Source organism: Eucalyptus grandis, chromosome 8 (assembly GCF_016545825.1).
Source record: "Eucalyptus grandis isolate ANBG69807.140 chromosome 8, ASM1654582v1, whole genome shotgun sequence".
NCBI lineage: Eukaryota > Viridiplantae > Streptophyta > Magnoliopsida > Myrtales > Myrtaceae > Eucalyptus > Eucalyptus grandis.
The window spans coordinates 7,259,220-7,331,308 of NC_052619.1; the positions used below are offsets into that span (position 1 = coordinate 7,259,220).

General features: G+C 38.4%; 3 protein-coding genes and 1 pseudogene across 4 annotated transcripts in view; all 4 read right to left on the reverse strand.

Moving 5' to 3' along the window:
• The window catches only part of LOC104456134 (protein SIEVE ELEMENT OCCLUSION B), a 4,703-nt gene extending 3,437 nt beyond the window's left edge, over nt 1–1,266 (reverse strand). For both annotated transcript variants that reach the window (XM_039300900.1, XM_010070867.2), the window contains exons 1-3: nt 963–1,266; nt 629–700; nt 1–111 (exon numbers count right to left, since the gene is read on the reverse strand). The exon at nt 1–111 is cut by the window's left edge and continues 344 nt beyond it. In XM_039300900.1, coding sequence (XP_039156834.1) covers nt 1–111; nt 629–700; nt 963–1,199 — 420 coding nt within the window. In that variant the 5' untranslated portion in view covers nt 1,200–1,266. The remainder of the gene's footprint in view (nt 112–628; nt 701–962) is intronic.
• Nucleotides 1,267–7,612: 6,346 nt separating this feature from the next.
• LOC120286934 (magnesium transporter MRS2-I-like) lies at nt 7,613–16,988 on the reverse strand. Its single transcript, XM_039299549.1, has 10 exons — nt 16,847–16,988; nt 15,266–15,336; nt 14,464–14,614; nt 14,255–14,376; nt 10,341–10,415; nt 9,610–9,837; nt 9,467–9,511; nt 8,696–8,740; nt 8,554–8,583; nt 7,613–8,383 (listed from the first exon to the last, which is right to left on the reverse strand). The coding sequence occupies exons 1-10, from the start codon at nt 16,986–16,988 to the stop codon at nt 8,246–8,248; spliced, it is 1,047 nt and encodes a 348-aa protein (XP_039155483.1). The 3' UTR covers nt 7,613–8,245.
• A 5,296-nt stretch (nt 16,989–22,284) lies between these two features.
• Nucleotides 22,285–24,257, reverse strand: LOC120287692 (protein SIEVE ELEMENT OCCLUSION B-like). Its single transcript, XM_039300902.1, has 3 exons — nt 24,118–24,257; nt 23,096–23,629; nt 22,285–23,007 (listed from the first exon to the last, which is right to left on the reverse strand). The coding sequence occupies exons 1-3, from the start codon at nt 24,244–24,246 to the stop codon at nt 22,486–22,488; spliced, it is 1,185 nt and encodes a 394-aa protein (XP_039156836.1). The 5' UTR covers nt 24,247–24,257; the 3' UTR covers nt 22,285–22,485.
• Nucleotides 24,258–37,100: 12,843 nt separating this feature from the next.
• On the reverse strand, nt 37,101–42,684 carry LOC120285884 (annotated as a pseudogene).
• Nucleotides 42,685–72,089: the final 29,405 nt, after the last annotated feature.

Genomic DNA, 72,089 nt, shown 5'->3' on the forward strand with positions numbered 1-72,089 from the left:
GGCTGCGAGGACGAGCAGGACTTGCGTGGTCCATCGATAGCTTCGTAGCTTCTGGAATATCGCTTTCCACGTCTCTTCCATATTTTTGAATTCCTTGGCCTGGCATGTCATCTGAAGAAGGAGAACAAGATGATGATGATTTGGACTTTTTTTTTTTTAGATAATCAAGGATCCGCCTAAGTCCCTTTCGGGGGCTCACAGCCTTAGTAACACCCAATGGCACATTCTGATGATTTGGACTTTTTATCCTTCTCAAATCAATTAAAAACATCTCAAACATATAAACGGATAATAATAATAATCCTGATTAAGTACTTATTTTTCAATTCTTGTATATTAATTTTCCTAATTTTGGCGAGAAATTTATTTTAAAAGAAAATATAATTCACTTTATAATTTTCCTAATATTCGGTTTCAAAGAATGTAAACGCCCTCGTAAATACCAAAACATGCATGAATCACGGCCTCACCCACTTATATCGACATTGCGAGCCGTACCATCGTGTGCATGGAGCCTCTCCTTATGTGCGTAAACGGGTTTGCATGTATTTGTGGGAAATAATTATTTTGCACAGGTTTGGATATCCCGTGTCCTAAGGAAAAAAAAATAATGATAACAATAGAAAACCTGACAGTTGATGCACTCGATCAGCTGTAATATGTCGCTCGAAATATTGATTCCCGGGGCCTTTGAAAGATCCTGCGACGATAAAGTCTAAAGCGATTAGGAGCAACTTCTACAAGGTTCAATTCTAAGAATTACACTAGCCTTTCTGTTACTTAATTGACCATCCGAATATTATTTAAATGAATGACAATTTTTAAATTACATGGGGTTATTTGAATCTTTCGGTTCCAATAATCGAACGGATGCACGAAGCCGTGCATTAGGAATGACATTTTTGGATAATGAGGAAAGTCAAATTCGATATTAAGAAATGAGATCGATCCCTATTCGATACCCCTTTGGGAACGTTTTCCCCATCGACGAACTGGGTTGCGACAGAAATGATGTTCTTGACGATTCCGTGGAGATTATCCACTTTGCATTTTGCTTCTTCGGAGTAATCATATGAATGTCCTCCTATGACCGAATCTATGAACTGTTGGTGGTCTATGATGTGGAAACTGAGCGCAGTCTTCGGCTTGTTGTCGCCGCCGCCGAAGGGAGAGGGGACAGACAACGCGCGTTTATCCATGTATCTTCAACGGCGGAAGGAAGAAAGCAAGAGATCAAGTGAGGTTAACAAAAGGATGAAGTAGAAGATGGACGTGCGTGCTTGTTTTCTCTTGCGTCCGTCTCTTTTTATAGCCAACGGTGCAGCACAACGCATGCATGCAAAATGGGAGAATGACGTTGATTGGTCCCACCTTAATTAAACCCTTTAACCAAATATGTTTCCTTAACAAAAGCACCTTCATTAAGGGGACGCAGTATAGAGAACTTTGGATGTCAGTATGTCAAGATCCCAACCTCAGGGAAACGATATGATCGCTGAATTATCAACTGTAGGAGTTCAATGCATCAGGTATGCAAAAAATGAACACAGAAGATTACAAATATGAGAAATCGAATCTTTTGATATGAGATAGTAATAGGGTCATCAAAATGGGCCATTAACTCATTTTTATTAAAGTGAATCATAAATGAGTCAACTCAAATTTGTTATATAAACTATAATGTGTTTTGAAAAGAGAATTTCAAGATAAATAAATTTAAATGGGTCTGTCTTGAAATCCATGCCCATATAACCAGAAGAATAAAGATGAAAATGCCCAAGAAAATAAATTAAAATTTTAAAAAAATTATGAAATATATTATTAAAAATTATTCATGTCAGTAGAACGGTTGGTGTTCACATCAGCGAATTCTTGCCAAAATTTTATGGATGGACTCAATTTGTGAAAGTAAAAATATTTAGGACTTACTTGGCAAATTTGAAAGACTTAAAGTTTGAATTGACAAAAGTGTAATAAATTTAGGACTTATTGGACAATTTTCAAATTAGTTATATTAAAGTAAAATGGTCGTAAATGGGTTTAAACATGACATGGGTGTTAGATGGGTCATAAATGGATTTACAACTTATTTAGATCTAATTCATTCATATGACTCTCTTTTTATTCTCTTTTGCCCTCTTTTGATCTCACATTCACTCATCCCACATTCTCACAAGAATGTGGAGTTTTCTTAAATTGTTTTAAATATAAAGGTATTTTAGCTTTATGGGTCGGCTTGAATATGAGGCACAAGAATTTACATTACATGCAAATAGGTCAAAATGGAGTAAATGGGTCTATTTGCATATTTTCGACCCGATCCAAATCCAATCCGACTCATTCATTTGACGGGTCTATAATAGAACAGACCCCGGTAAAATTGTTAGTTTATGTCTTGTTGCAATGAAATAGCCAATATTTTGTACAGTTTCACCGTGCAACATCAAAGGAATAGAGATGAAATTTCTAGAATGCTTCTCTTTTGTATGTATTTATTTAATAACAATGTACTCGTTCCATCAAATAGGCAACAGTATGACTAGATGAGGGTTTATCCAGAAAGATGATACGTTTCTAAAAAATTTTCTGATCCATGATCATCTTGTGAGATTGATCCACCTACGAATCAAAAGAGGCAGGTTTCGCCCGAAATGTTTCATCCATCATCATCTTCTTCATCATCCTTTTGATTAACCTTAATTGATCTCCTATTTCCTCTTCCTTTCGCCTATCCAAAAGACATGGAGACATTGGCATTGTCCTACTCCTCTCTCGGCAACAGTCAAGATCATAGTATTGAAACACTAATCTTATCGGACTTTTTAATGTAGTTCAATATCATAAAATTGGAAAGGGTGGGAAACGTGCCACACGAGATGCACTTTTCTTTCCAACAATATTTACCTTTCAGATGCAATCTTCCGTCCTACCAGATGAAAGCAAGTATCGTTTTGCTTGTGAAAACAACACCCTCAACAATGACACATTTGCACAAAAATATTATAGTATCAAAGTACAAATCTTATCAGACTTTTTGATACTTTTTGGTGTAATTCGATATCATAAAATTGAAAAGGGTGGGAAACATGCTACACGACATAATATGCGCTTTTCTTTCCAAACAATAATTACTTTTTAGATGGGATGTTCTTTCCTTAGCAAATGAAATCAAGTATCATTTTGCTCATGAAAGCAACACCCTCAACTATGACATCTCTACACAAAAATGTTATAATATCACACGACAAGACGTAATATGCTCTTTTCTTTCCAACAGCAATTACTTTCAGATGGGATGTTCTTTCCTTAGTAGATGAAAACAAGTATCATTTTGCTCGTGAAAACAACACCCTTGACAATGACATATCCATACAAAAAGATTTGGGCTTTGTTAGCATAGTAGTTTTTGGACTACCGTGAGAGTAACACTATTCTATGAACCACAAATTCTTAAAGAATTGAATCTTACAACAATTTTAATTATTTTTATTAATTTTTTCATGACCCAAAACAGATTATTGATCTTACAACGGATAAAGGACAATCATATAGGCATTTCTTGTATAAATTCTGCCTAATGGTGAAATCACAATCTCATTATGCATAATTAACTCTTATTGTTATGGTCTTAAAGTGAACTAAAGTGAAGTTCTAATTTGTACAAAAGTTAGAATGAAAATGGTCCTCTTCCTTCCATACGTCCTTCCTCACTTAACTCACAAAACTGACCTTTTTAACCTTTGGTTTTTCCACCTTCGCATGCTTGTAGCACATTAACTCAAATGTGGGGCTCATCTGTCATCCCTCTTTTTCTTTTACTTTTTTGGAAAAAATACTTATGTGACTATTATTAATCCATTGTGAAATTCATAGTTTGTTTTGGATGGTAAAAAAAATTAATAACAAACAATTAGAAATTATTATAGAATCTACTCTTTCAATAATTCGTGGCTTATAACATGTCATTACCCTCACAATAACCCAAAAACTATTATGCTAGCGAACTCCAATATATAACGCATCAACAAATTATAGCCACAAAAACTGATTTTTTTTTTTTTTTTTTCACCGCTGAAATTATAAGCCCCATTTAAGATGCAGAGTCTAGTCTTTTATCTTTGTAAGACTCCAATAAGATTCAATTTGAGAAGGATCAAGGATCAAGCCCTTTTTACCTAGAAGCTCAAAACGTTTTTGGACAGTGGACCGTCGAACATACCAAATTGAAACCTTTGGATCTTTTAGTGGTTGCATGCAGATGAAGTACACAATAGGATTTGTTTCATCGTCCTTGTAAGTTCAAATATTTTCAATAGGTGTCGATCCTATCATAACCATAAGCTCAGCCATCTCCAGAAAGAAAATCACCAGCATATTTGGCCCGAGAGACAAAATAACTTTTATCTCGCAAGAACACCAAATCTAAAAGGTAACTCAAGCTCCGAAATCTTTTTTATCACGTATTGTCCATGAAGACATCTCATGAGATATGTAATATCAGCGGTATTGTTGCCTGTGACGAACATGTCATCCACACAAGCAAGAGAAGAATCGATCATGATCGGTTTTGTCAAATAAGTGCAGCACTATATTAGAATAGCTTTGAATAGATTGAGCAAGATAGTCCAACACACTACACAAATTCACCTCCAAAAGGGAACACTGTAGGAATCTACTGAGAATTATGTATTTGGTTAGTGCTGATTATTTGAAGGTTAGTTATGAGTATCGTGTGTAACAAGATATGTGGTACACCCAATCATCCTCTGTGAGATCAAGAAAACTTATGTAAATAAGAGGAGAAAAATGATTCCCTGTAAGCTTTATCCACGATTGCTGTTAATGAATACTGTCCTAAGGTACTTTTCCTTGTATGGTTTACCAACTCAAATGGGGAATGAGAGTGCACCAACAACCTCAGCCACGCCAGTATAACAATTTTCAGCCATCTGAATCAAAACAAACTCCATCCTCATGGCCCTGCCATTTAGTTGTCCCAAAGGCCAGCTTGAGAGATGCAAAGTCCAAATCCGACCAATCCCTTAGAGGCTTAAGACCACCCAACGGTTGAGTCCCAACTTAATAGATGACCATGAATGCCGATATGTGCTGGTTTTTGAAGATATAATGAATTCAATACTTCAAATTCGAATTCGAAATATTAAATATAAAAGGCAAAATTCAAAAGCTAATTGACGTGTTACTCTTCAAGGTGCTGCTTCTCTAGAACAAAATGATACTTGGTTTTACTTACCAAGGAAAGAACATAGCATCTAGAAAGTAATCTCTGTGAGAAAGAAAAGGCACCTATTACATTGTTTCGTGCTGCACGTATCCCAGCCTTTTGAATTTTGCAGTATAGAATAATGTCCAACATTCATACAAGATTAAGGCTTCAATCTTTTGTAACATTATCCATCCTCACTTTTGATTTTGTATATTCAGCTTTCGTTCACTTTTTTTTTTCTTGGTCAGTAATTTATCTGAGTTTATTAGTTATCAAGGCACTAGATTGGTGCATCTATCTTTAGTAAGATATGGTCTAAATTTAGGGATCCTTTTGAGGCATCCACGTGTTAGCAAAGTGCTTTTTGGGTAGTGCAAATCGATTGTTTAGTCCCTTTTTTTTTTCTTTTCTTTCACCTTTTACCCTTTTCTTCCTTCCCAAATTTGCCCCCTCACAATGCATTTTGGATTGTCTATATCGATTCTTTCGTCCTTCTTTTCTTTCATCTTTTACCCTTTTTCTTCCTTTCTCAATCTGCCCCCTTCCATCCGTTGCCAACTGTGCACGCCATGAATGCATAGCACGCGAGCTTGTCGTTGTCCATGGTCGTCCCCCAAAGGCCAGCATGAGAGATGCAAAGTCCAAGTCCAACCAATTCCTTAGAGGCTTAAGACCACCCAACAGTTGAGTCACAGCTTAATAGATGACCATGAATGCCAATATGTGCTAGTTTTTTAAGATATAACGAATTCAATACTTCAAATTCGAATTTGAAATATTAAATATAAAAGGCAAAACTCAAAAGCTAATCAACATATTACTCTTCAGGGTGTTGCTTCTCCAAAACAAAATGATACTTTGTTTTACTTGCCAAGGAAAGAACATAGCATCTAGAAAGTAATTTCTATGAGAAAGAAAAGGCACCTATTACATTGTTTCGTGCTGCACGTATTCCGGCCTTTTCAATTTTACAGGATAGAATAATGTCCAACATTAATACAAGATTAGAGCTTCGATCTTTTGTAACATTATCTATCCTTGCTTTTGATTTTGTATATTCAGCTTTCTCTCAATTTTTTTTTGTCAGTAATTTATCTGAGTTTATTAGTTATCAAGGCACTAGATTAGTGCATCTATCTTTAGTAAGATATGATCTAAACTTAGGGATCCTTTTGAGACATCCACATGTTAGTACAGTGTATTTTGGACGGTGGAAATCGATTGTTTAGTCCTTCTTTTCTTTTCTTTTCTTTCACCTTTTACCCCTTTCTTCCTTTCCATATTTGCCCCCTCACAATGCATTTTGGATGGTCTTGATCGATTCTTTCATCCTTCTATTCTTTTCTTTCATCTTTTACCTTTGTTCTTCCTTTCTCAATCTGCCCCCTTCCATCCGTTGCCAACTCTGCACGCCACGAATTCATAGCCCGCGAGCTTGTCGTCGTCCGTGGTCGTCCCCCATCACTGCTGCGTACTCAGCTAACCCGTGGCCGTCCCCTGACTTACCAGTGAGCGAGTGGCTGCAGGTTCACCAACTATGCCAACTCTGATTGAGGTCTGAGGCTGGACTGTCGGTTGTGCAGTAGAGCTGCTCAAAAGAGGGGACTGCGGCATGCGACTCCACCTCTATGGTCGTGGCCGATTAGAGAGAGAGAGAGAGAGAGAGAGAGAGAGAGAGAATTTGAATTTTGGGGATCTTGATTTTTTAGGGTGATGATTTCACGAGAATTTCTGACAAGAAAGGTCTATGGAAAAACTTAGCAAATAAAGAGAACAAAAAAATTGAACAAATTGTTCACAGATCGATTTTTCTAAAACCTAAGACCGTAAGGAAACCGGCCAAAATAGACATGGAAAGGAGAGACTAAATTTCATTGAACTTTTGTACAAACTAGAACTTCAGGTTAAGCCAATTTATTGCGATAGCAATAAGAGTAAATCATGCATAATGAAATCACACTTTCGCTTCAATACACAAATGCTAACAAATCAGCAAAAATTATAGCCACGGAAACTGAAATTTCCTTTTCCATTTAGGGCTGAAACTCAAAGCCCCATTTAAGATGCAGATTCTATTCTTCACCTATGTAAAGCTCCAATAAAGTTCAAATTAAGAAGGATCAAGCCCCTTGTATCCAGAAGTTTAGTAGGTTTTCAAGAAAGAAGATCACCGCCATATTCGGCCTGAGATAATAAACTTCCATCACAAAAGACCACCAAATCTCCAAGCACGCTCAAGCTCCAAAATCTTTTATTTTGAATTGTCCATTGAGCCATTCATGAAATATGCAATATCAAACTGTATTAACTCCTGTGACGATCATGTCCCGTGATGATCATGTCATCCACATAAACAAGAGAAGAATCCAATCATAATCAGTCCCATCAAATACATGCAGCATTTATATCGTAAGGGCTTTGAATAGATTGAGCAAGATGATCCTACAAGTTACGCAAATTCACCTCCAAAAGAGAACACCATAAGAATCTACCAAGAATTGTGTACTATGTAAATACCAATTATGCGAAGGTTAGTTACAAGTATCGTGTGTAACAAGATCTGTGGTACACCCAATTATCCTGTGTGAAATCAGGAAAATTTGTGTAAATAAGAGGAGAAAAATGGTTCCCTATAAGCTTTATCCACAATTGCTGCTAATGAATACTGTCCTGAGGTATTTTTCCTTGCATGGTTTGTCAATTCAAATGGGAAATGAGAGGGCGCACCAACAACCTCAGCCACACCAGTATAACAGTTTTCGGCTATCCGAATCAAAACAAAGTCCATCCTCATGGCCCTGCCCTTTAGTCGTCCGAAAGGCCAGCTTGAGAGATGCAAAGTCAAGATCCAACCAATCCCTTATGACGAGCGTATGCAATTATGAGGATGAATAACAATGCGCAAGCGGTTCCAGTCAGGATCACGACCTACCAGCATTAGGACACAGTTTTCTTTTTTAAGGAAAAGTGAAATCAAGAAGAGAAGTCGAGAAGGAGATGAGACGATGAAGTTACTAATCAAAGGTTCAGGCCTATCCATTTGAACATGTAGCCATGGTTAGTGTTCCAATCATAAGGTATGTTCACGCCAAAAATGCCAGCAACCAAAGAATAGATGGACAAACAAACAGTTCCTGAACTCAGGAAGAGCTCTAGCTGCAACCGTAGACAGAGAGGAGTCAAAGAACATCAAATAAATCAATTTAACAACTCTGGACATAAGCAACTAAATGAAGAGGTGAACAACTTGGGTACACATTTAAAAAAGAAACAATTGAGAACATGAACGCACACAATAACAGTGAGAGAGAGAGAGAGAGAAGCACCTGAATTAGCTGATTCCGGTGATTATCAAGCTGAGGAAAGAGAAAGTACTTATCCATGCAAAACTTTTGCTTTTCCCCGTTTTATCTACTTGATTCTCTTTACAGAAACATGCTATACAACTAACTTAATCAATCAAGTTACCTGGATGTTAATGTAGTCCTCAGTGTCGTCGATATATTCCCGAAGCTGCACATGAGCAACTTAGGCAAATCAAATTTTTCGAAAAATGGACATTATACAGAAAATCAAACTCTCAAAAGTACAATCATTATAGTCATGCATCACAAACGATCTTGAGCAAGCAAAATGAAAATTTGAATAACTATTTGACCAGAGCACATAACGGATTAATCAGTTCAAAATTTCCAACTAACTTAATGGCTCGAAATTAACACAAAATCAAAATGTCTATAATTTATCTGCTACCCTGGTAAACAGAAAAGCAAATCATTATGAAGAGATTGTTTTTTATTTAGTACAGGATATTTTCGACTTCAATTACAACAACACATCACAAATTTCATTCTCCCAACACCATGACAACTGTTAATTATTGACCCTGTACTGATGTAGAAAACCTATAGTCTCTCCTTGGCAAAGAGAAATTTTTTAATTGATTCATAAGCTCAAATATAGTAATTAGACAGGTTTCATTTAGCCATCCCAACTCACATGAGAGTGGAAATACTAACAAAAGAATTCCTGAATGATCATTCCTAATATAATCATGTATCACAATGATGCCGACAAAAATGACAATTGTCTCCAGCACAAGCATCGCTGAAATTCATTACCTATCTAAAGTATCAATGGACGCACTCTACCCAAGATTTTACAACAGATAAATGCAGGCGAATACTACAGCAACTAAAGGATCATGCAGATAATTCCCTATGTAATACAAGTACTTACTGTTGTCAGCTTGTTCAATGTGCCATCAATTTGCATAAAGTAAGCCTGAGGGAAAAAAAAAAAAAGACATTGATGCCTATTCAAGAAACAACAGAACTTAAAAATACCATCCACAATAATATCAACAGGAAATAGCTCAAAACCTCAAGTAACATTTCCAACTCCTCAACATCATCTTCGTCTCCACGAACTGTTGCCACACTCACCCTACTGGCTCGAGATATTTTTGAGCCAATGGTAGGGGAAGCAGGAAACCAATTTTGGGCTCCTGAACCACTTATAGGGGAAGATGCACCAACTTGTTTTCTTGACAAATACAAGTCAGCCATATCGTCATCATCATCTAGTAGTTGCTCAAGCTCATCCCTTACCTGCAATGTACCACAAATACCTTTCAAGATGTTACCCTCCTACACGTCAAAGGTACCCTGAAGAAGACACCCGTGTATAGTGACAGAAAAGTCCATAATGATTGAGAATATCAACAATAGGTTCTGTTCAACGATATTCCTCTAAATAGAGCGAGAGAGAGAGTGCAGTGTTCAGTCGGACACCATTTCATGAAGACAATAAAATCTATCTCGATTATTTACATATTAATCAAGTACTCACTTTTCATACAAGCTCATCTAAATACTCAATTTGAAGATACAAACATATTGTCATACATAGGATTGTCAGTCAGTCTAGGCCAACTTAAAGTTGCATGAGTACATAGAATCAAGAAAGACAAGGACAACTCAAAATTTATGTTACTCGCGAAGATATCATACTCAGTCGAAAAATCATAGATAATGGCAAGGTAAACCATTTCGATTTCAGCAATGACCCAGAAGTTATATAATTTTGCAGGGCAAAAATTGACTCACAGTACCTTTTGCACCCTTGATGTTAGCCTTGTCATCGCACTCTTCAATTTACGAACCCTATCCAAGTTACGGCTGCTAATCTACAAAGACCACAGACAGCAGACATGCAAATTTAAGAGAAACATTTCAAACTGAGATTGAGCATAGAAGCATGATTGACCAGCCAGCATTAAGACATCGTTGTACAATTCCAAGCATAAAGAGTAATGGCTCGATTAGTACAAAAATCTGTGTTAAGCAAAAGAGGCAAAAGCCCCATAAAAAATTAAAAAAAAAAAAAATTGCTTCATCTCGATCAATCAACACGACCACAACAACAAATCTCTAGGAAAAATAACAAGTAACAAAATTCAGCTGATCATGCATGTCGCGACCCATTTTTCGGGGTGTGAACCACCTAGGGTTTGGCTAATGGATTGTTAAGCCTAAACTTAACTCGGGCTCTCCCAAGCCCATACCAATTCGCGACTTTCGGTTCAAGTTCTTAACATGCAAATTTTTTAATTCGGAGTCGCCACTAATCTATTTTTGGTGGGTTGATTAGAAACCCGAGTAAAGTAATAGGAGTTTTACTTTACTCCTACGAACCAGAGATTTGTGAGTCCGGGGACTTGGTTACACTAGATTTCTCTAATGCCCTTTCGGTACCATTCTTTTAATTTCAAAAATGTTTTTTGCAGACAGCTTGAATTGATTTTAAATTCTAACATGTGAGGTGACCATGCAGGTGAGCAAACCACCAATTTAACACTCAAGAAAGCAAATGAATAAATTGCAGGACTTACCTCATAGCAACGAAAGCATCTGCGTTGTTAGTTTAGAATTCACATCAGCAGTCTTAAATATGATTTCTAATTAACACGCAATTTTTGTTTTGTTTTCACTTAATTAATGAAAATCATGCAATATGCAATGCATGCCACTAATTTAACATGAAATGATATGACATGGCAACATGACTTAGCTATATGACCTAAGCAATATGACATAACTAAGCATGTAGTCTATCCTAAGCATGAGATGATTTATTCTAAATAATTTTTTATTTTCCATGAGATTCGAAGTTAAAGAAATGCAACACTTAAACATGCAATCTAAATTAATCTAATGACGGGCAATTTCTAATTAAATGAACCTACCAAAAATTACTAAATGACATGCATTGTATGAACCTAATTCTATATGACGTGCACATTTTTATTTTCCTAATAAGCATGCAATCTATCATAATATGCAATGACGTGCAAAGAATGCCCTAATTCTAATTTTTTCTTTTTTTATTATGAAATTCGAAATTAAAACTGCCAAATAATTAAACATGCAACTTAAATTAAACAAAAACTAACATCCTAAATGAATGCTTTTTTTGGATTTTTTATTTAAGAAATTCGAAATAAATTTCCTATCCTAAACATGCAACATAACCTTAAAACCAGTAATATCCTAACATGCATTTAACCTAACTCAAATAAATATTTTTGGGTTTTTCTTTTATGGGTGCAATCAAATAGAGGCATCAAGAAAGCACGGCACCAAATCAAGCAAGATATCATCCATGTCCATTTAATTTAGGGAAATAAATTGACGAATCGCATCTCGCGCATGAGATTGGATCGGCCAATTTTTAAATAAAATCACGAATCGTATCTCGAGCGTGAGATCGGATTGGTGATTTTTCCGTGCGATTGCGGGTCGTATTTCGGGCATGAAATCGGACCATCAATCATATGCACGTTGCGAAATTAGGAAGATTTCCTAATTTGAAAGGCCACTCAAATTACGGACATCATAGCGTATCGGGAATTTCCATCACATGCATCAACGGATATTTCAAATGAGGAAACGAAATATTCGGAAATCAAATAGAACGAAATTTTTACCTAATCCGATATTGATTTCCAAATTTGGACCTTGCGCAATCGGACCGGGATCGCAATCGGCGGGCAACAAGGTGGTGGATGACAACTAACAATGGATCGTGGTGGCGATCTGCTGCAGACGGAGGTTCGGCTTGGAAAGCAGCCGAGATAGTGGATTCACGGTGATGCCTCGATGATTTGAGACAAGTGATGGCTCACGAGGCAGTGGGGAGGTGCACAGCTAACTCCCAGCCTTACGACATAGACTTCTCGGCATGCCTGCAACACTAGGAACTTGCAAAGACAATTAGGAGACACCTTTCTTTGTTTTCTTTTTATATATATGCACCAAGATCTATGGTGGAGGATGATGACTAAGTGGAAACTCCCTTTGCTACGTGTACCCTCCTCAAGGTCCAGACGGTGGGGAAATTTTGACTGGCTTCGCTCGCTGGATTCGGATGAAATTCAATGGGAAATCTGGGTCTCGCTAAGCGGTGCCCGGACTTTGCTGGAAGTTGCTCACCGACCTGGAATTGCTGGAGATTTCGCTGCAAGGACTAACAAACCAAGCCAAAAATCACCGCTCTGCTTCGTCTCTCAGGGTATCGAGTTCCCTTGTATTGATCTTCTGTTGACCTACAAAGAGAAAAAGAAGCAAGAAACTTTTTCCCCTTTTTTTTTTACGTCTCCTCCCAATCGTGGCTATCATTTTCTATATCAGGGGATTCAACCAACATTAGAATATTTCAAGGAATGGCAACAGAATATATGGGAACCAAATTAACCGAAATTCTTTTTTTGATGTCACGCGTTTCCGAATTTGGACTTGTCGGACGGCGGGAGTGGGGATGGTCACCGTGGCTTGCAAATCACACTCGGGATCATCGAGAGCGGAGTCAATTCATGTGCGGTGGAATCCTTTCTTCAGACGTGTGGATGTGTTCTCTGCTTCTTTGATCAGCACACATCTTTATAAACTTTTTAAAGTACCCACCGCCACATGTTGTTTGGATGAGCGTCAAGGTGGAGCAAATTGTAGGATTGAACTGCTGGGATTCGTGGCTCACGGGGATGCTTCATCAGGGGGGATCACGACGCAGCTGAGGATGCTAGTGCAGCAGCTCGTCCCGATGGTGGTCTCACAGTGTGGGGCAGCGTTGTGAGCATGAGAGCGCGGCGATGTGGCCGGCGGGACTCACGTGGCAAGGGAATCTCGACCAAGCTTGGTGAAGCACTCTATCTCTCTCTTATCTCACGGTGTGTCTCTGTGTATTCAGAATTGCCCCCCTCAATGTGGCCATATGTATCAATATGTCTGGCCCCTTTTTAACCCTACGTATGTTTACTTATTTATAGGGCACGGATTAGGGTTTTTAAATTTTCTAAATCCATATCCACGAAGATTTCTTTTCGAAACGCAATATTTGTTTTTTTCCAAACGTAATATTTGCTTTTGAATTGAAATCTCACAAAGATAAATCCGTAAAATATCTCCGAGGATACAGGCTTTGACCGATTTGCTTTCTTTGTGGGCTTAGTCTAGCCTGTCAATTTAAAGCTCGGAACCATTAATTCGAACTCATCCACCACCGATCCAATAAACAAATGCAAAAAATGCAAATGCACTTAAATCTATATGCTATGCAATCAATTATTTTTTCCGGAATAAAATTGACCCCTAATTTTTAATGCAATAAATGACTAATTAGGTCGCCAAAATTTAGGTGTCAACAATGCATAACATCACATCAAGCATGCAAAACCAAATGGACCAGTCTTCAAGAGTTCACCAATCACTCAGGCATAAAATCCTTAGAGGGAAGTAGAAATGCCTGGAATTCGACAAATGAAAGCTACACTGAAGAACATTTCAATCAGTAAAACAATACCTATTTTCAAACAAATAATATTATTAGTTACACTAAAAACTGCAAATGGCAGTGTTCAGCCGCGTATCACTCCTTTAGAAGGAGAAGCAACAAAAACAATTAAAGAACCTTAACAGAGCATTTTTATTTTTGGTTTATTTATTTCGATGGTTAAGTGAATCTACTTACTTTTGAGGTGAGCTCATCTAAAGCAGGATAAGCAGCAGTCTCCAATTCAGTAGTACGTGCTGCAAGAAAGCTACAAATTGCTTCCAAAGCTACCTCCACGGCGCGAAATTCAAATGGAGACTCTGCATTGCATCATATAACAACTATTTAAAGATGGCCCGCTTACAACAAATCCAATTTGAAAGAGCCAACTCAAACACACCCCATACCATCATCTTCCCCAGCTTCAACATCATTCTGTACATGAGAGTACTCTTCTGCATCATCTTGACCCTGGCATATGGCATTTACAGCTAATCGCCGTTGGAGCTCCTCAACAACTGGTATAACATTTATATCTGATGGGTCTCGAAGCAACACCTACAAGCCAATAATGCAAGTGCCATCGCTACTTATGATATAAAACATGAAAATAAACTGACCCAGAACTAACTTAGTTCTTACATAAGGGAGAAAGAAATTTCCCACTAGAAGATATCAAATTCCATTCTTGCACAACCATTTAAGTATTTCATAAGAAAGGTTGTAATTTATCTCTGGGAAAAAGCATGAATATAAGTACCTAGCTAGTTAAGCAGTCTAACATAAAAACAGAGACACCTGTTCGTGCAAAAGGTCTGCGTAGCTGAACGGCAAAGAGGAAATATCTAAGGACTTGAGGATAACGAGAAAGCTGTGTTCAGTCATAATTGGCTGGAAATAAAAGGAAAAGGCATATGATAATTTCAGAATTGAAGGCTTTTACTGTGTTGAACAGTTGCCATTCAAGCTTGCAACTGAAAGACAAGTTATGCTGAACCAGGGAGAAAATCAGTGCTCGGCTAATTAAGGCCCGGCGACTAAACATTTAGCAACCTCAGAATTCCAGTCGATGGTACTAGAACTCATTGCGATGAAAAAGCACTTCATCAAATGTAAGAAGAAAAAACTCAACTGAATTAGTCAAAGAAACATGAAAACATCCCAAGCTAAACCAAAGCAAGCTCTTCCGATACAGAAGTGACGACACACGGGGCTTCCAGACTTCACACAAGTACCGCTCTGCTCAAAACCTCTTTGGCAATGATAATTGCCTTGATATGCTGCAAAAAGTTCAAACACCCACAAATGCAACAGTGAAAAAAAAAAAAAAAAAAAACCGAAAGTCAGCACCAACAATTCAAGGAACTTCAAGAAGAAAGGAGAGAGAGAGAGAGAGACCCATTTATAAACAAGACTGAAAAATAAAAAGGGGACCTCCAAATTGAGAAGATGGTCCTCTCACGGCCGAGGATGGTGCAGGGGTAGCACAAGAGCGGGTCGACATGTTACTCTCCAAGGTGCTTGTTTCTTCAAAATAGAATGATACTTAATTTTACTTGCCAATGGAAGAACACTGCATCTAGAAAGTAATCTCTTTGAGAAAGAAAAGGCACCATTACATTGTTTCGTGATGCACATTTCCCACTCTTTTCAATCTTACAGTATTTAATAATGTCCAGCATTCATATAATATGAGGGCTTCCATACTTTGGAACATTATCTGTGACATCCTGATTTTTCAAATCTGATTTCAATTGAATAAATTGGGCTTTTCGTCGACGCGCCTATAGTGCTATTCTCTGAGTTGGCTACTCATGAGATAACTGGTCTATCTAGAAAAGCAATTAAGGAATCAAAACGCAATGGACTTGAGAATTTGACTAGGAATTAACTGCTTGACCATGTCGATCTGTAAGAAACTTTACGGCACTGTCAGAATCGATCAGAGATCAGAGATAGGTCGATTCGATTAAGATACATGATCAAGGTGTGGGTGATTCCACCTGATTGCAAAATTCTCATCAATCGACACTAAATTGATTTTCTGACGTTTTGGGTACCCTGTGTCCGTAATTGAAACCTCGAGATTTTCACGACAATCGAGAGTCGCCAATGTGTCGAAGATGCACTATGTGACTCGAGATAAATCGATCACGGGTCAATTGCACAAAAAAAATTCCTAAAAGTTACCCAGTAGATTAGGTCATGCTAAAAGCGCGCCGGATTGAAAATAACCGTGAATTTGAACCCGATTTCATAAATCCAAAGTTCTGTGGTGTCACGAGCTATTTTAGGGACATCGACTCATTCTCGGAAAAATTTTCAGAGATTCCGAGGTTTTTACAGAAAATGGATTCGGACATCACATAAAATTAACGGAAATTCGGATTGGCCGAATTGAAGGGATTTTCGACTTGCAAACCGAGCTATATGACGAAGGGGACTTGTAGAAATTATGTGGACTTTTTCTACATCAAATTTGGACATCAAATTGAAGAATTTGGGTGGAAGTTGAAGCTTTATTGAGGAAATTCGGAATTAGAAAAAGGGCAGCATTTGTGGGCATCAAAATGAGTTTAATTGTGAAGATTATTGCAAGAAAATATTGTGAGATAAGGGATAAGATTGAGCACTATTTGGGGACCAAGCAATTAAGTTTTTGGATAAGTTTATGGACTTTTCTCTCTCTTCCCCGAAACTTCAGTCGCACGCCTCACTGGCCTCCTCCTCCTTCGCATCTTCGGGCACGTCTCTCTTTCCTTCAGTCAAAGCACCCCGCACCCCACGTACGAAGCAGCTTCTGCTCTTGCCTTTCCTTCATCCTTTTGTCTTCAATTGAAGTCTGCAATTCCCCACGTCTGTTCTCCACGATTTCCCCTCCATCTTGCTGCCACGCCATCCACCGGTCAACTCTTCTCTTCAGCAAGGCCATTGTTGACCGAAGAAGCCCAGAGCTCCACCGAAGACCTAGGCCCACGCGTCTTCAATTTTGCCGAGCTACCACCGTCTGAAGAAGCCCCCACCAGCTTCTCCACCGAAACAGTTTCGGTCTTGCCGCGCTGCCATCTCCAAAGCCCACCGAAGTCAGCTGAGTTCCTGCTTTGTTGACCCTGCTGCCGTGTGTCTTCATCGAGCAAACGGCCAGCTCGCTCGCGCCAGCAACGTCCCAGCTGCCACCTCTCACGTCCGCGTGGTCTTCCCTAGCAGCAGCTCTTGCTGCTTCCTTCGTCCGCATCTTCAGCCCTTCATCACCGAAGCCAGCAGTCCAGCGAACTCCCCTCCTTTGCTGCTTCTCTCGCCTGGCCCGGCTTGCACGCCAGCCCACAGCCCAGCCCACGAGTTCACAGAATTCCTGCAGTAGCCCAAGCTGTCGCTCGTGAACTTTCAGCCTTGAAGCCCAGAAATATTAGTCCAGCAGGCCCATTCTGTTCAGTCCATCAACAGCTCACTTCCAATTTCAGTCCAGCAACTTCAGCCCGTTGAGTTCAGCGAAGCCCGCGATTTTGAGGCCCAAGCCCACGAAGTCGACCCGCTTCAAGCCCATCCAATTCAAAAGCAAATCTCATATTGGACTGAGATTTGCTAGGCCCGTTTTAGGCCCAACCCGAGTGTCTGCTGACGCCGTCGAAAATTCGGATTTCGGCTGCCGTCGTGCCATTGTCGCGGTGAACCATTTTCCATAATTAACCGGTCATTTTATACTCTAAACTCTGCTTAGTAGGCTAATGATGTTTAAGGGGTGTTTAGATTTATTTTATTAGGAATTAGGTGATTAGTTAGATTAAATTAGAAATGTAATTATTTAATTGAGCATGTTAGGTGGTTAGCATGGTTTAGCTAAGGCCTAAATAAATTGTACTGTTTATCTAGAAAGGTTCGGGAATTTTTCGGGTCCGTATTGGTTATTAATTTAATGATCCCGCCTAGGTTTATATTTTTAGAATTTAAATTGATTTATTTAATTAATTTCAGTAATTATTTAATTATTCAATATTTTCTGGAAATTAGACCGAGATAGCCGGTAACCAAAATTTTGTGCTGATTGCAATGGTGTGGTTAATTTCTACAATTGAGTGTTAAATTATGCAAATTGAGTGCCGATTGGATTTTTGGTATTTAATTCTAAAATTGTGAATCTCCAATATTTATTCAGAAAATCCCGAGTGTAGGGTTTTGACACCGAAAATAGTTTTTAGTACTATATGAAATAGTGGGATTTCAAAAAGGAATAATATCAATTTTTCTAGGTCAAGTTGACCGTATACTTACACACGAGTAATTTCATGTGAATTTATAATATGAAGAAAAAATGCCAAGTTCACCATTTTAATTGAATCATTTGAGTGTAATGCACGGTGCCTTAGGCCATATTTGAGTGATTGTGTGATCGTTAAGAGAAATCGTCCCAAGCTGTTAAGCTGAACATTATCCCTATTTGGGATACCCCTGGACAACGGGAAACTGGTCGCAGTAAATTCTAGACCCTATGCTCATTCGTGAAAGCTGTCTAATAAAGAGACGTCACATGCTCAATGGGGTGAGACGAAGCCTGGCGATGCCAAAAGATTGCCGAACAAAGAGTAGGCCGTGTTATATGCCGAGATCAAAACTAGGAACGCATGATTAATTGAGTGTGGCGTTTCAATTATTGGAGCTTATTTGTTGTTCATGCTCTCATGTTGTCTGTGATATAAATTGTACTAACCTTGCATGGTGGATCTAAGATGAGATAAGTCTCATTGATTGTATGATTGTGTGATTAGGACACTTATGTGCGTATTTCCCTCTTAATTGGGGTTTAAAGCTTAGACTCGCTAAGATTATATCTGTGGGACAACATTTTCAGGGTCATCGAGTGGAGGACCTAGAGCTGAGAGGAGGTGATCGGAAGCGTAGGTTAGTTAGGACCGCTTCTTTTTGGAAGACCAGTCTTTTGTAATCCTTTGGCCATAGACTTTTATACATGACTCAGTATATATATAAAAGCATATTTGTTTGTGAATCTATTTTCATGCTTTTCTATCCCGAGATGATTATTGTCAGGGGATTTATAATCTGTTTCCGCATGTGCAATAAAACAAAAAAGTTTGGCGACAAATCATGGGAAGTCGCAAAATTATCATTGACCAGAGAGGGATGGGCACACGCTCAAGATTCGGAGCGTGACATTATCCATACTTGCTTTTGATTTTGTATATTAAGCTTTATTTATTTATTTATTTATTTATTTATTTATTTATTTTGTCAATAATTTATCTAAGTTTATTAGCTATCAAGGCATCAAATTTGTGCATTTTTATTTTATTGGATATTGTCTAAATTTGGAGATCCTTTTGAGAAACCTACATGTTAGCTCAATGCATTTTGGACGGTCTAGATTGATTCTTTTGTCCTTTATTTTTATTTCACCTTTTACCCTTTTCTTCCTTTCTGAATCTACCCCCTCCTGTCCGTTGCACTACACGCCACGCATGCATCACGCGAGGTTGTTGTTGTCCGCCGTCGTCCCCGTCGCCACTGTGCCCTCGCCGACACGTAGTCGTCCCCCAAATTTATCTAGTCAAGGCCGACGAGAGAGAGAGATGTTTGAATATCCAGGGCATCTTGATATTTCGGAGTAGGGTTTCACGAGAATTTCTAGCAGACTATAGCACAACCTGGCGAATCAATCAAAAGATAACAAAAAGAACGAACAATTTGTTTTTTTTTTTTTTTTTTTTGTCAGTCCTACTCTACGCCTACTCTATACTCACTCTCAGACTTTTGCCCTTGCCTCTTGCAGGGCGTGAGAGTCGAAACCCACTCCTGAAACTTACTCGTCCCTACCCCATCCCCCTGAGAAGGTGGGGATTTGAAGAACGAACAAATTATTAGACGGCTTTATTTTTTCTAAAAGCTTAGACCGTTAAGAAATCGGCCGAGAAAGACGTGGAAGGAAGAAATTAATTTCCATTAAACTTTTGTGCAGACTAGGACTACAATTTAAGCTAATTTATTGTGATAACAATAAGAGTACATCATGCATAATGACACTGCAATCATGAAACTTGTTTTTAGTCAATTCAATCTTAAACATTTTACAATTATGTCAATCCAGTCCATTAGGCTAATTTTGGCTAGTAGGATCTGACATAGGTCATCTAATTCAGTCCTAAAATATTTTTTACCAATTCAATCATAAAATTTTTGCAATTATACCTATTCAATTCATCTAAGCGCTGATGTGGACATCAGCCATCCAACCAATGCTGACGTAGTAATTTTTAAATAATTTTTAAAATTTTTAAAATTTTTATTAAGTTTTTATTTTTCCTCTTCCTTTTTCTTTTCTTTTTTTCTCCTTTTCCTTCTTTTGCTTCTTTGCCCATAGTGGCCAGCGAGGTTGGATGAGGGCCGTGAAGCCCTCATCGGCTCATGGACTCTAATGACGGTCATAGCTCTCTCTCGGCCTCTACCAGATCTGGGCGAGGCCAACTTGGCTGCAGGTGAAGGCGACCTCGCCCACAGTTGGCAAGACCATGGCAGCCTTTGTCCGAGCCATGGCCTTGCTAGCTGCGGGCAAGGTAAAGAAACAGGAAAGGAAAAATAACAAAGTTAGTTAAAAAATTGAAAAAATTATTAACAAATTGCCACGTTAATATTGGTTGGACAGTCGGAATTCACGTTAATGCCGGTCGGCAAAAATTGACCGAATGAACTAAATCAACACAATTACAAAAGATTTAGAATTGAATTGACTAGAAAAACAGGTTAAGACTGAATTAGTACAATTGTAATAAGTTTATAATTTTTTTTTGGTAATTTTCCCTTTGAACATGTATCCATGGTAGTCGTTCCAATTATAAGGTATGTTCACACTACAAATGTCGGCAACAAAAGAATAGATGGGAAAACAAAATAGTTCCTAAACTCAGAGAGCTCTAGTTGCAACCATAGACAGAGAAAAAAAGAGAGTAGAAAACAGAAAAATAAAAATTAATAAAAATTCGAAAAAAAAAAAATTATTAAAATATTATTAAAAATTATCTATGTTGCCGGTCGTACCACATAAGACCGCTGACTTCCACATTAGCAAATTTCGATCAGAATTGACCAAATGAACTCAACTGGTAAAATTAAAAGGTTTAGGACTAAATTGACAAAAGTATAATAGGTTGAAAAAATGGCACATGTCAATCTCAAAGATGATGAACTTCTTTAAACACTTAAGCAGGGACTAGGGAGTAAGGATTACAAATTGAGTTTTATTAATATCTCGTGATGTTTGAGTTTTATTTGTATTTCTTTAAACGGCAGCTATCGTTACTAGGGTAATATTCTTTCCTAGAAGGCGAAATTCATCCAAACAATTGAAAAGGAATCCTTATTCCGATGGACGGTATTATTTGGCACGATAATTCATTTGATGATTCTTTGTTCATAGAAATCAAATGAGGTTTTAGGATATTACCGTGCAATATTCGATTTGAGCCATAATTGCTCCGTGGTAGTTGGTGAGCCTTTCACAATAGGTTTATCAATGTATCCAAAGGTTACTATTCTTTTTACATAAAATAGCAAATGCCCGAAGCACAAATCGGCCAAAGGTTTGCTCAAAATGTAATTCGAACTTATTGCCACAATTGCCGTGTGGTATGCGACTAATGTTGATCTCTCCAGAAAGGATTAGTACTATGGTGGACTATATGGACTATATGGACTATCTCCCCCTAATTGTAGTCTTTCACCCCAGGCCCAACTTGCCTGTTTGCTGAACGGCCCAACTTGTCAAGCTAGTTCTTACCAAAGGAGATATTTGCCGGATTCCGACAATATTTTTAAGTTGAACACAAAAAATCATTTGTACTTGACATGTAACATCGAGGGAACTTAACATTCAAATGGGATATTGAGTTCTCTAAAGTTTATGGTATTGCTCGTATTCACTCACTTTTAAAAGTTAGACTTTTGTGACTTCTATCGTCGAAATATCTTAATTTGAAGAAATTCAGTCAATTCATTGATTTAAGTTCAATATGGAACCCCGATTTTGCATTTTAAGAAATTAGAATAGCATAGATTAATTCATTTGCTCATGTATATGATCGTATGTGGACAGTACCGGACGAAGGGAAACAGAAGGACTTAGGAACAAGAATTTCTTGCTACAAGATAGCACGCATAACATAGTCAATCTCTATATTTATTAGATGAAATGGCAGTAAGGCCCTGAGAGGCTGTTATGGCCCGAAGCACAGGCGCATTACAAGCATATGAAAGTAAATACCAGTTAGCTCTCTTGTGATCAAAGAGGCTAATATTAACACACCACACTTGTAAAACACACTTGTCACACCTTATACACTCCACACAACCAAACATGCTTCAAACTGAAGCTTGTTACTTTAGTGTTAGCGCCAGCGAAGGGCTCCGCGCGTTGCGAGCCCCCTTCAGTCGGAATCGGAATGGCAACACATGAGGCAAAGATCGTATCTCATGAATCGGCCACAGACAGGGCAGTACAAATCCTCGAGATCGGTATAATGTGGGACGTAGGCGTGCAGGCACATGGACTGTCCTTGAGCGTCTTTATACTTCTTCTCGAAACCTTCTGCAAGAGCCGTCCACCAAAACTCGGCAACCTGTTCCGTCGCCATTTCTATATCGCTCAAAAGGCCTACATGCTGCACCTGCAGATCAGGCCCCTTGGTGAGGATTGCAACCCCGCCTCTTTGACAGGCCTTGTATGCTTCACTCATCTCATATACCATGCGATCACGCAACGGGTTGCTCTCAATTTTCAGGATTTGCACAGCTTGCAACCTACAGATCAGGCAACTCCTTAAGAGGGTGCGGAAGCGCCTCATGTCCTCAATGGGAATTTCCCTAATACTAGGAACTCCGCCGCCGGCATCAGCTGCGGCTACCTCCACAGCAGGAGGTCCCCAAAACAATATGTACTCATCCTTAGCCTGTATGCACATGACAAGTGTTAGGTGTAAGATTACTAGATTCATCTCCAAGCATGAAAGGCAAATCTAGAAAGATGAGCGTGTTTACCGCATCCGATGTCCCATGCTGGACTACCAGCTCTCTCAATACTAGCTGAACCCAACTCCATATGCCCATCCAGGGATGGGTGAATTCATTCCCTGTGTAAGGGAAAGCGTTCGTCCCCCATATCCGGAGCATGGGCATGGCATCTGTGTTCTCCACCCGACCATGCGAGTCCAGCACCACAACCATGGTTTCTCGCTTGAAATGCCACTCTTCCTTGATATACTTAGGTGCCCACGTGTTCATTCTCTGTGGATCTACCCTATAAGCCCATGGCATCAGAGACTTCAAATTTGGCAGTGCTTCCCAGTCCTTGAGCCTTCCATCCACAATAGGGATCCAAACAAGCTCATAGAGCGTCTCCTTCTCGGTTTGAATAGGGTTATTACCATCTTCCTGGTCGTCCTCTTTAGGGCTTTTTCGAAGGCGTTGAGGATCTTCATAAATGATCCTGAGAGTCTCAATGTCATCCATAGAGATCTTTAGATGCGAAATAATCAGCAACACACTCTTCTTGCTGAACAACTCAAACCTGACCTGCACATGTCCAGTCAAGAAAAGAAGGAAGTGTATAAGCCGGTTAGTAAAGAAGCAGAAGCAATCAAAGAGCTACAATAATGAATGAGTTTGATACTTCCCAAAGTTACACAAAGATATCCAAGCATTAGTTGAATTTTTCCCGTTTGGTCTCTATCTAGTATTCGCCTAGGATATCAGGTATGCTTTACCAGTAAACTATTAAATACTGAAAATAGTGTTAAACCGAGTAACCAGTCTGGACACATCATATAAAATTAGACATATTCTCTCCTTCCTCTATGACATAGAGAGCTTCTAAGGAAATATCTAAACAAGCAATTGATAAATGGAGAATTTCTTGGCTTCTGCCTTCCTTAAAAAAAGCTAATAAACTATAGAGGAATATAATGTGTTCGCCATTGCACGATTGTTGCTTCCGCAGTATACATTTCCTAGAAAATAGATTGAAGAAGGGGCGAAAAAAGGAGATTCTGGAGAGGGCAAACCGGTTTGTCATTGGGACCAGTAACAATTGGATCCTGGAAGGAATCCTTCGCAGTAAGCAGTGAATTCAGAAAGTCCACGATGTCCCCCGTAGCTTTGACCTTTTCCACGTACTTATGATACTCCTCCATCCGGTCTATCCGGTCTATCCGGTCTAACATCAATGAAATGGACATTAAGCCGTCTAAAACGAGAAGGAAATCAACGCTCAATATTAACTATTCATGACAGGTCTACCTATTTCCCTCTTGCAATCCCAGAGCAATGCGAGAACACTTGACGCTAGAGTATGCAGTTCCAATGGTTCCGCTGATCTGAGATGACTGCCATAACTATGATTCAGTACACCAAAAAGCAGAGCCCCATATTCTTATGCGTTACCATGCAGTATCAAGAAAACCGCTGGGTCATAGACAGGGCATATAGCAGAGAAAAGTGCATATGAGCAGTCGCATGGTTCGGATGCGAGTGTTCCCGTTACCTCAGTTTTCAAAATCTAAAGGGTCTTAACAACGGGAAAGACGGAACAAGCGAACAAAAAGGTGTATTTTCTCTCGGGGGATGTCGAGAAACACACGGCACACTCATGCAGTATCCGAGAAGTAAACCAAGAAGCTGGCATCGTACTTGTCATCATCCATAAGCCAGGCGAAATAGTCCCCGGCGGCCACAATGGCGATGATGGCCTGGCAGCTCCACTTGGGCATTGTTCGAAATGCTTCTGCCAATATAGGCACGCGCTTCCCACGGTGCTGTGTCACCAGCTTCTCGAGATTAACCAGGGAATTGGTCCAGTCCAAGAGGTCGACGACCACCTCGTTGAGAGGAACTTCCTTTTCCGCCTTCTTGTCAGATATGAGCTTCTTCTTAAGTGAGCTCAGGCCCTTCAGGAGGGCATTTCCGCCCTCGGAAGGATCTTTGGAGATGTACCAGAATTCACCGTATTGCTGAGCGAAGGCTGTGAGGACCAACAGGAGTTGGGTGGTTCATCGATAACTTGATAGCGTCGAGAATATGCCCCGCAACCTCTCTTCTGCATCTCTGCCGCGCTCAGCCTTGCATGCCATCTGAAGAAGGAGGAGGAGGTCGTTTTGACTTTATTATTATTATTTTTACTTCTGAAATCAAATAAAAGCATCCCAAGTTTATATTGAAATTGTTATACATTTGTATGTTTTAATTTTGACGAGGAATTAAAAAATAACATGATTAGCTCTATATCGTGATATGAGTCAAATGTTACATATAGCCAGTATGTTAAAATCCATTAGTATAATGTTATTGACATTCTCCTTTAATAAAAAACGAAACCTCGGAATTCACATCATAAATAGTAAAAAGGGTTACTACCCTGAAAAATCCCAAACTGGTATATCTGTGACAAATTTACCCAAAACTATTTTTTTGACCATGAAAAACTCCAAACTGGTACACCTATGACAAATTTATCTCAAACTATTTTTTTTACCATGAAAAACCCCAAATTTGTACAGTTATGACAAATTTACCCTAAACTAATTTATTCGATTGCAAAAAACCCAAAATTGGTAAATTTGTGAAAAATATACCCTCCACAAAATTGGATTAATACCACAAAAAATCACTAAAATTGTAAACTGTGACAAACGACATATAAAATCCCAAATCGGTATACTAGTTATCTATCAAATGTAATTTAACTTAATAATTTGACAATAAAATTTAACGAAAACTAACATATAGTAAATTTGTCACAAGTGTACCAGTTTGGAGTAAATTTGTTAAAGGTATACCAATTTTGGGTTTTTGGTGGTCAAAAATAATTTTGGGTAAATTTGTCACAAACCAAACTTTGAGGTTTTTCAGATATTAACCCTAGTAAAAATGAGTATTTCTTGCAAAGCTACTATTTTTGTCTTCGAGACTGCATTTGTTATGTGGGAAATAAATCAATTGGAAAAATTTTCTTGAAAAATAATTGCTTGAATTATTTACAAAATAGTGAAAAAAATGAATCAAAAATATTTTCATCGCTCACAGTGGATAAATTATTTAAATTATACAAATGATTTTTATCAAGAAAATAATTTTTAAATTATTTATTTTTTGTGAAATAAACGAAGCTTAAGATAAGAATCAGGCAAGAATTCTAATGTTGTATTTACTTCTTATGTTCTATGATGAATGAGAAACAATTGCTTGTGTGCTGAAGCAACATTACATGAACTCCAGCTTTCACCATCCTCAAGTTGTTGCTATTTCTTGTTTTAGTAAAAGTAAAAGCTTAACATGTCTACATAATTGCCCCACCTAGAAGAACGCAAAAGTTTTTCAAACCGTGTCACTCGCTTGATGAATGTAAACGGGGCACTTTGACCCCACCGTGTTACCAGAACTAATAATAATGACAAACCTGACTCCTGATCTCGTGTATTACACGTGAAATTTCGCTCGAAATAATGGTTTGCGAGATATCATTTGAAACCTGCAATAATAAAAACTAAAACAATTAGGTGCAATTTCTACACAAATTCAACATTAAGAAATGATGCCGGTCCCTATTCAATACCTTCTCGTGGCTCTCATCGACAAGCGGGAAGACGCCTCGAAGGATGTTGTTGACGATTTCTTGGAGATCATTCACATTGCACTTCTCTTCAATAGAGGAATCATAAACTTGCTTTCCTATCGTCGTGTCTATGAACTGATGATTGTTGATGAAGTTGATTATGGCCGAACTGGTCACAATACTCGCCATGCTGCTGCCAGGAGAGGGTTTCTCTATGTATCTTCCCCGATGGGAGGACGAAAACAAGAGATCGAGTAACTTAACAAGGAGGAAGAAGAAGACGAGTGACGTGCATGTTCATTTTCTCTCTTGCGTCCATCTCTTTATATAGCCAACCTCGCAACATGGAATGCATGCGAAGCGGGAGAATAATGCTTTGATTAGTTGGAAAAGCAACATAGTTGGTGATGGGATTATCCCACATAGATTATAGAAGGGGTTAATGGTCATTTTATAAACATGAGAGAAAGCTTCATCGTTAAGTTAGTTTTTGGAACGAGAAAGGCTCAAGATCACCCAACACCGGTTTCAGAGCCCCCTTACCAACAAAATCTGAACGTCACATGTGAAATATTGGTTATAATCAGAAGGGGCTAATGATTGAGTTGTAAGTATAATAGAGTTTTTAAAGATATGATAAATTCAATACTGTTAGGGAAATCCCTTTTGATGTTTTGAAGATGACAAAATAAATCAAAGGCTACTAACGTGTTTGATGGTTGAGTAATAGACCATGCAGATGTTAGAACATGTAGAGGATATTATCAAAGTCAGAAGACGACCAGAAGATTGAACGTAACACATGTCCAAAATATATTCTCAAGATTTCCAGACTTCGTGTCAAAGTCCGAAGACTACTGCACTCAAGACTCAAAGTCTCAAGACCGCGACTTTAGTGTCAAAGTCTCTGTTTCTACATCGAAGTCCGCCACTCGACAAATTCCAAACCGAACGTGAATGCCGAACCAGAAGACAGACTCTATGTGAAGTTCGAACCGGGTACGTACCTTAAAGCTAAATCTGCTCGTAAGCGATATGTTCAGACCTGCATTGTAAAAGTCTACAGACCTGCATTGTAAAGTCTACATCCAAATTGTAAAGTCTACAGACTCATATTGTAAAGTCTACGACTCGTACTTTACATCCAGATTCAATGAATCGTAACTCAAGCCCAATCATACAACAGCCTAGTGATCCGGTTTGGATTCCACATCAAGATTGATTTGATTGATTCAATCTAATTGATTGACGATTGGATCTTGAAGACAAGAACTTTCTATACGAAGAAGCTTTACTTATGGAAACCAAGATTTCGTTTGTATGAGCGATCGGAATCAATTTGGGATTTTACCTTTGTCACTCAACAGCTACCAAATCTTCTAGATACAGAGCTGTCCAATGGGTATATTGGAAGACGATTCTCCGGGATACTGTCCAACGGGTAGTTTGGAAGTGGAGGAGTATTTAAGGAGATCATGGACCGATGAGCAAGTAAAAGACGGAGCGTAGAATTTATAATTCCAAAGTCTGAGCGACTTTTGATCATATACTTGTCTCTTGAGAGCTTAAACGTTTGTAATCGTGAGAGAAATACCAAGAGAGTGACTTAGTGAGATAGTGTGATCTACTAAGTGTTTGCACTCAGTTGTAATCTCTTGTTGATTGCATATTGGAATCCAGCCAAGAAGGCTGTTAGCGTGGGAGAGTGGACGTAGGCTTGGATTAAGCTGAACCACTATAAATCTTGTGTTCTTATTCTCTTCCCTAACTCCTTTATTTTGTTCATACTAGCACTCTCAAATACCTTAAAGTGGAATTATAAATATTAAAGATAAAAGTCAAAACTCAAAAGCTAGACGACATGTTACTCTCCAGGGTACTGCTACTCCAGAACGTAACGATACTTACTGGAAAGACGGACCGTGCAGCCCAACGCACGCCATGCAAAATGGGAGAATGACGCTGATTGGTCCCAGCTTAATTACACCCTTTAACCAAATATGTCCCCTTACAAAAATTACCTTCATTAGGAGGACGCAGTATAGAGAACTTTGAATGCCAGTATGTCAAGATCCCAACTTTGTCTATGCGTTAGAGGGAACCGATATGATCATTGAATTATCAATTGTTGGAGTTTAATGCATCAAGGATGCGAAAACTGAACACATAAGACTGCAAATATGAGAAATCGAATATTTTGATATGATAATAAAAGGGTCATCAAAATGGGCAATTAACTCATTTTTATTAAAGTGAATCATAAATGAGTCAGCTTAAATTTCTTATATAATTTATAATGGATTTTGAAAAGAAAAATTCAAGATAAATAAATTTTTTTCCGTCTATGACTACCCGGTATCCGGATCCTTCGGCCCTGACTAATTCGAATGCATGCACTGTCGCATCCATAATGGGGGGCTCTCCCAGCGCCGTCTGCTCCATACACAAGGCTCGAATTTGAGACCTTTTTCAAGGAAACCAAGCTCCTTACTACTTGGGCCAACAGATGTTGCTAAGATAAATAAATTTAATGGGTCTGTCCTGAAACCCACTTTCGTCCATATAACCAGAAGAATAAATTGAGAAGAAAATAGGTCTACCTCTGTCTTCGGTTGGCAATTGGATCAATTATAGCGACTCATTTTCAAGGTGGAGGGTGGAATTGACAAGAAGAGTACGTTGTCGCTCTTTTGTTTTATCCACCACGGGACACAATGCGAAGTCCTTTCTCTTTTTTCTTTTTTTTTTTCTTTTTATTGTTTTGCCTTTGTTTCATTTCTGTCCTCATTTATTTATCTATTTCATATTTTCCTTGAGAGTTCAAAGAAACCAGCACTTCTCATGTTCAAATAATAACTTAAACTCACCAACATTTTTGGCTTTCTAAAAAAAAAAATTTCACACAATTTTTTTTAACTTTTCAATCAGTAATTTTGTTTATGACCAAAAAAAAACCTAGAGTTTTTTCAATAGAAAAAAAAAAGAAGAAAAAGAAAACCTATAATTTCGTCTCAATCTTGCGAAACTGAACGAACACACTCGGTCATAAATTGGATTTGGCAACAAACATAACAGATTAAATTGACTTGAAAATAAAGGACGCATTTGTGGTATGTATCATCGCAACACGTTCATACTTTTCTTGTTTTTATAAGTATCACAATATTTAGGTTTCTTTTTCCTTTTCACTTTATTTACTTACATTTTTTATAGTGCTGATTTATTTTTCAATTCGATATGAAATTTTTCTGGTAACATTTACATATGAAAAGTTTGAAGTGGGTTAAAATAGGTTGGGTTGAACATGAATGTGCTTTAGTTATGCGTCATGTTAGGTATGGTTTGAATACAGGTCAGGTCGGGTATGGTCACTAGATTTGTAGTGTATATAAATGGGTCATTTTGGATTGGACTATTTTTTATCTGAACCGACCTACCCATTTGATGACTTTATTCAATAAGAAGGATTTAGATCATCTAAAGGTAGGGAGTAATTGCATGTAGTCCCAAAAAGATCAAGATGCCCCAAAAAGTCCTATACCTATGCAAGCTTGGCGTGTAGAGTTGGTAAGGGATTGGAACAAGGCAAATTGGCAAGGGTCGCGCAGCCCACACGCTTGGCTGCAATTGCCTTCTCAGCGAGGGTTGCAAGCATCGTGGCTACAATCCTTGCCTATAGATAAGATTGAAAATATATAAATAAAATTGAAAAAAATTAAACATAATTAAAAATTGTCCATGCTAGTAGCACAACCAACGTTCACATAAGTGAATTTCTAGCTAAAATTGATTAGATGGACCCAGCTAGCAAAATATGAAAATTTTTAAGACTTAATCAATAAACTTCAAGTTGCCACCCCTTCCAACTTGGAAGGGGGATGTGGGGATTCAAATCCCCACATTTTTAGGGGGATTGGGGTAAGGACGATTTCATTTCAGGAGTGGGTTTCGACTCCCACGACCTGCAAGGAGGCAAGACAAAAGTCTGAGAGTGAGTGTTAGAGTAAGATTAAAATATGACCGACAAAAAAAAATCAATAAACTTGAAAGGTTTAAAAATATAATAGGTTTAAGACTTTTTAGATAATTTTTTGCTTAGTCATATTCAAGTAAATTAGTCATAAATGGGTTTAAAGATAACATAGGTGTTAAATGGATCATAAATAGATTTATAACTTACTTAAATTCAATTCACCTCTATGACTTTCTTTTCATTTTCTGTTGCCCTCATTTGATCTTGTACTCACTCACTCTACATTCTCACCTCAGTTTCAGTATGAGTTTTCTTAAAGTGGTTTAAACATGAAGGTATTTTAGCATTATGGACCGGCTTAGGTATAAGTTACAAGAATTTGCATTGATGGAAATGGGTTAAAATGGAGTAAATGGGTCTATTTTGCATTACAATATTTTCAACCCAACCCAAACTCAATCCGATCTATCCATTTGATGGGTCTATAACGGAACGAACGCCGGGGAAATTGTTAGTTTGTGTCTTGGTGCAACGAAATAGGTAATATTCTGTATGATTTCACTGGACAACATCAAAGTAACAGAGATGAAATTTCCAAAATGCTTCTCTTTGTATGTATTTATTTAATAGCAATGTACTCCTTCCATCAAATATGCAACAGTATGACTAAATGAGGGTTTATTTAGAAAGATGATGCGTTTCTATGAAGTTTAATGATCCATAATCATCTTGTGAGATCGACCCATCTACGAATCAAAAGAAGCAGGTTTCGCCCGAAATGTTTCATCCATCATCTTCTTCTTCTTCATCATCCTTTGATTAACCTTAATTGATCTCCTATTTTCTCTTCCTTTCACCCGTCCAAGAGACATGGAGACATTGGCATTCTCCTACTCCTCTCGACAACAGTCAAGATCATAGTATCGAAGCGCTAACCTTACCGGACTTTTTAACGTAGTTGGAAGGGGTGGGAAACGTGCCACATGATGTAAGATGCGTTTTTCTTTCCAGTAGTAATAACTTTTTAGATGCAATCTTCTATCCTACCAAATGAAACCAAGTATCATTTTGCCTGTGAAAACAATATCCTCAATAGTGACATCTTTATATAAAAATTGTAGTATCAAAGTACTAATCTTGTTGTACTTTTTAACGTAATTCGATATCATAAAATTGAAAAGGGTGAGAAATGTGTTACATGACATAACATGCGCTTTTCGTTCCAACGGTAATTACTTTTTAGATGCGATGTTCTTCCCTTAGCAGAGGAAACCAAGTATCATTTTGCTTGTGGAAACAACACCCTCAATAGTGAGATCTCTACAAGAAAGTATTATAGTATCAAAGCACTAATCTTATCAGACTTTCGAATGTAATTCGATATCATAAAATTGAAAAGGGTGGAAAACGTGTCACACGACACAGCATAATATTCTCTTGTCTTCCCAACTGTAGTTACTTTCAGATGTGATGTTCTTTCCTTAGTAGAAGAAACCAAGTATCATTTTGCTTATGAAAACAACACCCTTGACGACGACACCTCTACACAAAAAGATTTGGGCTTTACTAACATAACATCTTTTGGGCTACCATGAAAGTAACATCATACCATGAACCGCAACTTACCCCGCGGTAGACGAGATGGTTTGCGCCTCGCCCCTCAACCGGCAGGGAAGAGGTTCAAAACTTCTCGCCCCCATTGTGCGACTCACCCGCGGCCCGTGGGAGGTGGGTCCCTGCGGGTCGCCCCAAGTTTACAGTGCCGCCTTCCAGCTGTATGGCGGTTCCTGGGTCACCAAAAAAAAAAAAATCCATGAACCGCAAATTCTTAAAGAAGTGGACCCCATAATAATTTCTAATTATTTGTTATTAATTTTTTGGCCCAAAACAGACTATTAATCTTATAGCAGATTAAGAACATTCACATAAGCATTTCTCATATAAATTCTACCTATGGTGAAATCACAATCTCACACTTCCTCCTATATGTCCTTCCTCACTTAACTCACAAACTCCCCGTTATATGAACTGACCACTTTAACCTTTTCTTTTTCCACCTTCCGCATGCTTGTACCTCATTAACTAAAATGTGGAGCTCATTTGTTATCCCTCTTTTCTTTTTCTTTTTTTGGAAAAATACTTATATGGCTATTATTAATCTATTGTGAAAATAATAATTTGTTCTGGATCATTAATAAATAATTAGAAATAATTATGAAATCCCTTATTTTGAAAATTTGTGACTTACAACTTGTCATTATCCTCACAATGACTCAAAGACCATTATGCTAGCAGAACTCAATATGTAACACATCAACAAATTATAGCTACAAAAACTGATTTTTTTTTTCTTTTTACTGCTGAAATTTTAAGCATGATTTAAGATGCAGAGTCTAGTCTTTATCTTTGTAAGACTCCAATAAGATTCAATTTGAGAAAGATCAAGGATCAAGCCCTTTTTATCTAGAAGCTCAAAATGTTTTTGAACAGTGGACTGTCGAACATACCATGTCGAAACCTTTGGATCTTTTAGTGGTTGCATGCAGATGAAGTACACAATAGGATTTGTTTCATCGTCCTTGTAAGTTCAAATATTTTCAATAGGTGTCGATCCTATCATAACCATAAGCTCAGCCATCTCCAGAAAGAAAATCACCAGCATATTTGGCCCGAGAGACAAAATAACTTTTATCTCACAAGAACACCAAATCTAAAAGGTAACTCAAGCTCCAAAATCTTTTTATCACGTATTGTCCATGAAGACATCTCATGAGGTATGTAATATCAACAGTATTGTTGCCCGTGACAAACATGTCATCCGCGTGAGCAAGAGAAGAATCGATCATAATTGGTTTTGTCAAATAAATGCAGCACTATATTAGAATAGCTTTGAATAGATTGAGCAAGATAGTCCAAAACACTACACAAATTCACCTCCAAAAAGGAACACTGTAGGAATCTACTGAGAATTATGTACTTTGTTAGTGCCGATTATTTGAAGGTTAGTTACAAGTATCATGTGTAACAAGATATGTGATCACCCAATCATCCTCTGTGAGATCAAGAAAATTTATGTAAATAAGGGGAGAAAAATGATTCCCTATAAACTTTATCCACGATTGCTGCTAATGAATACTGTCCTGATGTATTTTTCCTTGTATGGTTTACCAACTCAAATGGGGAATGAGAGAGTGCACCAACAACCTCAGCCACGCCAGTATAACAATTTTCAGCCATCTGAATCAAAACAAACTCCATCCTCGTGGCCCTGCCATTTAGTTGTCCCAAAGGCCAGCTTGAGAGATGCAAAGTCCAAATCCAACCAATCCCTTAGAGGCTTAAGACCACCCAACAGTTGCGTCCCAACTTAATAGATGACCATGAATGCCGATATGTGCTGATTTTTGAAGATATAACGAATTCAAGTTCAAATTCGAATTATAAATATTAAATATAAAAGGCAAAAGTCAAAAGCTAATCGACGTGTTACTCTTCAGGGTGTTGCTTCGCTAGAACAAAATGATACTTGGTTTTACTTGCCAAGGAAGAAAATAACATATAGAAAGTAATCTCTGTGAGATAGAAAAGACACCTATTACATTGTTTTGTGCCACACGTATCCCAGCCTTTTCAATTTGACAGTATAGAATAATGTCCAACATTCATACAAGATTAAGGCTTCAATCTTTTGTAACATTATCCATCCTCGCTTTTGATTTTGTATATTGAGCTTTCTTTCACTATTTTTTTTTTGTCAGTAATTTATCTGAGTTTAATCGGTTATCAAGGCACTAGATTAGTGCATCTATCTTTAGTAAGATATGCTCTAAATTTAGGGATCCTTTTGAGACAACCGCATGTTAGCACAGTGCATTTTGGACGGTATAAATCGATTGTTTAGTCCTTTTTTTCTTTTCTTTCACCTTTTACCCTTTTCTTCCTTTCCAAATTTGCCCCCTCACAATGCATTTTGGATTGTCTAGATCATTCTTTCGTCCTTCTTTTCTTTCATCTTTGACCCTTTTTCTTCCTTTCTCAATCTGTCCCCTTCCATCTTTTGCCAACTCTGCACGCCATGAATGCATAGCACGCGAACTTGTCGGTGCCCATGGTCATCCCCCAAAGGCCAGCATGAGAGATGCGAAGTCCAAATCCAACCAATCCCTTAGAGACTTAAGACCACCAACAGTTGAGTCCCGACTTAATAGATGACTATGAATGCCAATATGTGCTGGTTTCTGAAGATATAACGAATTAAATACTTCAAATTTGAATTCCAAATGTTAAATATAAAAGGCAAAAGTCAAAAGCTAACCAACATGTTACTCTTCAAGGTGCTGCTTCTCCAGAACAAAATGATACTTTGTTTTACTTGCCAAGGAAAGAACATAGCATCTAGAAAGTAATCTCTGTAAGAAAGCAAAGGCACCTATTACATTGTTTCGTGCTGCACGTATCCCAACCTTTTCAATTTGACATAATAGAATAATGTCCAACATTCATACAAGATTAGGGCTTCGATCTTTTGTAACATTATCCATCCTCGCTTTTGATTTTGTATATTGAGCTTTCTTTCACCTTTTTTTGTCAGTAATTTATCTGAGTTTATTAGTTATCAAGGCACTAGGTTAGTGCATCTATTTTTACTGAGATATGATCTAAACTTAGGGATCCTTTTGAGACATCCACATGTTAGTACAGTGTATTTTGAACGGTGTAAATTGATTGTTTAGTCCTTCTTTCTTTTCTTTCACCTTTTACCCTTTTCTTCCTTTCCAAATTTGCCCCCATCACAATGCATTTTGGATGGTCTAGATCGATCCTTTCGTCCTTCTTTTCTTCCTTTCTCAATTTGCCCCCTTCCATCCGTTGCCGACTCTGCACGCCATGAATTCATAGCACGCAAGCTTGTTGTCGTTCGTGGTCATCCCTCATCGCCGATGCGTACTCAACTAACACTTGGCCGTCCCTTGACTTACCAATGAGCAAGCCGCTGCAGGTTGAGGCTGGATTGTCGGTCGTGCAGTAGAGTTGATCAAAAGATGTTGCGAAAAGGCGAGCGATCGAACAATAATATAGACAGAAGAAGAAAATAAATCGGACACCAGATTTACGTGGTTCAATCGTAAAGACTTACGTCCACGGGGAGAGCAGCAGCGAATTTCACTATAGATCAAGCGATACAAGAAGATTACACGCTCAAGTTACTCAAACACTCTCTCGGTGTTTCCCAAGCCTCAATTACACCCAATAACACACGCAGTGTTTAGCCCCGAGATTCTTCAATAAATAATTTTTCAATCTCACGAAGGAATTATACACAAATCTTACCACAAGATTTAATTGGCTTCAACACTAAACCTTCTTGGATGTAATTCACGACAAAGAAAATCCCTCTCAAGCACTCGACAGCGAGGCGGTGCTTCAAGACTAATTCTTCACGATCAACGGTGGAACACCAAGCACTCACGAGGACATATCTTTGTATAGTCCTAGTCAAAGTTGGACTTTCCTATTTTAGCGACCGAATTCTACATATCCAATTCGAAATATTCAGAATTTCGCATTGGGCTCAAACTCGAGACATATTTTAACAGAAAGGGGACCGCGGCATGCGACTCCACCTCTATGGTTGTGGCTGATGAGAGAGAGAGAGAGAGAGAGAGAGAGAGAGAGAGGAGTTTTAATTTTGGGGCATCTTGATTTTTTAGGGTGATGATTTCACGAGAATTTCTAGCAAGAAAGGTTTATGACAAAACTTAGCAAATAAAAAGAGAACAAAAAAATCGAACAAATTGTTCGACAGATCGATTTTTCTAAAACTTGAGACTGTTAGGAAATCGGCCAAGATAGACATAGAAGGAAGAAAGTAAATTTCATTGAACTTTTTTACAAACTAAAACTTCAGTTTAAGCCAATTCATTGCGATAGCAATAAGAGTACATCATGCATAGTGAAATTACACTTTCACTTCAATATACAAATGTGTAACAAATCAGCAAAAATGATAGCCACGGAAACTGAACTTTCCTTTTCCATTTAGAGCTGAAACTCAAAACCCCATTTAAGATGCAGATTCTATTCTTCACCTATGTAAAGCTCCAATAAATTTCAAATTCAGAAGGATCTAGCCCCTTCTATCTAGAAGTTTGGTAGGTTTTCAAGAAAGAAGATCACCGCCATATTTGGCCCGAGATAATAAACTTTCATTACAAAAGACAACACCAAATCTCCAAGCAGGCTCAAACTCCAAAATCTTTCATTTCGAATTGTCCATTGAGCCATTCATGAGATATGCAATATCAAACCGTATTAACTCCTGCGACGATCATGTCCCGTGATTATCATGCCATCCACAAACAAGAGAAGAATCCAATCATAATCAGTTCCATCAAATACATGCAGCATTTATATCGTAAGGGCTTTGAATAGATTCAGCAAGATGGTCCTACAAGTTACGCAAATTCACCTCCAAAAGAGAACACCATAAGAATCTACCAAGAATTGCGTCCTATGTAAATACCAATTATTCGAAAGTTAGTTACAAGTATCGTGTGTAACAAGATCTGTGGTACACCCAATTATCCTGTGTGAAATCAGGAAAATTTGTGTAAATAAGAGGAGAAAAATGGTTCCCTATAAGCTTTATCCACGATTGCTGCTAATGAATACTGTCCTGAGGTATTTTTCCTTGCATGGTTTGTCAATTCAAATGGGAAATGAGAGGGCGCACCAACAACCCCAGCCACACCAGTATAACAGTTTTCAGCTATCCAAATCAAAACAAACTCCACCCTCATGGCCCTGCCCTTTAGTCGTCCCAAAGGCCAGCTTGAAATATGCGAAGTCAAGATCCAACCAATCCCTTATGACGAGCATATGCAATTATAAGGATGAATAAGAATGCGCAAGCGATTCCAGTCACGATCACGACCTGCCAGCATTAGGGTACAGTTTTCTTTTTTAAGGAAAAGTGAAATCGAAAAGAGAAGTCGAGAAGGAGATGAGACAACGAAGTTATCAATTAAAGGTTCAGGCCTACCCATTTGAACATGTAGCCATGGTTATCGTTCCAATCATAAGGTATGTTCACGCCGAAAATGCCAGCAACCAAAGAATAGATGGACAAACAAACAGTTCCTGAACTCAGGAAGAGCTCTAGCTGCAACCATAGACAGAGAGGAGAACATCGAATAAATCAATTCAACGACTCTGGACATTAGCAACAAAATGAAGAGGTGAACTACTTAGGTACACATTTAAAAAATAAACAATTGAGAACATGAACGCACACAATAACAGAGTGAGAGAGAGAGAGAGAGAGAGAGAGAGAGAGAGAGAGAGAGAAGCACCTGAATTAGCTGATTCCGATGATTATCAAGCTGAGGAAAGAAAAAGTACTTAGAATTTTAGGAAAAAGAAAACATTGACTTGACTCCATGCAAAACTTTTGCTTTTCCCCTTTTTATCTACTAGATTCTCTTTATAGAAACATGATATACAACTAACTTAATCAATCAAGTTACCTGGATGTTAATGTAGTCCTCAGTGTCATCGATATATTCCCGAAGCTGCACATGAGCAACTTAGGCAAATCAAATTTTTCGAAATATGGACATTATACAGAAAATCAAACTCTCAAAAGTACAATCATTTTAGTCATGCATCACAAACAATCTCGAGAAAGCAAAATGAAAATTTGAATAACTATTCGACCAGAGCACATAACGAATCAGTTCAAAATTTCCGACTACCTTAATGGCATGAAATTAACTGAAAATAAAAATGTCTATAATTTATCTGCTACCCTGGTAAACAGAAAAGCAAATCATTATGAAGAGATTGATTTTTATTTAGTACAGGATATTTTCGACTTCAATTACAACAACACATCACAAATTTCATTCTCCCAACACCATGACAACTGTTAATTATTGACCCTGTACTGACGTAGAAAACCTATAGTCTCTCCTTGGCAAAGAGAAATTTTTTAATGGATTCATAAGCTCAAATATAGTAATTAGACAGGTTTCATTTAGCCATCCCAACCCACATGAGAGTGTAAATACTAACAAGAGAGTTCCTGAATGATCATTCCTAATATAATCATGTATCACAATGATGCCAACAAAAATGACAATTGTCTCCAGCACAAGCATCGCTGAAATTCATTACCTATCTAAAGCATCAATGGAAGCACTCCACTGAAGAATTTACAACAGATAAATGCAGGCGAATACTACAGCAACTAAAGGATCGTGCAGATAATTCCCTATCTAATATAAGTACTTACTGTTGTCAGCTTGTTCAATGTGCCATCAATTTGCATAAAGTAAGCCTGAAAAAAAGAAAAAAAAAAAAAGACATTGATGCCTATTCAAGGAACAGCAGAACTTAAAAATACCATCCACAATAATATCAACTGGAAATAGCTTGATACCTCAAGTAACATTTCCAACTCCTCAACATCATCTTCGTCTCCACGAACTGTTGCCACACTCGCCCTACTGGCTCGAGATATTTTTGAGCCAATGGTAGGGGAAGCAGGAAACCAATTTTGGGCTCCTGAACCACTTATAGGGAAGATGCACCAACTTGTTTTCTTGACAAATACAAGTCAGCCATATCATCATCATCATCTAGTAGTTGCTCAAGCTCGTCCCTTACCTGCAATGTACCACAAAAACCTTTCAAGATGTTACCCTCCTTCACGTCAAAGGTACCCTGAAGAAGACACCCGTGTATAGTGACAGAAAAGTCCATACTGATTGAGAATATCAACAATAGGTTCTGTCCAACGATATTCCTCTAAATAGAGTGAGAAAGAGAGCGCAGTCTTCAGTCGGACACCATTTCATGAAGAGAATAAAATCTATCTCGATTATTTATATATTAATCAAGTACTAACTTTTCATACAAGCTCATCTAAATACTCAATTTGAAGATACAAACATTTTATCATACATAGGATTGTCAGTCAGTCTAGGCCAAGTCCTTAAAGTTGCATGAGTACAAAGAATCAAGAAAGACAAGGAAAACTCAAAATTTATGTTACTCACGAAGATGTCATACTCAGTCGAAAACATGATAGAAAATGGCAAGGTAAACCATTTCGATTTCAGCAATGAACCAGGAGTTATATAATTTTGCAGGGCAAAAAGTGATTACAATACCTTTTGCACCCTTGCTGTTAGCCTCGTCATCGCACTCTTCAATTTACGAACCCTATCCAAGTTACGGCTGCTAATCTACAAAGACCATAGACAGCAGACATGCAAATTTAAGAGAAACATTTCAAACTGAGATTGAGCATAGAAGCATGATTGACCAGCCAGCATTAAGACATCGTTGTAGAATTCCAAGCATAAAGAGTAATGGCTCGATTAGTACAAAAATCTGTGTTAAGCAAAAGAGGCAAAAGCCCCATAAAAAAAATTGCATCATCTCGATCAATCAACACAAGTACAACAACAAATCTCTAGGAGAAACAACAACTAACAAAATTCAGCTGATCATGCATAATATCACATTAAGCATGCAAAACCAAATGGACCAGTCTTCAAGAGTTCACCAATCACTCAGGCATAAAATCCTTTAAAAGGGAAGTAGAAATGCCTGGAATTCGACAAATGAAAGCTACACTGCGAGAACATTTCAATCAGTAAAACAATACCTAATTCCACACAAACAATATTATTAGTTACACTAAAAAATGCAAATGACAGTGTTCAGCCGCATATCACTCCTTTAGAAGGAGAAGCAACAAAACAATTAAAGAACCTTAACAGAGCATTTTTATTTTTGGTTTATTTATTTCCCAGTGAGATGGGAAAGAGAATCTACTTACTTTTGACGTGAGCTCGTCTAAAGCAGGATAAGCAGCAGTCTCCAATTCAGTAGTACGTGCTGCAAGAAAGCTACAAATTGCTTCCAAAGCTACCTCCAAGGCACGAAATTCAAATGGAGACTCTGCATTGCATCATATTACAACTATCAAAAGATGGCCCACTTAAAACAAATCCAATTTGAAAGAGCCAACTCAAACACACCCCATACCATCATCTTCCCCAGCTTCAACATCATTCTGTACATGAGAGTACTCTTCTGCATCATCTTGACCCTGGCATATGGCATTTACAGCTAATCGCCGTTGGAGCTCCTCAACAACTGGTATAACATTTATATCTGATGGGTCTCGAAGCAACACCTACAAGCCAATAATGCAAGTGCAAGTGCCATCGCTACTTATGATATAAAACATGAAAATAAACTGACCCGGAACTAACTTAGTTCCTACATAAGGGGGAAAGTAATTTACCACTAGAAGACATCAAATTCCATTCTTGCACAACCATTTAAGTATTTCATAAGAAAGGTTGTAATTTATCTCTGGGAAAAAGCATGAATATAAGTACCTAGCTAGTTAAGCAGTCTAACATAAAAAACAGAGACACCTGTTCGTGCAAAAGGTCTGCGTAGCTGAACGGCAAAGAGGAAATATCTAAGGACTTGAGGATAACGAGAAAGCTGTGTTCAGTCATAATTGGCTGGAAATAAAAGGAAAAGGCATATGATAATTTCAGAATTGAAGGCTTTCACTGTGTTGAACAGTTGCCATTCAACAGTTGACATTCAAGCTTGCAACTGAAAGACAAGTTATGCTGAACCAGGGAGAAAATTAGTTCATTCATTGTTTTGAAACTGGAATAAAAATACTGAAGTTTGATAAATTTACTCTGTAGTCTTTATTATTTTAAAATCACGACTGGGAGTAGAGTGAAAACAAGCAGCACTCATGCAACTTGAGTTTTTTTTTTTTTTTTTTTTTTTTTTTTTTAACTGCGACTCTTATTTTTAAATTTGTCTTGTAGCAAATCTTGTGGCACTCACGATTTGGACTTCCATGTAACGTGTGACTAACGAGCCCGACCCCATCTTTGCACAGCCTCAGATGATCCCGATTCTCATCAGGGATTTACTGAAGCTCGAAAACCAGATTCCGTACTCCGTTCTCGAGTTTTTGTCGCTCAGCCACCGGCGAGCTCACCGGAGGTTCGCCCAGCCGCTGGCAAAGCTCGGCCTCACCTGTGGCCAGGCGGGCCTCGTTCGGGCCTCCCTCGGCCACCGGCGAGCCTCGCCTGGCCGGGCGAGGCTCGGCCCAGCCAAGGCTTGGCGGACGAGGCACGGCCTCACACGAGGGCCGGCGATGCTCCGGTGAGGTCGCCGGGCGACTGAACATTTAGCAACCTGAGAATTCCAGTCAATGGTACTAGAACTCATTGCAATAAAATAAAAAAAAACACTTCATCAAATGCAAGAAGGAAAAACTCAACGGAATTAGTCAAAGAAACAGGAAAACATCCCAAGCTAAACCAAAGTAAGTTCTTCCAAACCGTAAGTGACGATACACAGGGCTTCCAGACATCACACAAGTACCGCTCTGCTCAATAAACAGACATTAACCGCTAAGAAAGACACAAGCCGCTACGCACTAACCTCTTCGGCAGTGATAATTGCCTTGATATGCTGCAAAAAGTTCAAACACCCACAAATGCAACAATGAAAAAAAAGAAAAAAAAGAAAGTCAGCACCAACAATTGAAGGAACTTCAAGAAGAAAGGAGAGAGAAACAGAGAGACCCATTCATAAACAAGACCAAAAAGGAAAAGGAGAGACCTCCAAATTGAGAACGATGGCCCTCTCACGGCCGAGGATGGTGGAGGGGTAGGACAAAAGCGGGTCGAGGATGCGGAGGTCCCGCGCGTGGATCTGCACGCGGTGCATGATCGCGTACTTGTCGACGTCGAGCACCGTCCCCTGCCCCGCCGTGTCGAGGAGGATCCAGCTCCGCGGCGGCTGGCCCTTCTTCTTCGCCGCCTGCTGCTGCTGCTGCTGCTGCTGCAGGTCCGCCGGCACCACGCTCCCTTCTCGAGCCATCTCTAACCATCCCCAGAACACACACACACGTCCCACCAGCGAAACCATCCACAAAAAAGCTCCCGGAAAAAGCACCCTCGAAAACGAACGAAGAGGGTGGCGGTGGGGGTGGTGGTGGGGGAGGCAGCGTCGACAGAGTTGCATCGGTGGAAGGAATACGGAAGACTCCGCGACGGAGGGGGAATATATTGTATATGTTATGATGGTTCGTTATATTATAATATTTTATATTTCCTTCTTTTGGTAATTATTAAAGTGATTAGGAGTACAATGCCCCAAAAAAAAAAAAAAAAAAATCAGTTTAACAATCGATAAAGTCAGCGATTTTATTTTATTGAATTATTTGAGTTTGGTGATTTTTCGAAATAGGAATGGGTGTTTTTAGATTGTGATGGTTCTAGATTCGCTATAGATATAGGCAAAATTAATATCAAGCTTCTACAGAAGCTACCATATCCTAGTCTTAATTATTGCTGCCCCTTTATAATTACCAATCATCCATTCATTCGTTCCCTTCCTTTGAATTTCAATTTTTCTACTAAATATTGTACCAACGTATCCTCGGATCGAAAATTAAACTTGAAATTTTGACACGCATTGTTCTTTATTCCAAATTACACGGTGGAGACGAGAATAATCATTTTGTCTTGCCTTTATTCAAGGCAACAAAACAAGACTTGGCCTTGATATAAAAAGAGTACTTTTTTTTATTATCAGTATTGTAATTTCGAAAGCGTTTTCAAACTGGGTGAAAAATAAATTATGCAAGTCCGATTCAGAATATTTAGCTTGGGCGATTCTTTTTCATAGATCCCGTCTCTTCTTTTTCCTTTTCTACACAGTTCGTGTCAAAATTAATATTCGTTCGGCAAACAATGACGCTTTAATCCACAAAGAGAGGAAGAAAAAAAATTGAGGCGGCCATGGATATTATGTTTAGATCATATCATCTGAACGAAAAGAAAGTTAAGAGGAAAACAATATAAATTCAAGGTCAAATGATGTGCAAATGTTGGTGTAAATGTCCTTAATCTCTCGAAGTCAACCATTGAAACTGTGAGGTAAGGACTCCCCCTAAAGAACATGAAAAAAAAAAAAAAAACATCATCAATAATAGCAAATCAAAGGGTTATTTTATTGCAAAAATCAATACACAATAGAATCCATTAGCGTGGTCAAATGTCTGCTTTTTGCCCCCCGCCTTCTTTAGATAAAAATTGAAGTTGGTACTATCAGGTGCAGGTTGGAGCAGCAACCGGACAAGCCTACATTCATGAACTTTTCAGATGGCAATTTGCATCGGGCAATCAATCCCCACCAAACAAATTTTAAAAAAGAGGGTTGAAAGGAGCTAGGAAGAAAAGCCGGCCCTGATAGTGACTTCGAAAGGGGGTGTTTTTAACGTGCGCTACGGTACCGTGTCGGACAGTACCAGGGGGGGCTTGTCTAACGAGACTGAAAAGCAAGTTGCTGGAAATTTTTGAAGTATTTATATACCCAAGCTTTTTTGACTTTTGACAATTTTGGGGTGTTCGATATTCATTGAATATCACGTAAGTGATTTTTGGTCTAAGAGATTAATTAAGTTGTGTGTAGTTACAGTATCGAAATCTCATCAGTTAATATAATTATCAGATACACTATATGTAAGCCACGTATAGGAGCAATGCTATAATATACTCAACAGTGTTGTTACTATTCATCTTGCTTTATACACATGAGTTTTGGTAAAATTTATTGATAGAAGTTAGAGCCTTGGAGGCTCACTGATATAATAGACTTTTGGACATTTAATGCATTTAATGTAATGAGAGGAGCCTTTCCTTTACCACGTAAAAGTTTAAAATCTTTGGTAAATGAAAGTAAAATTTTTAAGATATATGTTTAAAGCCCCAATCTAATTACAAACATCTTTTTGCATTATAAATTTGTATACGATCAAATGAACTAGGAACAAATGCGTTGACACCTCGAATTTAAAAAAAAAAAAAATTGAAATATTTAATCATTCAATCTAAAGTTAACCAAAAGTTAATCAATGTTTGACCAGCGAGATATTAGGTCTAAACTGAATTTTTGACATAAAATATATTCAACAAGTCAAAATGAGTTTTCATATTATTGTTGCCACCCAGATCTCGCAATCAATTTGTGACCCTTCAGAACAGGTTATTTATTTTTTGCAATGTCAAGAAGTTTGTGATTATATGATTTCAAATTCATGTCCTAAAACTAAAGGTTGCGAGTGTTCCTCTCTAACAAAAGTAGTGTCAATCAGTCGCTGGATGAAGGAGTAATTGTCGATTAAACGATAATCAAACTTCCCTAATACCCAAAATAGGTCCCGAAGCCCAAAACCATAACTGCAAGTTTCAAGATCGGACTGGCAATTTCTATATCTCTAAGGCGAAGTAAATGGTTGTTTTTGAAAGTGTTAAGTCACCAACATGACGTTCAGTTCATAGACTCGAGCTTATGGTCCCAATATAGGCCAAAACCTCTGGTCCGTGACTTTGAGATTTACCCAAGCAATATCAGGCTCGTTGAGAAGCTCTCGTTACAAGCTTTTCAATAGCGTGAAGATCACGCCAATCGGACATCACGTGCAAAAGTTACGGGACCTAAAAGACACGGGCCCTCCTTCCCTATAAAATGACCTTTCTTTGTTTCTTAACACAAGATTCCATTCCTAAAATATTCTCCCTTCAACGAGATGAGCTTTTTCACCAGGTAAAGCCTAAAATCTAGAAAGCTCCGACAGATCCAAAGGGATACAAACATAACCTAAAGTCCAGGTAGGGCCTAAAATCATTCCCTTTATTTTATTAGAAAATGGACGTCTTGGTGGAATTCTTCTTAGAGGAAAATTCCAATTGTGATAGCGCCGTCACGCATGCTATAGGCTATTCGTGATCAGGACATTTCTCCAGAAATTCATTATCCATGAACGATATGATTGTTCAGGGTGTCGTTGGAAGGCATGCTGCTGTTTGTGTTAATTATAGACTGTGCAGGTATGGACAATGACATGAGCTAGTTGATGTGTCAAGTGCTAGAATCCTTATTTTGCAAGCCGAACCCTTAGGAACAGATAAAAAAAGGATCGAAACTGGGGTGTATGGGTAGGCCATGGTGATGGGATCGGAGGCGACAGACCAATGGCCGCCCGACCTGAGTTCATGAATTGAGGCCCCGTGGATACGAGTTATTCTCATTCGAAAGGTCGATTTATATATAGGACTTGATACTGGTTTTAAAATTGCATCCACGCATCTTTACATGTCATTTTACATGTCACACTCTCATGCTGATTATGATTGCCACATCATTTTGCATGTTGTTTGCTCCCACTGTCTTCGAATGCCATGTCATTTTGCATGCCATCCACTCAAGTTGTATTCAATTGCCACGTCATTTTTGCACGTCATTTTCCTATGATGTATTCGACTGCCACAGTATTTTCTGTTTGCATGTCATTGTTCGTTTTGTACTCGATTGTCACATTAGTATGTATGACATTCCCTCATGCTGCATTTGATTGCCACACACATGTTATAAGTTCATGCCTTATTTTTGAGATAGCTAGTATAAGCACCTAGAGGGGGGTGAATAGGTGTAAAAAATATTTTCTCGAGATAAGAGAGCAATACTAAGCAGACAATAGAAATGAAGTTTTCTTTTCGTTAACAAAGCGAATTATGATCAAAGTAAAGCAGAGAGTAGGGAAGAGAAAATGAACACGGAAATTATAGTGATTCGGCTTATTCCAAGCCTACGTCCACTCTTCCGCACTGACAGCCAACCGGCTGGATTTCACTATGAACAAAAGAGTTGTTACAGCAAGGCTCTCCCTTGATTCCACAGTATAGATACTCTACCACACTTCTTCAAGGTTTCTCAAGAATATGGACTCTCTTTTGCGTAAAAGATTTCGCTCAGAAAATGAATTGACTAAGAACAAAGAGCTTCAGACTTTGGAATTCTTCTATCGCGCACACACTCGAACAACTGGAACGTCTTCCTTATATACTCATTTATGCCATCATACCCGTTGGCACTTATTAAAGGAATTCTTCCAATCTTCCCGTTGGACAAAATCAATTAGGAAGATCATTCGAGCTATTTAAGGAACATGTCGATAGCCCATCAATCATGTTTGCCCATACAATCAGGATCTCGGTTTCCATAAGTAGAACATTCCAAGTATATTTCGCCAATCATCGGATCCTCAATCTTTGAATCAATAAAGGATTCCGTTATGTCATATCCAGCCAAGAGATCTTCTCCAGTCGATAAGGTCAAATCCTTAACGAAACATCCAGTCCTGGATAGCCCTTCTTCGATGGATTAGAAACTGTCAATGAGAATAGACTTTGAGTCTTGAGTCTGGCAGTTCGGAGGTCTTTAGACTTTAAATAGTAGAGTATGCAAATCTTCAAACTAAACTGATGAAAACGTTTTGTCAGCTTCAAAATACTCTAGGAAGATTTCTCCAACACTCCCCCTTTTTTATGGTAATAAAACTTTCCTATAGATTTGGATAACTTTGACCTGCAAAACATTACTCAAGCAAATATGGATATCTCATAAAGATAAATGGCTTATTGATAACACTAGAATTTGCAACCACAGAAAATAGGTTAGTCTTGCATATGAGTAAAGCCATCCATAAGATATCAATAGTACTTAATATAAGTAGTCAATCCAAAATCCAGAATCCAGTCCACAGCCAGATACAAAAGTCAAGTCAAACATCAAAACAAATAATCAAAAGTTCAAGTTTCAAAGTTCAAATCACATCTCTCCCCCTTTTTGTCATCATAAAAAATGTTGAGATGGAAAGAGAATGGAATCAAGAATGCTTGGGAACACAAACAAGCTGGAAATCTCCCATTGACTGGACAATGCCTTCCAGCTTTATCAACCCTTCCTTCAATTGAGCCACCTCTTCACCCTTAGCATTTGCTTGAATCTGAAGAGCAAGGGCTTGGATCTGATCATTCAAAGAAACTGAAGAAGCTTGACTTGTAGTCTGCAAATTATGTACTTCGCATCCCAGAGCATATATCTGACCCCGCATTTCTAAGAGAAAATCAAGAATTCTGTGAAAATCTGCTGAATTATTAGTCTGCGTACTGGCTTCTGCACGATCAGATGGAGTAAAGGCAGACGATGGCAAATCAGCATAGTCACGCAGATTGGGCAATGAAACATCATGTCCCTCCTCAAGAAATTGGGAGGCATAGATGTCCTCTGGATCTGCTAGAGAGCAGCTGACTCCTTCACTGGTAGTAGGATATGAGGACATTCCTCTTTTCTCACGATCTCCCCATGTTTCCATGCCTTCAGGTGGAGAAGAGTGTTCCTCATGCTCTCCTTCCTCTTAATCTCCTCTTTCCTCTTCTTCTTCTTCAATTCTTTCCTCCTCTACATCTCTTTCTTCAGCTTCTCTCTCCTTTGTTTCTTTCTCTTCTCCTTCCAAATCTTCTCTTTCTCTAGTCCTCTGTTATGTGTCTTTCTCTTATCGTTCCATTGATTCTGGAACAGAATGACTCAGGTTCTTCAATGCCATTGCATAAATGGTGATGTCTTCCTCATCTTCTTCATACTCAACAATGAGAGCTCTTCTTTTCTTGGATGGAGCAACCATAGGCTCCTTCCCTTTTCTTTTTGCTACCGAAGAGATTTGATGAGTTTTGACAGGGGTTTTCTCCTTGAATTTCTCCAACGCCTTGTTGAGTTCCTTCAGACACATTTTAGACACCATTTTCAGTCCCATTACCATTTGATCACAAGTTCGAACACAGAGAATCCGGGGAGGCTGAACATTCAAATGTCTGAATAACTTTGTCACAAGAGCTGGATAAGGAAGTTGACCATTGTCCTTCACCACTACTCTATACATGTGGAATATAATAGTGTGAGGAAGAGAGAACTTTTTCCCAGCATTGATGGCATACATCAGCTTTGCCTCTAAGTTGGAAACATCAGTCTTTGAAGTGGATTTTGGTCTGAGGCAATTGATCACAATCTTGTGAAGCAGAATGTTGAACGCACTCATCCTCGAGTAGGAAACCTTTCCCTCTGTCCTTCTATCCTTAACAAGTTCCAACGTAGCACGAGCAATAGAGACATTGATAGGTTGATATCTCCCTCTCTCAACCTCAATCACATCAGCCGACATATCTATATCCACCACATAGTCCTGATCTCGGACACTAAAAGAGAATCTATTCGCATCTAAGAAACTGAGATTCGAATAAAAGTATGCAGGGAGTTCAAGCATAGGCTTCGAGATTCGAGCAATGTAACCTGTTCAAGTTGAAGAAGACTGAATTTTGCCCTCAAATTAACGTTCACAGCGTCAAGGAAATCAAAATCCACACTTCTAGGGTTTATGACCCCACGCTTCAACAATTTAGAGTATAGATACTTGTGTTCCTCCGATCGAAACAAGTCTGTCCTTTTGCTATGAATTTTTGCCACAACACCCATTCTTGGTTGAGACTGACTGTACAACTTGTCATCATCATTCCCATCTGGCTGATTCAGCCCTCCAACACGTGGATCGATTGGAATATTTGCCATTGCCTCTTCTGCTGACCCAGCAGGGGCAATTCCCAACTATTCCATTGTGCGTAAAAAGAAGGTTTCATTTTTGTACTCTTTGTCTTTCAGAAATTCGTTAATGTAGTTCAAAGGAGTTTTCACCCCTTTTCAAAGCACGATAAAGCTTGTAGGTAAAAGAGGGCTTAAAAGTTCTTACAGGTTCTGCATCTTCGATTATTTCTTCCTCTTCTCGACGAGCAACATCCTGTGGTCTAGATGGAGAAGATGGACGCTGCTGAGAATGTTGTGGGCTCTGCTGCTGACTAGGAGACTCTTCTTCCTTGGTGAGATCAAAGTGCGTAGGCCCCTCACGCATTTGCTGTTGTCCCCTGTTTGCGATCCTTGAAGACTTCCTTTGAGACAACATCTTTCACAGTCTTTGAAAGATTCCAAACTTGACTTTCCCAAGAAAGATGACAACTTTTCGAAGATTAAACAAGAGAAGAAGACAGAAAAGTGGAAGATCGATGCTTTTTAGGGTTTTTGGAGTTAAATGAAGAGGAACCGACAGTATATAGGTCAGTCAAAGAGAGGCATACAAAACGTCGTAATGGAAAGTAAAAAGATGCCCTTTTAAAAAATAACTGCCTTTTTAAAAAAATTAGATAACTGCCATTTAAAAATTAACTCCATTTTCGAAAAAGAAAGATTGCACTAATCACGGAAATTGAAAGTAGCAAAAATCAATTATGGACAAATGATCGTATCTTTTCAAGATTTAATCTGAGAGAGAATAAAATAACTTACAATCAAAGATCTTGATTGTCTGAGTCTGAAAGTCTCTAGACTTTTACTTCTTCAAACCTCAAGATGTTGAGTCTAGAGCGAATGATTTCAAATTGATTTTTCTCTAAAGGCTTTGTAAATATATCTGTCAGTTGGTTCTTTGAGTCAACAAACTGAATCGAAACTTCTCAATTCTGAACATGATCTCTAATGAAGCGATGTCGAATCTCTATATGATTTGCTCTTAAGTGAAGAATTGGATTCTTGGTGAGATTGATTGCGCTGGTGTTGTCACAGTTAATCTCCGTGCATGAATCTTCAATTCCAAAGTCTCTTAGCTGTTGTTTTATCCATAGAATTTGTGAACAACAACTTCCAAGAGATACATACTCGCATTCATTGTAGAAAGAACCACTCGTATTTTGCTTCCTTGAAAACCAAGACACTGTCCTGCTTCCAAGTTGTTGATAGGTACCCGAGGTGCTCTTTCTATCAACTATGCATCTGGCTAGATCTGCGTCTGAGTATCCAAGAAGAGTAAAGTCTCCCTTTTTAGGATACCAAAGACCAAGGCTTGAAGTTAATGCAATGTATTTGATAATACGCTTTGCAGCACTTAAATGAGATTCTTTAGGATCTACTTGAAATCTAGCACAAATGTAAACACTAAACAAAATGTCAGGTCTAGAAGCAATAAGATAAAGAAGTGAACCAATGATACTCCTGTATAGCTTCTGGTCAACTTTCTTTCCTCTTTCATCTTTGTCTATCTTCAAAGAACTTGACATTGATATATCAGTCTTTTTGCAATTTTCCAGTCCAAATTTTTTGACAAGATCATTAACATATTTTTCTTGATGAATAAAGATTCCTTCCTTCAATTGTTTCACTTGAATTCCAAGAAAGAAGGTTAGTTCACCCATCATGCTCATTTCAAATTCATCCTACATAGACTTAGAGAATTTCTTGCATAGACTTTGATTAGAGGATTCAAAAATAATATCATCAACATATATTTGAACAAGCAAAAAACTTTTGCTTTCTCTTTTGATAAACAGAGTAGTGTCTACTTTACCTTTGACAAAGCCGTTTTGAATTAAAAATTTACTCAGCCTGTCGTACCAAGCTCGAGGTGCTTGCTTTAAACCATATAAAGCCTTTTTCAGTCTGAATATTGAGTCTGGTTTCCTTGAGTCTTCAAACCCAGGTGGTTGTTCCACATAGACTTCCTCATGGATAAATCCATTCAGGAAAGCACTTTTGACGTCCATTTGGAATAACCTGAAATTCTTATAACAAGCAAAAGCAAGTAATAATCTAATTGCTTCTAACCTCGCTATTGGTGCGTAAGTCTCATCATAGTCTATTCCTTCTTCTTGCGTATGTTGGAGAAATCCCCGTGAAGTGTTTTGAAGTTGACAAAACGTTTCCATCAGTCTAGTCTGAAGGCTTGCAGACTCTGCTATTTAAAGTCTGAAGACCTCCGGACAGCTAGACTCAAGACTCAAAGTCTATCCTCATTGACAGTTTCTAATCCGTTGAAGAAAGACTTTCCAGAACTGGATGTTTCATTAAGGATGTGGCCTTATCGACTGGAGAAGATCTCTTGGCTGGATATGACATAACGAAATCCTTTGTTTGATCATAATTGATTTGAAGGATCCGATGATTGGCAAAGTATACTTGGAAGGTTCTACTTATGGAAATCGAGATCCTGATTGTATGGGCGAACATGATTGATGGGCTATCGACATGTTCCTTTAATAACTCGAATGATCTTCCTAATTGATTCCGTCCAACGGGTAGATTGGAGGAATTCCTTTGGTAAGTGCCAACGGGTATGATGGCATGAAGGAGTATATAAGGAAGACGTTCCAATTGTTTGAGAGTGTGCACGATAGAAGAATTCCAAAGTCTGAAGCTTCTTGTTCTTAGTCAATTCATTTATTGAGCAAAATCGTGTAAACAAAAGAGAGTCTATATTCGTGAGAAACCTTGAGGAAGTGTGGTAGAACATCTACACTATGGAATCAAGGAAAAGCTGTGTTGTAACTCCTCTTTTGTTCATAGTGAAATCCAGCCGGTGGGCTGTCAGTGCGGAAGAGTGGACGTAGGCTTGGAATAAGCCGAACCACTATAAATCTTGTGTTCATTTCTCTCTTCCCTAACATTTACTTTACTTTGATCGTATTTTCCTTTCCATTGATTGCCTAGAATCGCTTCCGTATCTCAAGAATTTTTTTGCGCACCTATTCACCCCCTCTAGGTGCTTATACTAGCTATCTCAATTGGTATCAGAGCCTGTGTACTCACTTTTGTTGAAGTGTTTTACTTCAGAGTTAAAGATCCATGGCTAGTATGTTGGCTCCGGGAGGCTGGTAGAAGGGCAAAGCAATACCAAACCACCTTACTTTGATGGAAAGGATTACAACATATGGAAAAACAAGATGAAAGCATTCCTAAGATCAAAGGATCCTCTGGAATGGGACGTTGTAGAAAAATGAATCATTCCTAAAGCTGCATCTGTCTCAGAAAGAGGAAAAGATGTTGTTGAGTCTAGCGAAATGACTCAGGAAGAGAAAATCAAGAGACAAGCTCTTGATGCAAAAGCAATTTATTCTTTATATTGTGCTCTATCCCCTACTGAATATAACAGAATATCTTCTTGTGTTACAGCTAAAGAAGTCTGGGATAGATTACATATTACCTATGAAGGAACCGATCGAGTGAAAGAGACTAGAATCAACATTCTCCTCGGCCAATATGAAGCCTTCAAAATGAAACTAGGAGAATATATAACGGATATGTTCAGTCGCTTTACAAAAATCGTGAATGGTCTTGAAAACAAAGGTCAACCAATTTCTGATCCCATGAAAGTAAACAAGCTATTGCGTGGACTCTCCAAGGATTGGAATCACATAAAGACCTCAATCAGAGAGACCCAAAGAATCATGCCACTATCTGTTGATGAGTTGGTTGGGACTCTTCAGTCTTATGAAGTGGAACGAATCAATGAAGACGAAGACCCTAAAGGTAAGAAATCCATTGCATTAAAATCTAATGATGATTCTGATGTTACAGATTCTGAAGATGATATGGATGATGAGGAACTTGCTCTCATGATAAGAAGATTCAGAAAGCTGAACAGAAAATGAAGAAGATTCAATCCAAAGAAACAAAGTTTTCAAAAGCAACAGACTAAGTTGAGGATGATGAATCAAACAAAGATGTAGTCTGCTTTGAATGCAAGAAAAAGGGACACATCAGACCCAACTGTCCTCTTCTGAGGAAGAAGAAAGGAAAAACTGAAAAGTATCGAAAAGCTCTTAAAGCTGAAACCTGGAGTGATACGAGTGTGAAGAAAGTGATGATGAATATGCCAATATATGTCGATGGCTCAATCGGATTGAATCAAATTCCGAGACAGATTCGAGACTCGAAGCGAATTTGAGGTAAGTAACTTCAAAATCCCTATTAAGGTTTCAAAGTATATTGATGAATTGTGTTTTAGTCTTAAGACTTCTCTTAAAAGAATTTCCGAACTCAAGAAAGAAAATTCTGCTCTAAAACAACAGGAAAATATTTGAAAGAAAAAGTGATAAGTTTAGACAAGAATATTTCTTCTCTTAAAAAAAGTGAAGATAATTTGTTAAAAGAAAATGCATTCTTGAAAAGTGATATCTCAAATATTTCCAAAAGATTTTCTATAGGATCTGAGAAACTGGAAAAAATTCTTTCTATTCAAAGACCTTATTTCAATAAATCTGGTTTGGGAATGACTGCTGAAACCATTCCTTTAATAGATTTTCCTAAAGTGAAGGAAAGAATCAAACAAATACCCACAAGAGATGCTTACAAAAATCATTTTAAAATGATCTTTGTAAAACCATTAATCGCAATGCTCTTAGATGCTCAAAGTGCAATAGTGCGAGATCATTTTGAAAAAGAATGTCCCATGATTTGGAAACTGTTAAGAAGGTATGGGCGAAACCGCATATCATACTAACACCAATGGACCCAAGAAAATATGGGTACCAAAGAAGGTTTGAGTTTCTTTTTCAAATGCAGGTCACTATCAAGAAAAATATAAAATGGTATCTGGATAGTGGATGCTCAAGACACATGACAGGAGACTCAAATTACTTCATAAAGCTTGTTCGAGTAAATGGTGGAAAAGTCTCTTTTGGAGGAAACAGCAAAGGAAAAATTATGGGATTTGGAACTGTAAAGATTGGAAATCTCACAATCAGCAATGTTTCCTTAGTAGAAGGGCTCAATTACAATTTGCTCAGTATTAGTCAGCTATGTGATACTGGTTTCAAAATCAACTTTCAAGAGGGAATATGTTCTGGAATTAGTAAAGATTCTACTTAGTCATTCATGGATCAAAGACATGGAAATATCTACCTCTTGGATGTGAAACCAGATGAATCACAATGTCTAATCTCAATCCAAGACGAAGCAAACTTATGGCACGAAAGCTTGGGCACGTCAACATGAAGCAAATAGCCAAAATCTCGGCAAAGAAGCTTGTTCGTGGTCTACCCAATTTATTATACCAAAAGTCTGATCTATGTACACCATGTATATTGGGAAAACAGGTAAGAAATTCCTTTAAACCAATAAATCAAGTTTCCACTAACCGTGTACTTTCCCCGGTTTCTGCATATGGATCTATTTGGACCAACCGAACACAAAGCATTGGAGGTAAGAAATACTGCCTGGTAATTGTGGATGATTACTCACGATTCACTTGGGTATATTTCTTGGCAATTAAGTCTGAAACTTTCTCTTACTTTGAAATGTTTGCTAAAAATGTTCAAAATGAAAAAGGGTATGTTATCTCAAGTATAAGAACAGATCATGGAGGTGAATTTGAAAATAATGATTTTACAAAATTCTGTGATGAATCTGGTTTCCAGCATGTATTCTCCTCTTTATATACTCCAGAGCAAAATGGAGTTGTGGAAAGAAAGAATAGATCTCTTCAAGAAATAGCTAGAACTCTTTTAATCGAAAGTAACATCTCTTCACATTTTTGGGTTGAAGCAGTTTCTACAGCATGTTACATTATAAATAGAGTTTTTCTAAGGCCTATTTTGGAAAAAACACCCTATGAACTATTCAAAGAAAAGAAGCCTATTGTTTCATATTTTCATGTATTTGGATGCAAATGTTTCATACTGAAAAATGCAAATGATCGAGTTGGTAAGTTTGAAGAAAAGTCAGATGAAGGCATCTTCCTTGGATATTCAACCACAAGCAAAGCGTACAGAGTCTACAACAAGAAGACTCAAATAGTGGAAGAATCAATGAATGTTAAATTCCAAGACTCTATGCAAAATGAATCCATTCGAGACTCATCTTGAAGAATCTGAACACACTCCGACTCTACAAAGTCTAAAATAGCTCGAGACTTTGAAGGACCAGCAACAAGTGATTGTTGAAGATTCAAGTGAAAGAAGTGACCATCAATCTGACAAATTAACCAGCAGCTGGAAACATAAGTCCAGTCATCCCAAAGATCTTATTATTGGCGACATCAATGAAGGAATTCGCACAAGATCCAAAAGGCGCGAAGAGTCTAGTGTTGTGGCTCTTGTTTATGAAATAGAACCCAAAAGCATAGAAGAAGCTTTATCTGATGAAAGCTGGATTGAAGCTATGCAAGAAGAGCTCAGGCAATTCAGTATTAATGATGTCTGGGAATTGACTCCTAAACCAAAAGGTAAATCTGTTATTGGAGCAAAATGGGTTTTCAGGAACAAGATGAACGAGAAAGGAAAAGTCATAAGAAACAAGGCAAGACTCATGGCCAAGGGATACACACAAGAAGAAGGGATAGACTATGACGAGACTTACGCACCAGTAGCAAGGTTAGAAGCAATTCGATTATTACTTGCTTTTACTTGTTATGAGAATTTCAGGTTATTCCAAATGGATGTCAAAAGTGCCTTCCTAAATGAATTCATCCAAGAGGAAGTCTATGTGGAACAACCACCTGGGTTTGAAGATCCAAGGAAACCAGACTCAGTATTCAGACTCAAAAAGGCTTTATACGGCTTGAAACAAGCACCTCGAGCTTGGTACGACAGACTGAGTAAGTTTTTAATTGAAAATGGATTTGTTAAAGGTAAAGTAGACACTACTCTTTTCATTAAAAGAGAAAGCAAAAGTTTTCTACTTGTTCAAATATATGTCGATGATATTATCTTTGGATCCTCTAATAAAAGTCTGTGCAAGAAATTTTCTAAGACTATGTAGGATGAATTTGAAATGAGCATGATGGGTGAGTTAACCTTCTTCCTTGGACTTCAAGTGAAACAACTGAAGGAATGAACTTTTATTCATCAAGAAAAATATGCTAATGATATTGTGAAGAAGTTTGGATTGGACAATTGCAAAAAGGCTGATATACCAATGTCAAGCTCCGTGAAGATAGATAAAGATGAAGAAGGAAAGAAAGTCGACCAAAATTTATACAGGAGTATCATCAGTTCACTTTTTTATCTTACTGCTTCTAGACCTGATATTTTGTTTAGTGTTTGCATTTGTGCCAAATTTCAAGCAGACCCTAAAGAATCACATTTAAATGCTGCAAAGCGTATTATCAAATATATTGCATCAACTTCAAGCTTCGGTCTCTAGTATCCTAAAAGGGGAGACTTTACTCTTCTTGGGTACTCAGATGCAAAATTAGCCGGATGCAGAGTTGATAGAAAGAGCATCTCAGGTACCTGTCAACTACTTGGAGGCAAGACAGTGTATTGGTTTTCAAGGAAACAAAGTGCAGTAGCTCTCTCTACAGCATAAGCAGAATATGTAGCTCTTGGAAGCTGTTGTTCTCAAATTCTGTGGATAAAACAACAGCTAAGAGACTTTGGAATTGAAGATTCATGCACGGAGATTAAATGTGACAACACCAGCGTAATCAATCTCACCAAAAATCCAATTCTTCACTCAAGAGCAAAGCATATAGAGATACGACATCACTTCATTAGAGATCATGTTAAAAATGGAGAAATCTCGATTCGGTTTGTTGACTCAAAGAACCAGGCGCGGATATATTTACAAAGCCTTTGGAGAAAAATCAATTTGAAATTATCCGTTCCAGACTCAACATTTTGAGGATTGAAGAGGTTAAAGTCTAGAGACTCTCAGACTCAGACAAATAAGACTTTGACTGCAAGACTTTGACTGTAAGTTATTCTCTCTCTCCAATCTCATCTTGAAAAGGTACGATTATTGTTATCTCAAACGCTATCTTTAATTGACGAAATTATTGCATCGTTTCTTTTAGAAAAAGAAGTTATCTTGATATAACCATTTTTCGAAAAAGGCAGTTATTTTTTTAAAAGGCATCTTTTCACTTACCATTACAACGGTTGGCATCCCCTCCTTTCGACTGTCTTATATACGGTCGGTTTCTCTTCGCTTAACTCCAAAATTCTAAAAGCACCAATCTTCCATTCTGTTTTCTTCTCTTGTTTAATCTTCGAAAAGTTGTCATCTTTCTTGGGAAAGTCAAGCAAGAAATCTTTCAAAGACTAAGAAAGATGTCGTCTTCAAGAAAGTCTTCAAGGATCGCAAGTAGGGGACCACAATGAATGAGTTAGGGGCCTACGCACTTCGATCTCACTGAAGAAGAAGTGTCTCCAAATCAGCAACAGAGCCCACAACATTCTCAGCAGCATCATTCTCCTCCATCTAGTCCTCAAGATGTTGATCATCATCAAAATGAAGAAATCATTGAAGATGCACACCCTGTAAGAGTTCAAATGCCCTCTTTTATTTATAAGCTGTATTGTGCTTTAAAAGGGACTGGTACTCCATTGAATTATGTGGATGATTTTCTTAAGGACAAAGGATATGGCAATGAATATATCTTTTTGCGAAAAATGGAAAGTTTGGGAATTGCTCGTAAGGGGGTGGCAGAAGAAACCCTTGTGAATATCCCAAGTGACCCTCGTGATTGGGGAGTTAATCCAGTGGATGGAAATGATGATGATAAATTATACAACGAATTTCAACCAAGAATGGGAGTTGCGGCGGAAAATCGAGGAAAAAGGGGAGTGTTGTTTAGATCGAAGGAACAAAAGGATCTATACTCAAAATTGCTGAAGCGTGGGGTGATAAACCCTAGGAGTGTAGATTTTGACTTTCTGGATGTTGTAAATGTGAACTTAAGGGAAAAGTTCCATCATCTTCAACTTGAGAAATTCTGCTCTGACACAACAGAGGCCTATCCTCAACTAACTGCATATTTCTATTCAAATCTTAATTTCTTGGATGTGAATAGATTCTCCTTCAGTGTCAAAGATCAAGACTTTGTTGTGAATATGGATATGCTGGCAGATGTGTTAGGAGTTGAGAGAGGAAGATATCAATGGATAAAAGTTTCTGTTACTCGTACTACTCTAGAACTTGTTAAGGACAGGAGAACAGAGGGAAAGATTTCTTATTCGAGGATGAGTGCATTTAACATCTTGCTGCACAAAATTGTAATCAATTGCCTCAGACCGAAATCAACTTTCAAGACTGATGTCTCAAGTTCAAAGGCAAAGCTAATGTATGCCATCATCACTGGAAAAAGGTTTTCTCTTCCTCACACTGTTATGTTCCACATGTATAGAGCTGTGATGAAGGACAGAGGACAACTTCCTTATCCAGGTCTTGTGACGAAATTATTCAGACATCTGAACATTCAGCCTCCGCAAATTCTTTGTGTTCGATCGTGCGATCATATGGTGGTAGGACTGAAAATGGTGACCAAGATGCGTCTGAAGGAACTAAGCAAGGCATTGGAGAAATTTAAGGAGAAGACTTCAGTCAAAACTCCTCAATTCTCTTCTGCAGGAAAAAGAAAAGGGAAGGAGCCCATGGGTGCTCCATCCAAGAGAAGAAGAGCTCTCCTCGTTGATGATGAAGATGATGAGGAAAACATCACTATTTCTGCTTTGAAGAATCTCAGTCAATCTGTTCCAAATAAAGAGTCAGAACACCAGACAGAAGAAAGAGCAGAGAAAGAAGCAGAGGAAAAAGAAACGGAGGAAAGAGAAGAAGAAGAAGAAAGAGATGATAAGCAAGAGAGAGTTGAAAAAGAAGAAGAAGAGAAAAGAGATCAAGAAGAAGGAGAACATGAGGAGCACTCTCCACCTGAAGGCATGAACACAGGGGGAGACCAAGAGAAAAGAGGAATGTCCTCAAATCCTACAACCAGTGAGGGAGTCAGTCGATCCCCAGCAGATCCAGAGGAGGTTTTTGCCTCTCAATTTCTTGAGGAAGGTCATGAGGTTTCTTCGCCAAATCTGCGTGATTATGCTGATCTACCATCGTGCATTTACTCCATCGGATCGTGCTAATGCCGGTCGCGGACCGAAAATTCAGTAGACTTTCGCGAGTGATGGATATTCTCTTGGAGATGCAAGGTCAGATATATGCATTGGGATGTGAAGTTCGAACTTGTAGAATGCGGACAAGTCTCTTCGCGTTCATTAAATGATCAAATCCAAGCCCTTTCTCTTGATTCGAGGCTAATGCTAAGGGTGAGGATGTTGCACAACTGAAGGAAGACTTGAAAAGGCTGGAAGGCATCGTTCGGTCGATGGGAGATTTCCAGCTTGTTCGTGTTCCCAAGAATCCTTGACTTCATTTTCATCTCAATTTTTTTATGCTGACAAAAAGGGGGAGAGTTATGAGACTTGAAAAACTTTAAACTTAAATTTGTCGAATTTTTGGCTTGTTTGGTTTGTGGTTTGTTTTGACTTGACTTTTGAGTAATGTGTGTCTGGATGTGGACTAAATTTGGATTGGACTGCTTATTATTAACTACTATTGATATCTTATGAATGGCTTTACTACATACTGGACTAACCTATTTTCTGTGGTTGCAGATTCTAGTGTTATTCATTTAGCCATTTATCTCTATAAGATATGCATATGTGTTTGAGAAATGTTTTGCGGGTCAAAGTTTTCCAAATCTGCGAGGAAAGTTTTGTCACCATCAAAAAGGGGAGATTGTTGGAGAAATCCTCGTGAAGTGTTTTGAAGTTGACAAAACGTTTCCATCGATCTAGTGCGAAGGCTTGCGGACTCGCTATTTAAAGTCTGAAGACCTCCGGACAGCCAGACTCAAGACTCAAAGTCTATCCTCATTGATAGTTTCTAATCCATTGAAAAAAGGCTTTCCAGAACTGGATGTTTCATTAAGGATGTGGCCTTATCGACTGGAGAAGATCTCTTGGCTGGATATGACATAACGGAATCCTTTGTTTGATCATAATTGATTTGAAGGATCCGATGATTGGCAAAGTATACTTGGAATGTTCTACTTATGGAAACCAAGATCCTGATTGTATGAGCGAACATGATTGATGGGCTATCGACATGTTCCTTTAATAGCTCGAATGATCTTCCTAATTGATTCCGTCCAACAGGTAGATTGGAGGAATTCCTTTGGTAAGTGCCAACGGGTATGATGGCATGAAGGAGTATATAAGGAAGACATTCCGGTTGTTTGAGAGTGTGCACGATAGAAGAATTCCAAAGTCTGAAGCTTCTTTTTCTTAGTCAATTCATTTATTGAGCAAAATCGTGTAAATAAAAGAGAGTCTATATTCATGAGAAACCTTGAGGAAGTGTGGTAGAACATCTACACTATGGAATCAAGGAAAAGCTGTGCTGTAACTCCTCTTTTGTTCATAGTGAAATCCAGCCGGTGGGCTGTCAGTGCGGAAGAGTGGACGTAGGCTTGGAATAAGCCGAACCACTATAAATCTTGTGTTCATTTCTCTCTTCCTTAACATTTACTTTACTTTGATCGTATTTTCCTTTCCATTGATTGCCTAGAATCGCTTCCGTATCTCAAGAATTTGTTTGCGCACCTATTCACCCCCTCTAAGTGCTTATACTAGCTATCTCAGCGTATATCCCTTGGCCACAAGTCTTGCTTTGTTTCTTACGACCTTTCCTTTTTCGTCCATCTTGTTCCTGAAAACCCATTTAGCTCTGGAAACTATCCTCTGCAAGACACATCACTAAAGATTCCGTGCTTTCCAGAGCCAAATGAAAAGTTTAGCACAAGTACGATAGTCAATTCTTACTTGAGCTCTGGAAACTATCCTCGTACTTGTCTATACTGATGAATTTCTCTTCTTTCTTAAGAGGTCAACCTCACGATGATACTGATGCTGAAAATTCTTTCACAAACCTTCCGTAGTAATCTGTCCAATCCCCACAGCTTCTGATCTCTGACATTGATGTCGGTCTGGTCCATAAACAACTGATTCGATCTTGGCTGGGTCCATGAAGATTCCTTAACCTGTAATCACATGACCATTCTTAAGGGCTCTCGTGATTCTCATCACTTAATAAATACCCTAGAATGTCACTACACCACACGATCACCATTGATCTAGATATTCTTTGAATACTCAGTTTGTCAAATCTATGACAACGGTTGGAGCGTTCGTCAAATCAAATGGCTTTACATTATTCTCACAGCGGCTAAATCAAGTGCGAAGTGTTGTCTTCAGTATAACCTCCTTCCTAGTTCTTAACTGACAATAACCTGTCCTCAAGTCAATCCTTGAAGACATCAACACTCTTTATAACAAGTCATCCAATTAAGTTGACCATGGTTGATGCATGATTGCAATGAACCATCTTCATTTCTCTTTCCACAAAGCTGATGTTCCTTAAAGCGATGCACTAATATGTATGAGTTCCTCATTCATCAATCTTCACATCCCTACCTTCGGTTCTATCAATTCAAACAACAATAATTGGTAAGAAGCCTTCGAGAGTGGCTTTATGCTGGTGCTAACTCAATCGTAATTTCTATCTCTTTCTCTGGCAACGGTATGACGTTTCTTATGACAACACATCTAGAAATTCTCAAACCACTGAGATGTCTTCTATCTCTAATTCTCCAATCTATCTTAACTATAACCATCACCAAGTAACCTCAACGATCTCCATCGAACAAGTGGGTTGTCTTCAATTGACAAGATTAAAGAAATCGAAGATTCATTTCGACTCCCAACAAACTCGACACTTTCATGTGCTCCTGGACTAAGTTAAATTGCTCCACGACCATGATCTATTACTACAAGATGCTCCATGAGCCCATTCTACTCATGTAGTGCCGAAGTTACACCTCAGCAACTAGTCAAGCATGACTATTACTAGTGATTCCCCTTTCTTCCACTTATTTCAATAAACAGAAGTTCCCCAAACTTCATCAAAACTCTGCTACGATATTCTGATAGAATTTTCCCCAAAACATTCTTCCTCTGTCTAGTGCCAGGTCGGTTCCATTTCTGATCTTCTCACCATACCTGGATACTGAATTCATCCAGGTTTTCTTCCACAATTTCGACACCTATCTGGTGAGCCTTCTACCTCTTGTCAAGTGCTAGGATGCACTATTTCTTATACCAGAGACTTATCCCAAAAATTCCACAGTGCGTTCTATGGCGCACTTCTCCTGAACTGTTCTACCAACAGTGACAGCAGTAACCGTTGTCGAGATTCCATCTACTAATGCGGACAACCCATAAATCATTATCCGTACTGGTGACACTTACCACAATTTCCTGTCCTCAAAATACACGAGACTGATTCATACCATCTTCCATAGAACAACATGTTCCATTAATCTGAATGCTGACCTGACTATGCCACCTTTCCTATTGGGTGAAACAAAATACTCTTCCCTCAACATCAGTCTTTTCCCCTGACCGAATTCCAAATCTGCTTCACTGAATCTGGACTCAAATATCGAAATATATTCCCTGATCATCCTTCCAGGTTGGACCTCAGCAAGGTAGTAACAACAACTTGATTTTGATCTTACTGGTTCATCCAGATCCCAAGGAACACTTGCATCAAATCAATCTTATCGGACTTAGGATCATTCAATGCTGCTACACTAGTACCAACCTGCGGTTGCACTCTTACACTCAAGCTGGCCAGAGTCAACACTCTGCCTTCCGAATCCACAACGATTAAAAGCAAGCGATTCACACATGACAAACAATTCTACCAATCAGCTATCAAAGACATACACCGGTCATGAATTTAAAGGCCTTTCCTACTACTATCCCATAGGTCATCGCACCTTATCACTCCAATACCTAACCATTGCTCTGATACCACAAAAAGGGGATGTCACGCCCCGACCCTCAGGCACGCACACATCCCTTACTTTTGGTCGATTTTAAAATGTGATATCCCAGGACTATGTATCGCCGACCCTTTCATTTATATATGTACATGCGGAAGCAGTTATAATTCCCCAGACAATAAAACAATGGGATAGAAAAGCAAGCCATATATTTTCCTTACTAAAAATTCACGACTACATCTTTTTTTACATGCATCTTATAGTATTCTACAATACTATATATACGCAACTCTGGTCTAACATCTATTCACATGCAAACAAGGTCTGACAAGACAGGATGGGATCTCAGTCCTCATCCGGTTCATACTCGGGGTTATCCTCGGGGTCCTCCTCCACGTACTCCTCTTCAGGTTCCTCAACAAGGATCTCCTCCTCAGATTCATGCTCCTTAGGCTCCTCATCCAGGTCCTGAAATGGTTATTCAATAACCACTGAGACAACGTCTCAGCAAGTTCTACCTCCTAAGACCCGATTAGTAAACTAATACACCTTAAGGCTGCCTATGCACAACATGAGTCGAGAGGACTTACCTTAGCCTCGATTCCACCTCGCATATTAGTACAGATCGAATAGGCACACAAGCAATCACATCACAGATCGAAGCATCGATCTAATCGACTTAGTCGATTTCATATTAGGAAGACCACTCACGATCATCTCCCTTCAATCATTCAATTCACAACATCAAACCAAGGCAATGAATCACATCAAGTCACGCTCAGATCGAATCATCGATCAATCGACCTAGTCGATTACAAGCCAATCGAATCATTTCTAGGTCATTCATCCCACACCAAGCAATTCCTTGGATTTAGTGGCTTTACGGTCCCACCCGACCCTCTTAAGATTTAGTGGCTTTACGGTCCCACCCGACCCTCTCGAGATCTAGTGGCTTTACGGTCCCACCCGACCCTCTCGAGATCTAGTGGCTTTACGGTCCCACCCGACCCTCTCGAGATCTAGTGGCTTTACGGTCCCACCCGACCCTCTCGAGATTTAGTGGCTTTATAGTCCCACCCGACCCTTTTTACAATACCATACTATGTCACCGAGCCACGTGCATTCTCCAGGAAGACATACCGAGTCTCCTAGCCACGTGCATTCTCTAAGACTACCTTTTCGCCAAGATGACATATCTAATCACCAAGCCACGTGTCTTTCCCAAGTAACATTCCAATTCACTGGGCCACGTGCATTCTCCAAGTGATTTACCAACTCACTTTCGATACTAAAAACCGATACCCGACCAATTCTCAATCACAAGGCCAAAATTTCATTATTTAATAACATAACTCAAAAATGCACCATTAAATCAATTCAACACGAATTAAAGCTCAAATAAATAAACGGACTGCTCCACGACAATCAGCACGAAATTCCGATCACTGGCCATCCGAGTTGAATTTCTGGAAAATAAATAATTAAATAATTAATTTCGAAAATTAAATAAATAAATACAATAAATTCAATTTAGCACAATATAAAGCTCAATTAAATAAACGGACTGCACCACGATAATCAACATAAAATCCCGGTCACTAGCCATCCGAGTTGAATTTCCAGAAAATAAATAATTAAATAATTAATTTCGAAAATTAATATTTAATTCCTAAACATTCCAATTAGGCCCGAATCGCATAATTAACACCCGATAAGGGACGGGAAAAATCCCAAGAAGCATCCAATAAATACTACAGGCAATTCTCTATCTAATTACGCTAATCACACAACTAATATGCAAAGTAATTAACTAATCATCACTAATCAATTCTAATCTAACAACCTAATTACACTTAATTAACACTAATCAACCTTTAAGTATAATTAGCGCACTAAGAAGGCATTAGTGAGTAAAACTCACTCAAAACGACGGGCTCGACGCAAGGATCGACTTTCCTCAAAGCGGGCCGAGCATCCGGGCTCGGGAAGGCGGCCAAAACGGGCCAAAACCCCACTATCATACCCATTTTCTGACTTCTGGAAGGGGCGGTTCCGGCGTCAGCTCAGGCGGCCAAGGGCGGCTGAGGCCAAGGCGGAGCTCCGGCGAGGCTGACGGTGGACGGAGGAGGTCAGGCGGTGGCCGGAGGCGGCTGATCGGGATTGAACAGAGGGGAAACAGAGGCTGGACAGCAGCTCAATCGGGCAACTGCAGATGGCGCACGGTAGGCGAGCGTGAGGCGAACGGCGGCGAGGCAGCAGCTCCAGTGCGGCGACGTCCAAGCAACTGGTCGCAGCTCCTTCCGGCGACACTGGACGTTGCTTCTGCTTTTGCTAATCGGTTTTGTTCGAACCAGAGGAGGGAGAGGGGGCGGAGATGCGCGGACGGCCGCACGACGGCGAGCTCGAGTGTGCGAGTAGCTCCGGTGCTTGCGGGCGTGCGACGACGACGGCGAGAGGCAACGACTGCAGCTCAGTCTTCACTGGTCTTCGACTCCCATGGAGTTTTGAAGAAAAAGAAGAAGATGGGGATGCTCGACGGAGGAGAGAGAGGAAGAAGAAGAGAAAACCAATTTCTCTCCCCCTCTTTGGTCTTCGAACGGGGCCCACCAAAAGGCTGTCATCCACCCACCTTTTCAAGCCCCAAAATACCCCTTCTAGAAGACTTTAGGTAATTTAAAATATTGGGTCTATGGGCATACGAATTTGCTAGGTTTTATTTCCAATTGGGCCTTAATTACTCTTGAATTAAATCATATTGACCCCCCTTAATTTATTCAACACCTCATCATTCCAATTGGTATTTTTCCTTACCAACGTAGCCCACTTGCATCCCAATTTCACAATCCATGGCTTCAATTGAACGAAACGGCCCTATTTATCCAGTCGAAATTAGAACCCAAAAATCTGGATGTCACACTTTGTAAAGTCTAGAGCAGGTTCAGATTCTTCAAGATGAGTCTGAATAGATTCATTTTGCATAGAATCTTGGAATTTGACATTCATTGATTCCTCCACAGATTGAGTCTTCTTGTTGTAGACTCTGTAGGCTTTGCTTGAGGTAGAATATCCAAGGAAGATGCATTCGTCGATTTTCTTCAAACTTGCCAACTCGATCATTTGCATTTTTCAATATAAAGCATTTACATCCAAACACATGAAAATATGAAACAATAGGCTTCTTTTCTTTGAATAACTCATAGGGTATTTTTTTTTTATTTTTAGAATAGGTCTTAGAAAAACTCTATTAATAATAAAACATGCTGTAGAAACTGCTTCAGCCCAAAAATGTGAAGAGATGTTACTTTCAATTAAAAGAGTTCTAGCCATTTCTTGAAGCGACCTATTCTTTCTTTCCACAACTCTGTTTTGCTCTGGAGTATATGGAGAGGAGAACACATGCTGAAAACCATATTCATCATAAAATTTTATAAAATCTTGATTTTCAAATTCACCTCCATGGTCTGTTCTTATACTTGAAATAACATACCATTTTTCATTTTGAATCTTTTTAGCAAACTTTCAAAGTAAGAAAAGGTTTCAGACTTACTTGTCAAGAAATATACCCATTTAAATCGTGAGTAGTCATCCACAATTACTAGGCAATATTTCTTACCTCCAATGCTCTGAGTTCTGGTTGGTCCAAAGAGATCCATATGCAGAAGCTGCAGTACACGATTAGTGGAAACTTGATTTATTGGTTTAAAGGAATTTCTTACCTGCTTTCCCAATACACATGGTGTACATAGATCAAACTTTTGGTATGACAGATTGGGTAGACCACGAACTAGCTTCTTTGCTGAAATTTTGGCTATTTGCTTCATATTGATGTGCCCAAGTTTTCTGTGCCATAAGTTCGCTTCGTCTTGAATTGAGATTAGACATTGCGATTCATCTGGTTTCACGTCCAAGAGGTAGATATTTCCATGTCTTCGACACATGAATGGCTGAGTAGAATCTTTACTAGTTCCTGAACATATTCCTTCTTGAAAGTTGATTTTGAAACCGATATCACACAGCTGACTGATACTGAGCAGATTGTAATTGAGTCATTCCACTAAGGAAACATTACTGATTGTGAGGTTTCCAATCTTTACAGTTCCAAATCCCACAATTCTTCATTTGTTGTTTCCTCCAAATGAGACTTTTCCACCATTTACTTGAATGAGCTTTATGAAGCAATTTGAATCTCCTGTCATATGTCTTGAGCATTCACTATCCATATACCATTTTACCTTCTTCTTGATAGTGACCTGCATTTAAAAAAGAGACTCAAACTTTCTTTGGTACCCATATTTTCTTGGGTCCATTGGTGTTAGTATGATATGCGGTTTTTGCCCATACTTTCTTAACAGGTTTCCAAACCATAAGACATTCTTTCTCAAAATGATCTGAACTATTGCACTTTGAATATCTGAGAGCATTGCGACCTACTGGTTTTACAAAGACCTTTTTAAAATGATTTTTGTAAGCATCTCTTATGGGTCTTTGCGGGTCTTTGCTTAATTCTTTCTTTCACTTTAGGAAAACCAATTAAATGAATGGTTTCCACAGTTATTCCCAAACCAGATTTATTGAAATAAGGTCTTTGTGTTGAAAGAATTTTCTCAAGTTTCTCAGATCCTATTGAAAATCTTTTGAAAATATTTGATATGTCATTTTTTAAAAATACATTTTCTTTCGAAAGGTTGTCTTCTCTTTCTTTAAGAGTAGAAACATTCATGTCTAAACATTTCACCTTTTCTTTCAAAACATTTTCTTGTTGTTTCAGTGCAGAATTTTCCTTTTTAAGTTCGGAAATTCTTTTAAGAGAAGTCTTAAGACTAAAACACAACTCATCAATGTATTTAGAAACTTTAATAGGGATTTTAGAGTTACTCACCTCAAATTCACTATCTAAATCTGAGTCTGTCTCGGAGTTTGAATCTGAATCCGATTGTGCCATCAGACATATATTGGCATAATCATCATCACTTTCTTCACATTCTGTATCACTCCAGGTTTCTGCTTTAAGAGTCTTTCGATACTTTTCAGCTTTTCCTTTCTTCTTCCTCAAAAGAGGACAGTTGGGTCTGATGTGTCCCTTTTTTATACATTCAAAGCAGACTACATCTCTATTTGATTCATCATCCTTAACAGACTTAGTCTGTTGCTTTTGAAAACTTTGTTTCTTTGGATTGAATCTTCTTCATTTTCTGTTCAACTTTATGAACCTTCTTATCATGAGAACAAGCTCCTCATCATCCATATCATCTTCAGAATCTGTAACATCATAATCATCATTGAATTTTAATGTAATGGATTTCTTACCTTTAGGATCTTCGTCTTCATTGATTCGTTCCACTTCATAAGACTGAAGAGTCCCAACCAACTCATCAACAGATAGTGGCATAATTCTTTGTGTCTCCCTTATTAAGGTCTTTATGTGATTCCAATCCTTGGAGAGTCCACGCAGTAGCTTGTTTACTTTCATGAGATCAGAAATTGGTTGACCTTGATTTTCAAGACCATTCACAATTTCTGTAAAACGACTAAACATGTCAGTTATAAATTCTCCTGATTTCATTTTGAAGGCTTCGTATTGACCGAGGAGAATGTTGATTCTAGTTTCTTTCACTCGATCGGTTCTTTCATAGGTAATATGTAATCTATCCCAAACTTCTTTCACTGTAACACAAGAAGATATTCTGTTATATTCAGTAGGTGACAAAGCACAATATAAAGAATAAATTACTTTTGCATCAAGAGCTTGTCTCTTAGTTATCTCTTCCTGAGTCATTTCACTAGACTCAACAGCTTCTTTTCCTCTCTTTGAGACAGGTGCATCTTTAGGAATGATTCATTTGTCTACAACGTCCCATTCTAGAGGATCCTTTGATCTTAGGAACGCCTTCATCTTGTTTTTCCATATGTTGTATTCATTTCCATCAAAGTAAGGCGGTCTGATATTGCTTTGCCCTTCTACCAGCCCTGGAGCTAACATACTAGCCATGGATCTTTAACTCTGAAGTAAAACACTTCAAACAAAGTGAGTACACATGCTCTGATACCAATTGAGATAGCTAGTATAAGCACCTAGAGGGGGGTGAATAGGTGTAAAAAATATTTTCTTGAGATAAGAGAGCAATACTAAGCAGACAATAGAAAGGAAGTTCTCTTTTCGTTAACAAAGCGAATTATGATCAAAGTAAAACAGAGAGTAGGGAAGAGAAAATGAACACAGAAATTATAGTGGTTCGGCTTATTCCAAGCCTACGTTCACTTTTCCGCACTGACAGCCCACCGACTGGATTTCATTATGAACAAAAGAATTGTTACAGCAAGGCTCTCCCTTGATTCCACAGTGTAGATACTCTACCACACTTCCTCAAGGTTTCTCAAGAATATGGACTCTCTTTTGCGTACAAGATTTCGCTCAGAAAATGAATTGACTAAGAACAAAGAGCTTCAGACTTTGGAATTCTTCTATCGTGCACACACTCGAACAACTGGAACGTCTTCCTTATATACTCCTTTATGACATCATACCCGTTGGCACTTACCAAATGAATTCTTCAAATCTTCCCGTTGGACAGAATCAATTAGGAAGATCATTCGAGCTATTTAAGGAACATGTCGATAGCCCATCAATCATGCTCGCCCATACAATCAGGATCTCGATTTCCATAAGTAGAACCTTCCAAGTATACTTCACCAATCATCGGATCCTCAATCTTTGAATCAATAAAGGATTTTGTTATGTCATATCCAGCCAAGAGATCTTCTCCAGTCGATGAGGTCAAATCCTTAACGAAACATCCAGTCCTGGATAGCCCTTCTTCGACGGATTAGAAACTGTCAAAGAGAATAGACTTTGAATCTTGAGTCTGGTAGTCCGGAGGTCTTTAGACTTTAAATAGTAGAGTCTGCAAATCTTCAAACTAGACTGATTGAAACGTTTTGTCTACTTCAAAATACTTTAGGAAGATTTCTCCAACAATTTTAATCCTCTGTCATCTTACCTGTCATACATGCATGTCATTTTTCTTAAGGTTAATTATGTCTACATGAGCTCCCTATAAGAGAAGCTATTGAAAAAATATTGGCGTGACTCCATTTGAAGCGTTATAGAGGCACAAGTAGATCTCTTACTTGCTAGGAGGAAGTTGGCGAGAGGATGTTAACTGTGCCAAAATTGACTCAGGTTTCCTCTAATGTCATTTGGGTTGTAAGAGATTGACTTCAAATTGCACAAAGATGACAGAAAGTGTCATGCGGATAGGCGGCCACGACAGTTGGAGTTTCATGTTCAAGGTCATGTTTTCTTTGAAGTTTTGCTAATGAAAGGAATAGGTCGGTTAAGTTGAAAAGAAGATTGAACCCAAGAATTTTTTGCCCATTCCGTATAGTGGAATGACTAGGAGATTTGGCATATTGATCATCGTCACACCGAAGCTTGCCGGTGTAGATGATGTAAATGCGAGCGGTTTCAAAGTAAGTCAAGGTTCCTACCCTGTTGGAACCAATTTTTTAATCTTTGGAATTCGGAACCTACTTTATTAATTGATTTTTGGGTCGGTTTTAGGGTTTACCAGGCACCGGCCAATTTCTTCTTCTTTTTTTCCATTTTTTCTTCTTTTTTTGCTTTGTTTTAAGTTGAGCAAAGTGAAAGTGAATGCAACTTCATATTTGTTAGAAGCAACAATCCATAGAAGGTATATATCTAAAATAAGATACATAATAAAAAGTTCAAAATACATAACTGTGGCTCATCGGCTCCAGTTCAATTCTTTGGATTTCCCATTTAGTTCTTACCCAGAAACTAAGAACCAAGTTGCAATGTACCGGTTCCACTTTTTTCGGAACTGACAACTATGAGATTCGATCTTATTCCCGATTTTATACTAGATCCATGCTCACTCATAAAACGATGCACTCCATGTTCCAACGCTTCACAAGTACAAACCAATCCCGTCTCACATTCTAGACTATCAAGCAATGAATATTGAGATCAATGAACAAGTATCATACAATGAGATGCCTATTTAAATACTAGATCGAAAGGAGCATAAGTGAAGTTGGTTAATGAAGAGAATGTGCAGGATGACTATTTTGAATTGTTCGCATAATTAGGTATCTCAAATTTTAAGGATGAAATCTCTTTTAAAGGTATAGTTGTAATATTTGAAACTTTCGCACAGACGGACACATCAACATTTATTCGAGGTTTTAAGTAGTTATAATGATATGTGCAGAATATGAGATACGAATTAAGTTCGGTCATTATAGTACCTAAATTTATTGATTGGTGAGTTTTACTAATCACTCGGATATTTTACTAAAAGTACGCATTGCCCACAAAATTTCAAAAGGAGAAATCAATTAGATCCACCTAAGGACAAAAAGCGTGAAATTTCAGCAAATGACTTCGTTAGTGGCTCAATCTTTCATTTGCGTGAAAAGTTAGGGGGGCGAGCTTGACACGTGGATTCCACCGAGTCATTGTCTTTCATTTGATGGAACTGAAGTTACAACTCCACCTGAGATGTCAAGTAAATTCGCTATTCTTTTCAGTTTCATTTCACAAAGATTGATCTTATCCATTTGGTCAGATTTTTTTTTCTTTTGTCACATGAAGAACTTTGTGATTAACGCGTGCATACAAATGGATGGGCCAAGGAAGGTAATTTAATCTTTTCATAGTAAATTGTTATTGCTGAATTTTACTACGAAGTCTCTAATGTCGAAATATCTATATTTGGAGAAAAGAAGAGAGTGAATGAGTGGGTTAGTAATATAAGCATAGGCAATCACAGAGTCAAAATAACTAATGAGTTTAAATACTTCCTAAGATTAACAAAGACATATCTAAGCATTAGTTGAATTTTTCTATTTTGGTCTCTATCTGGTACTCTAGTAGGATATCATGTACACTTTACTAGTTAACTGCCACATTCATATAATAGTGTTAAATAGGGTGATCAGTCTGGACACATAATGGATGGTTGCATACTCTCCCTCCTCTATGACATAAAGAGCTTACAGAAAATATCTAAACAAGCAATCGATAAATGGAGAA

What these genes read in the sequence shown, in the direction of transcription:
- LOC120287692 (XM_039300902.1), bottom strand. Translation starts at nt 24,246, where the DNA reads ATGGAGGAGTATCATAAGTACGTGGAAAAGGTCAAAGCTACGGGGGAC. An exon ending in CTGGTCCCAATGACAAACCG is followed by an intron (nt 23,630 to 24,117) that starts GTTTGCCCTCTC and finishes GGACATGTGCAG; the next exon opens with GTCAGGTTTGAGTTGTTCAG. An exon ending in AGCATGGGACATCGGATGCG is followed by an intron (nt 23,008 to 23,095) that starts GTAAACACGCTC and finishes ATGTGCATACAG; the next exon opens with GCTAAGGATGAGTACATATT.
- LOC120286934 (XM_039299549.1), bottom strand. Translation starts at nt 16,988, where the DNA reads ATGGCCTTGCTGAAGAGAAGAGTTGACCGGTGGATGGCGTGGCAGCAA. An exon ending in CATTGAACAAGCTGACAACA is followed by an intron (nt 8,741 to 9,466) that starts GTAAGTACTTGT and finishes GCTCATGTGCAG; the next exon opens with CTTCGGGAATATATCGACGA. An exon ending in AGGACTACATTAACATCCAG is followed by an intron (nt 8,584 to 8,695) that starts GTAACTTGATTG and finishes CTCTTTCCTCAG; the next exon opens with CTTGATAATCACCGGAATCA.